This window comes from Callorhinchus milii, unplaced genomic scaffold (assembly GCF_018977255.1).
Source record: "Callorhinchus milii isolate IMCB2004 unplaced genomic scaffold, IMCB_Cmil_1.0 Scaffold30, whole genome shotgun sequence".
Lineage (NCBI taxonomy): Eukaryota > Metazoa > Chordata > Chondrichthyes > Chimaeriformes > Callorhinchidae > Callorhinchus > Callorhinchus milii.
Window position 1 is genome coordinate 1,940,442 of NW_024704771.1, and position 72,089 is coordinate 2,012,530.

The window sequence follows — 72,089 nt, forward strand, 5'->3', positions numbered from 1 at the left end:
TATTATTAGGCTCTGTGTGGAGTAAGGAAACTTGCCCAAGGTCTCGCCCTCTGCCTGGAATTGAACTCAGGTCTCTCACTTGCAAAGCGAGTGCTCTACCCACTGAGCTACAGGACTCCACAAGTGAGAGATTGCTGGGTGGGGTGAAACCTTAGGCAAGTTTCCTTATTCCACACACCTCTGTTTTCCAAGCAGTAAGTAGGAACCTGGTTGATAGTTGATTGGTGGATTGCTTTTCAGGGGTAATAATCTCTCACAAAAATTAATTTGGTCACTGAATCCACCACTGTTTGTGGGATACTGCTGTGCACACTTGGCTGCAGCATTTCACCCACAGAACACGCAGTCACTACTCATTACAGTATGTTCTCTGAAGCGTTTTGAGACCTCTCAGCAAACCCCAAACATGGAGCAGTCGGTGAGGCTGTAGAGAAGCAACAACCGGATCAGAAACAAACACTGGAGCAGAGAGTAATGAGGGTCAGAGGAGGAGTTGGGCATTCGGTGTCTCAGCGCTGTGTTATCTGTGTGGTCTCTGTACAGGAAGGGGGAGAGTGGGTTAAGACATCTCAGGGTGTGTCAGGGGTTGAGGATTAGCGATGTGTGTAGACTGTGTATAATGATTGGACTTAAAATAATGGCATAACATGATTTATTGTAAATTGAGGCAGTATTTTGCAAGTGAATGACAATACGTTGGATATTAATATCCACTTGAACAGACACAGACGTGACCTCGGTTTAATGAAGGTTAATGATGCAGCTTCTTGGGTGACTGTTAGTGAATGAGAAATATTACAGAGTATAAAAGATGACACTGAAAATATACATTGTTTATACACAGTGAGACGCGGCTGCTCACTGGGGAACAACATGTCACCTTGTTTATAGATGTAAAAGTGATTTGGGAGATTTCAGTGAGATTCTGAGCGCAGCCCCGACTGTGAGACTGGGCATTGCTGGAGAGAAAGATATCAGCGATATATATCCCTGTCTCAGAGCGTGTGAGCTCACACACTGGATGGCAAGTCAGATTCTCCCAACACGAGCACAGAGACGAGCTGGCGATGAGCTTTACAAAGATGGGTCACGTTTTGCTCCCACACATTGGGTGTCAGGTTCCTCTGATGCTCTGAATGATGTTAATCCAGACGAGCTGTTGCGGTGCTGGTGCTGATTGTGCTGTCTGGCGGCTACAGTGGCTCATTACACTGAACCCCCGGCTCGAGGCCGGACCAATGGGGGAGATCCCGTCTGGAGAGCCGGAATTTCCAGCTGAGTGTCATTACAATGTCGGTCCCGGCATTTACTGCTTTATTGTAAAACGCCAATAAATTGTAATTGTTTGAATCCCAGGAACAGAAGATAGTGTATAAGTGATTCAAACAATCTGAGTGACAGTGGGTATCCCCGGCCCCTGTGAAGGCCAGTGGGGATGGTGAGGCGGCTGAGTGTGAGAGGAGAGCTGAGCCTGTGGGAGGTTACACAGCGAAGACCATCGAAAATTTTAAAGATATCTATTTTGGTGTCAGACTCAGTCCGGCTGGTTTGTGAATCCAGGATACCCGGAGTCCTGTTAGTGGGGTTTACTGTATTGATGCTGGAATGTGCAGTTGCCGTGTTGTGGCTGCTCAGTGACGATGGCCACAGATGGCTTTCCCGGCACAGGATACAATGTGGAGCTGACGTCTCCCAGGGAGACCCCACTCAGCCCCGCTCTTCACTTCCCATCACAATCTCAGCTCAAAACTGGAGCAACAGCACAGAATCAAACACTCGGCACCATCCAAACCTAATGGAAATAACAGTCACATTTTCCTCCTCATTAACCTGTCACCGGCAGATTGTCAGAGGCTCAGAATCAAACATGGGATGTAAAAGAGGATAAAGTTTCTCAGTGAAAGTTTGGGTGAAAGTGTGGAGATGAGACATGTTGTCAGCGTTGTAAAATGACACCTGTCCCCCCTCATAGTCCAGGTAAACCCCGACCTTCCCGGGTCCCACTGTCAGGGGCTGACGGGTGGGAGGTAACAACTGTGCATAACAAACCCCGTTCCACAGCCTCAGCCCCCCGACCCCATCCTCTGGTGACCATCTGATTGGTTGTTTCCTGTTGACCGACTCTCTGGCCAATCCCACAATCCACCTTCTCTTGTTGCCCACCTGCACCTCCCAGTAATGTCTCCCTGATGTGAAGCCCTCAGATCCCAGGACAATCCCAGGATAAACCTCTTCGGGGAGTCAGGGAGCGGCTGCTGTTTGTTTCCGTATCTCACACTGGTCCTGTCCTCAGACAGGATGAGCCGGGGATGGGCTGTGTCAGGATCCAGAGTGACTGTAACTGGAAGGAGAATCAGACCATTAATGTCAGACACATTTACAATTATAAATAACAACACGATTCCATTTATAGATTCCATTTAAATAAGATTCCAAATAAGATGATCTTCAGCGTCGTCACCGGGAGAGAAGCCTTTGTGTAAAAGAATAACAACTCCTGGGAGCAGAATTCAGCACATAGGCTGACAGTCTGTGTGGGTGGTGTATGTATGTGAGGATGTGTGGGCAGGGGATGTAAGGGTATTTGCGGGGGTTGGGATGTGAGGGTGTGTTGGCGGGATGTGAGTGTGTATAGGGGATTATGAGGATGTGTTTGGGGTATGTGAGTGTGTTTCTATGGGGTGGATGTGAATGTGTCTGTGGGGGGTATTGTTAGGGTATGTGTGTGGGTGCATTTGAGTGAGTGAGTTTGGGTGGGTTGCAAATGTGTGTGAGCGGGGATGTCAGGTGTGTCTCTGAGGGAGAGTGTGAGGGTGTGTGTGCAGGGGGCAATGTGATAGTGTGTTTTGGAATGACGTGAGGGTGTGTGGATGGGATGTCAGGGTGTGTGTGTGGGTGTCTGTGACAATGGTTGGTGTTAAACCGCCTGCAATAATTAATGGAATAGAATCATTGAAATTTACAATCCAGAAGGAGGCCATTCACCATCGAGGCTCCATGGGGTCTCAGAGCGAGGTGTTCATCCAACAGCTGCCCTGCCCTATCACTAAATCCTTTCAAGCCTCTATCACTCACATACCTGTCTACTTCCCTGTCTACTTCCCCTCCACCATTGGAGATCGTGCATTTAGCCACTACACCCCTAATCTCTGGAACACTCTCCCTCAATCCCTCCGCCTTGCCCCCTCCCCTTTTGCAAGTCACGCCTGAAAACCTTCCTTTGCGACCATGCTTTTGGTCACCTCCAAGCCCACCCACACCACCCCGGCTCAGTCAGGCTCTGCCACTTTTAAAGCATTCTGAGATGCTACACTGCATGGAGGGTGCTATATTAAGTGCTATTTGTTTTTGTCCTATAATAATAATCCTTGAATTTTATTTGGCTCCTCATAAGCATTTCACAGGATTTACTGGAGAGTGTATTTTGTTGGCAAACAGAAGTAATTTAGCTGCTAATGTCTGCTTTGTGTGAAGCTTGTGACTCAGATTAATCACAATGTGAAATTGTTATTTTATTTTGATGATTTACCCACTCTTCTCAAGATCTGGAGGATACAAAACAAATCTGTTAGAAACCGCTCCTGAATTCAGTATTATTTAATGGGCAGTCTACATGTTTACAACATTAACAGTTAGAAACTAAACAAAGTGCAGCTCAACACAATTACAGGATGTTTGAAGGACAAAAAGAGGCCATTTGGCCTATCGAGTTTGTGCCAGCTCTTTGAAAAGAGCAATGTAATGTCAATCCCACTCCCCAGCCCTTTTCCCATAACCCTACAGATCCGTACTCCTCAAATACACGTCCACCACATTTTTAAAAGTAGTTATTGAATTGGCCTCGACCGCCCTTTCAGGCAATACGTTCCAGATTTGAACAACTCGCTGTGTGAAAAGATTTCTTCTCACCTCCCCTCGGCTTCTTTTAGAGACTATTTTGGATCTGTGATCTTGAGTCACCGACACACCCACCAGTGGAAACAGTTTTTCCCTTTCTAACCTATCAAATCCCCTCATGATTTTAAAGACCTCTATTAGGTCTCCTCGTAACCTTCTCTGCTCCAATGAGAATAATCCTAACCTCTCCAGCCTTTCCTCATAATCAAGGTCCCTTTTGTGTGGCACTTTGTTAAATGCCTTTTTAAAATCTAAATATACTACGTCTACTGGATCCACCCTATCTAACCTGCTAGATACATCTTCAAAAAACTCTAAAAGATTAGTTAAGCAAGAAGAGCAGTGGTCCTAATACCGATCCCTGGGGACGCCACTGTACACTTCCCTCCAGTCAGAAAAGCAGCCGTTCACCACAACTCTCTGCTTTCTGTCTTCCAGCCAGTTCTGGATCCATACTGCCACTGTCCCCGTGGCTTTATATCTTTCTTACAAGTCTTTCATGTGGCACTTTGTCAAATGCCTTTTGAAAGTCCATATAAACTACATCAACTGCACTACCTTTACCCACCCTCACTGTTACCTCATTGAAAAATTCTATTAGATTTGTTAGACAAGATTTACCTTTAACAAATCCGTGTTGGCTGTCCCTAATTAACCCATATTCTTCTAAGTGAGGATTTATTCTGTCCCGGATTATAGTCTCCAGGAGTTTCCCCACTACTGTTGTGAGGCTGACTGGCCTGTAGTTCCCAGGTTTGTTCTTCTGTCCCTTTTTGTACAGGGGAGTCACATTGGCCACTCTCCAGTCCTTTGGCACCACCCCTGTTCCAACGAAGATTGAAAATTTTTCTTTTTGTTTATACTTATCCTATCCATTCCTCTACCCTCTCCTCCGATACTGCGGCATTGGGTGCATCCACTTATTTTGTGAAGACAGATGCAAAGTATTCATTCAACACATCAGCCATGCCATCTGCCTCCACAATAAGATTTCCGCCTTGGTCCTTAATTGGCCCCACACTACCTTTGACTAGCCTTTTTTTCTTGATATGTTTGTAAAATATTTTAGAATTCCCTTTAATGTTGTCCTTCCCTATCCAGTGAGGAAACCACCAAACCCAATGGCACTTTGGGAAAGAACTCATCTGTCAAGAAATGTAAATAGACATTTAAACATCTATTCTCATATCAAACAGCAAATACCTTTATAAACCCCCATATGACTGTGTTACATACGATAGCTCAGTAGATGTCACAGGCTTAATTAATGTACTTTTACTGAGGAGGGAGATGGGGTCTTGGAGCTGAAGTGGCTCCAAGGTGAATTGCTTGGTAACAGAATGTCAGACTAAAATGCATTATTTGTGGCCGTCTCGTTAGCCCAGTCCCTGAGAGCGAGACTCCAAGGGTGAAAGTGTGGATACGGAAAAGGTGAGGAACAAAGATAGAGCTCTGAGGAATGCAATCTGTGAACATACTGGGCAGGAGGAGAAGCCATTGGATACAATAAAGTGGAGATGCAGAACCGACAGGAGTAAAACCAGCAAAGTATGATGGCTCTGAGGTGAATCAAGGAGGAGAAGTGGTCAACTGTAAAAGATGACAGAGAGACAGAGCAGGACAAGGCGACACAGGGAGCCCTGGTCACAGACAGAAAAAACATCACCTGTGACTTTGACCAGGGCTGTCTTGGTGCTGTGAGCAGGGAGGAAGCCAGTTTGGAGAGATTTCTACAGCAAATGATGGGAGAGGCAGGAATGGAACTCATTCCAGCATCTTGCAGAGGAAGGGCAGGTTGGAAGTGGGGCAACTTCACAGTTTGTGAGGAGTTCAGTGGAAGATTTTTGAGAAGAGGGTAAATGGCAGCATTTCTGAAAGAGAATTACCATATCAGAGGAAAGGAAATCATTCCTAATATCTATTTTACTTCAGTTTACAAATGTGATTTTTGGAGCAACCTCTAACTTTTATTGTCAAGTAAAACAAATTAGTGACCCCAAAAAGAAGTGGAAAGGGACATTGGAACAAATGTAAAACAGAATCCCAAGACATTCTTTCAATATTATAGCAACAAGAGGGTAATCGGGGAACAAGTTAAATCCAAAGGGACCGAAAGCATAATGAAGAGAAGCCTGAGTAGAAGATAGTGAATGTATTTTACGTCTTCTAGATGTCTCAAAGTGCTTCACAGAATATACTGTAAAATGAATTGACTACATTTGTGGGCAAAATGCGGCAGCCAATTGCACACAGCAGTGTCCCACAAACAGTTGTGGTTTGAAGTGACCAATTTTATTACTGTTTTTTTTCTTGAGGGATTATTATCAGGCATCTGGTGTAAGAAAACTTGCCCAAGGTTTTGCCCTGCCGGGAATCAAACCCGAGTGTCTCGCTTGTGAAGCGAGCGCTCTAACCACTGAGCTACAAGACTCCATGTTTTGGTGAGCACGTTTTGGTGGCAATCAAAGGAGACGGTCACTCACAATGTGCTGTCAAACATACCAGTGATGACAAAGCCATGAACCTAAGATCAGTGAATGGAAAATTCATGGGAAAAATTAATAGAAGCAAATAATTGGAAGATGACCCCAATCTATACTTCTGTCTTAAACCCGACCTTCAGAAGGTTGAACCTGTGTCCTCTTCTCCTGCTGCCTCTGTGTGGATGCCCTATAACTATATCCAATTACTTCTCAGCTCTTAACTTGGAGCCTTCCCTTCACTGTGAGGTGGATCAGGCAACATTTATAATAAAATAACAATAATGCTTGCATATGATATAGTGCCTTACAATGTCATCAGGACGCCTCAAAGCAATTCATAGAATATATTGTGAAGTGAATTGACTGTATATTTTGTGGGTGAAACGCGGCAGCCAATTACGTACTGTGGTGTCCCACAAACAGTTGTGGATTATGTGACCGAATTTTTATTTTTATTGTTGAAAGACTTATTACCCCCGGGAAAGCGATCTGCCAATCCACTAACAACCGGGTTCCTACTTTCTGCTAAGTAAATAGAGCACTGTGAAGTAGGGAAAGTTGACCGAAGTTTCACCCAGCAAGGAATCAAACCCGGGTCCTCTCGTTTGCAAGGAGAGTGCTGTGACCACTGAGCTACAGGACTCCATTGTAGCAATGTTGGCTGTGAGTTATGAAGAATTTATTCATAGAGAAGGTAATCAGCAGCTTGAATAGGTTAGCAGGAAGGGTGGGTGAGCGAGAGTGCTGAGGTCATTTCAGAATTGATTTCAGTTTGGTATTGTAATGGGAAGATGGTGAGTTTTGAAAGGATGAGATCAGATGGGCCCCACCTTCTAGACTAATCTTATTTTTACTTAACATGTTCCACAAATCTGCATCATATTTACCAGACTATCATTAATATTTCAATATATTTACTGACCTGAGATTTGAAGTTTTACTTCTTGCTTATTTTCAGAATTGTGAATGAGACACCTGATCTTGTTGGTTGAATGGATTATTTCTATTAGACTGTTATCATTGAAGAGATCTTTAGAATCCTCTCTGACTGTCCAGTTACTGTGTGTTGTTAAGTTGTTTCCCTCATCATCAAACCATAGAACCTCTGGTGCTGGGAACCATCCACTGGATTCACACAGCAGCCTCACACCATCACTGTGCTGCCCATCAACTTGAATCCAAGGCCGACTGCCAAGGCCTGGAAGAGACAGAAGACGTGAAGCTACTATTTTATACCCGGGACATTAAAGAGCATTTCAGACTTTACTGAAGGCATCTTTGTAACAGTTTGAAAAAATACGAATGTAGGTTTATCTTGTTTCTGATTTGTTATATGTTCATCATAATAATGAGAACATTTACAAATATGTTATAAAATAAAAAGAGGTAAACATCAATTACCCAGAACCTGCAATTGTATCACTGCCTCTTCATACCATCCAGCGTAGTCAATGAAGCATGTGTACTCTCCGTTATCTGTCCCCCGCACATCTTCCAATCTGAGAGACACATTGCCATTGATAAACTCCTCTACAAACAGTTGTGTTCTGTGTCTGTAGTTTTTATCCTGATTCTCCAGATGATCACGTCCCTCCTTGTATAAGTGCACAGAGGAGTCGAAACTTGTCCTGAACCATCTCACCTCCACACCCTCTCGTGGCAGGTCTGTGGAACACTTACAGTCCACGACAACATCCGAACCAGCAATGGCTGAGACAGGGAGGGCCGGGCCACTGACTGTGAATCTCTCTGTTTAATAACAAACAATGGATACAGTTAGGATTTTCAGTCACTGACTCAGACAAACTCTGTCAATGGACACTCACTGACATATCAGTTAGTTCTGACATAAAGTATTGGTCACACTTTTTACCACCTCAAATAAACTGACAATTGACATGAGGGAACCTGTGAGATATAATAATTCTTCAAGAAACTTGGCAGCAAATCTCTCAAACTGTCAGGTCAGGTTAGCCCATCAGGTGCTCTCTCACAGGCTAAAAGGTTGGAGACATTGGCTGTAAATTCATCTGAAGCTTGTAAATAGTTCTCTGTTACAGACAGAGGTGTCAACTGGGTTCAGTTAGTCCCACTGTGGCTCTAAATCTGAAGTTGTGGGTCCAAACTTCATATCAGGACTGAGCTCACAATCTAGGCTGACACTCCAGGATAGTGTTGGGGGAGCACTGCATTGTCACAGGTGCTGTCCTTCCCATGAGACATTAAACCAAGGTCCTGTTTATGTGACAGTAAAAATCCCGTGGCTCTACTCGAAAAGAGAAGGGAACCTGCACTTCACAGTAAGAAACGCTTTGAGATGTTTCGATACTATATTCTCAAAATACTCCATGAAGAAATGTTTACTGATCTCAGTTGTAATCAGGTTAACTATAATTTGAGATCTTGTGTCCCTTTGTTTTACCAGAGGGAAGAGTTTTCCACAAGTTTTCAACATGACAATTCCCTTCACTGTGATGAACACCTCAATCAGATTCCGCCTTTAAACCTCCTCAGCTCTGAGGAATATAACCTAAGTCTAAACAGCCTCTCAACACAGCTAAACCACTTCATCGCAGGTATTAACCTCGTGCGTCAGCTTCTGAAGATTGGCTGCCCAAACCTCAAAATCATAGCTTCAGTTAACAGCACTCTGTATAAAGTCCTCAATGTATATTCCTCTTCTTATAAAGATCATCATTAGTCTCACCGATTGCTTTCTGAACTCGAAAAGTAGATTTCAACAACTTAGCATAGGAGCAGGAGGAGGTCATTCAGCCCCTCGAGCCTGTTCTGCCATTCTATTTGATCATGGCTGTACTGTTCCTCAACTCCACTTACCCGCCTTTTCCCCATATCCCTTGATCCCCTTACCTAACAAATATCTATCCACCTCAGTCTTCCAAGACTCCTTTTCTCATTTACTGGAACATTTGCCCACAAAATACACAGTCAATTAGCTTTATTCTGGGAAACTCTTTGAGACATTTCAAACACACAATAAATAATAATAATAATCCATTCATTTGATATAGAGACTCATCACATCTTTGAGAAGTCTCAAAGCGTTTCACAGAATATTGAATAAAGTGAATTGACTGTATGTTTTGTGGGCGAAGAAAGCGGCAGCCGATTGCACACAGCAGCGTCCCTCAAACAGTCATGGATTGAGTGACCAAATTATTATTATTTAAAGAAATAGGGCAATACCAAATGCAAGGATTATTATTATTATTATTATTATTAAGATTAGCAGCAGTCAGTGTGTGAATCACACTCACTCCCAGCCACTGCTTTCAGCAGCTCTCCCTTTACCTTCAGCAATTTAACACCAACAGAAATCAAACAGATGCAATGTGTTTCCTTACCAGTCAGTGAGAGGGGAAGCACAAGCCATAGGACCTGAATACCGTGTTTCCAGCTCATCTTCTCGGACCTTCACAATGAGATCACAACTGGTGATAACACAGCAAATCAGATCATTACACATAGAGATTTGTGATTACTACATATTCATACTACATATTAATACTACATACTACATACTACATATATACAAGTTCAATTCCAGGCAGGGCGAAACCTTGGGCAAGTTTCCTTACTCCACACAGAGCCTAATAATAATCCCTCCAAAAAACNAAAAAAAACAATAATTAAATTGGTCATTTTCAATCTATGACTGTTTGTGGGACATTGCTGTGCGCAATTGGCTGCCGCGTTCGCCCACAAATATACAGTCAACTCACTTTACAGTATATTCTGTGAAGCGCTTTGGGACGTCCTCCCGACGTGAAAAAGCGCTATATCAAATGCAAGGATTATTTATTTATTTATTATTTATCTGTCAACCTGGCTCAGTTAGTAGCACTCCCACCTCTGACTCAGCATACAGTCTATGCTGACATCCAACGCAGTACTGGGGGTGTACTGTTTTGTTGGAGGTGACGTATTTCGAATGAGACATCCCACCTGTCGAGGTGACCCAAGGTACCATCTGCCCCTCCCAGGGCGCTATTTGAAAAGAGAAGGGAGTTTCCCATGGTGTTCTGGCCAACAATCCCCCAAATAAAATTGATCACCTGTTTCATTGCTGTTTGTGGCATTTTGCTCGTGCGCAATTGTGCTGCCGCATTTGCCGGCATATACACAGTCACTCCATTTCACAGTAAATCCTGTGAAGCACTTTCAGACATCCTTCTGATATACTGTAAAGTGAATTAACTGTATTTTGTGGGAGAAACGGGGCAGCCAATTGCGCACAGCAGTGTCCCACAAACAGTTGTGGATTGAATGAGCAAATCACTGATATTAATTTTGGAGGGGATTATTATCCCCGGAAAGCGATCTGCCAATTGATTACTTACTGCTAGGTAACCAGAGGCATAAGGAAACTCGACTAAGATATATGATTGTACCAAATCTGATCACTGTCTAATAACAGAAAACAAAATCAGGTCGTTACTAAACCTACCATTTGAGAAGGTGCAAGCGATCTCTCTGGCTCACCTGGTACTTGGGATTGCACATGGATTGACTGTGTATTTTGTGGCAGTCAATTGTGCACAGCAGTGTCCCTAAATTTAATACAATTTAATTTTGAAATTAAATTAAAATTGAAGTGAATTCCATGTGAGAGCTTTGGATTAGAGAAGATCAATAAAAGGTTATACTTTCATTTGGATAGTAGGCGGCAGTGAAATACCAACTGTGAAGTCTTTCACTGCACTTAGATCTGTGTAAATACAATCAAGCCTGTTTTCAGCAACCACACAGAGACTCGACCAAAGTGGCCTTCATGTAATTACGGTCTTTGAGTAAGGGTTTGTTGGATCACTGACTGGGCTGGAAACTTTAAAAAATTCCATGAGCCAAACATTTCCACACACAGCGAGTAGACTTTACCAACACCGCCTCACCAGTGAGATGGGAAGCTGTGAGTTTATAACGTGAGCGTTGGTAAATGTGCTAGGAGTCTAGCGGGAGTCTATACGTGGGCTGGTGGAAATTAATAAGGTGTTACCAGTGAGTTATAATAATAATAATACTTGCATTTGACATTGCATATATTTGGATATTTGTAAATTGGATTGACTCTGTATTTTGTGGCAGCCAATTCCGCACAGCAGAGTCCCTAAATTTAATACAATTTAATTTTAAATTTAAAATTCACTTAGAACTGGTCACTGCACACACTCACAGGGCTAAAAAAAAGAGTGGCTGCTGACTGCATTAGACAAGTGGTTGCTGAATAGAGGTGATTTACTGTGGAAGAACAGTCAGGACTGCTGCAGAGTGGCTGTTGACAGCAGGTGGTTGCTGAATAGAGGCGGTTTCTTCAACAGGTCTGACTACTTCTGTACAATAATTGGGTGGTGCTGTAATACTGGCTGTAAACGGCAGGGGAGCGCTAGATGTACCTTTTCACCAGCCTGTGAGAAAGGGTCTGCAGTTAGCGAGATCAGAGGCAGATCCCAAAGCTGCCGGGATAGGTTTGTACATTGAACGACTGTAATAGACGCCAAGCAACCAGCCCTGCCCGTCTCCTGTCACAGCCTTTCTTCCCTTCCTATGTGATGATATGTTGCTGAGTCCTGTGAGGTTTTGATTGTGAGAGTGCTCGCCTCGCTAGCGAGAGAACCTGGGTTCGATTCCCCACAGGGCGAAATGTTTCCTTACTCCACACACACACACACACACACCTCTGTTTACCCAGCAGTAAGTAGGAACCCGGTTGTTAGTCGATTGGCGGATCACTTTCCCCGGGTTAATAAACACTTAAAAAAAATGTGATCACACAATCCCCGACTGTTTGTGGGACGCTGCTGTTCGTAATCGTCTGCCCCGTTTCGCTCACAAACTATACAGTCAATTGTGACGTCTCGAAGATGTGATAAGGTGCTGTATCAAATGCAAGGATTATTATTATTATTATTCAGCGCTTAGACATCCAGGGGTAGCTGATTAATGTGTGGTGATAGACATGGGTTCCCTGTTCTGACAGCAGGAGACCAGCGAGAGACTTGTTACCTCTGTTGCTAATCTCCCACCACAGATCCCAGATCACACACCCAACAATGCAACATGACTTATTTGCAGCGTGAGCCTGATTTTAATCACTTATGTATTTAATTATTCTGTTCTGTTTACCATCTAACTGACTATCTGTCTGTCTCCCATCAGTTCATCCATCCGTCCATCACACCAGCCCTTGCCTGGCTCCGCTGGCTTCCAATCATCAAACGGATCGACTTCAAGATCCTCTCATTCGTTGTCAAATCCCTTCATGCTCTCGCACCTCCCGACCTCTCCGACCTGCTTCCCCCCCACCCACTCCACCACCCACTCACTGCCTCCGCTCGGCGGCTGCAGCCTCCTGTTTGTCCCTCGTGCCATCCACTCCACCATCAGTGGCCGTGCCTTCAACCACTTTGCCCCGAAACGCTCTCTCACAATCCCTCCGTCTTGCCCCCTCCTTCCCCACCTTGAAACCCCTTCTTTTTGATGGTGCTTACTGCCACTTTCCCCCTCCCTCTCCCCGTGGATCGTTGTCAGACTCCGCCAGTGTGAAGCACTCCGGGACCCTACCCCGTGCGAAGGACGCGAAATAAATGCAAGTTGTAGTTTTTGTCTCTCTCTGTCTCCCTATTTATCTGACAGTGTACTGAGCCACCTCACACTCCTCTTTATTTACCATACAGAGACCACATAGATAATGCACCACTGAAATAGCGAATCCAACAACAACAACAAATTACATTTATATAGCGCCTTTCACGTCAGGGGGACGCACAAGATGCTGATGTCCACTTCCTCCTCTGACCCCAAGCTCCCCTCATCCCTCCCTCTGCCACAATGTCGTGCAGAATTGAGCTGAGTCTGAACACACAATAACATTAGCAACCGATGCGGGAGGGGTACATTCCTGTAAACTGTAACTTGAACGTTAATTACTTTGACGCATTTCCTCTTTCTTGATATTTAAACCAGTTTGAGACACGAGGATGTTTATAGCAGTAAAATGGTTCTTTCCTCTTGCAATTGCAGTCACACCCTCCCCGAAATCTGGAGCAAACTGCAGATAAAGTCTCCTATTCTTCACCGCGAAGGTTAAAGGCAATTGTGAGGAGGCCTGGGAAGCAACAAGGGAAAGATTAGCAGCTGTGCCCCAAAACCCTTGTTCTTGACGTGTGTCTGTCAAGTAACAAATCATAGCGTATAAATATTTCTGTATGAGTTGGATTCTGAGGCCAACACTTCTAACAAAGCCCCCTCCAACATACAAAGCATCCCCACCACTTGTACCCCCACAACAACCAATTTCAACCTAAAAATTTTCTCCTACCCCGTGTGATCTTATAGTTTAAAGACAAAACATACTCACAAGTTAAGATGAGGTGGAATTTCACCTCAGCACATCATTAAAGCTCATATGTAAAACACCATCATCAAGATAATAATAATAATCCTTGCATTTGATATAGTGCCTCATCAAATCATTGAGACGCTTTACAAAAGCGCTTCACAAAATATTCTGTAAGGTAAATTGACTATATTTTGCTGGCGAAAGGATGCAGCCAATTGCATGCAGCAGTGTCCAACAAACAGTTGTGGATTGAGGAACCAATTTTTTTAAAAAGAGATTATTGCCCTCAGAAAGCGATCTGCCAATCGGCTAACAGTTGGATTCCTACTTACTGCTAGGTAAACAGAGACATGTGTGGAGGAAGAAAAGAAAGCCCAGGTCCCCTCGCTTGCGGGGCGAGTGATCTGACCATTATGCTACACGACTCCGCTGGACAAGCTAATGGACACTATTGTTCTCTGCCTTTCCTTTATATTTTGGTGGGAAAGGCTGTAGCTTAATATTTAGGACATTTTTGAAGTCCGCCACCTCCCATATCACAAACCTCTGTGGCCAGCTATGCGATGGAAAGCATGAAATGTGCTTGCGATTTAATAATGAGTTTGAAGTGATAATCACATCCAAACACTTTACCAAACATCGCTAATATCACCCGGTACTTTTCCCCTAGAATTTTACAATGTAAAAGCTGCCCCCACCCCATGAAGGCATTTTATCCCCTCTCCCACCGACTCCCCTTGGGAGTGTGTATGTAATGAATAAAATAGAGTTTAAATGTTGTAGAAACACATCTTTTACTTAAGAGTTTTATCATATTGTAAATATATTTTTTAAGGCGTTATATAAATGCAATTTGCTGTTGTTGTAGTGGTTGTTTTTGTTCTCAGTCAATGCCCTCCCCACTGCCTGCCTGGCCAGGGAAACTGCCGTCTCCACCGCCGGGAGGCACAGACTGCTTCCCGGCTGCAGGAAGTCACGACAAGTGGCTTGAGATAAGTGTGGAGGTTATTTAAGGAGCTGGAAAACACTGCATCTCCCTCAGAAAGGGCAGCGCTGAGAGAGAGAGAGAGAGAGAGCACCTCACAGCTCACCCCCACCCCCCCACCCCATGACAGGCGTGAAACGTGAGTAGTTTAATTCTATGAGTTTAACTCTCTGGTGAGTGCATTTCAGCCTGGACATAAGCTGCAAGAACCATTCACTGCCAGTGTTGTTATAATAATACTACTAATAATAATCCTTGTATTTGATATAGCGCCTTATTACGTCTTTGAGAAGTTTCGAAGCGCTTCATAAAATATACTGTAAAGTGGAGTGGCTGTATATTTTGTGGGTGAAACTGTTGTGCACAGCAGAGTCTCTCAAACAGTCGTGGATTGAAGTGACCAATTTTTTTAAAAGAATTATTACCCCCGGAAAAGTCATCCGCCAATCGACTAACAACCGGATTCCTACTTACCGTTGGGTAAACAGAGGCGTGTGGAGTAAGTAAACTTGCTCAAAGTTTCACCCTGCCATGAATCGAACAGGCGAGTGCTCTAACCACGGAGCTACAGGACTCCACTGGGTATTATTATAATAATAATCCTTACGTTTCATATTATCCTTCTCCCCTCTCACATGCCTAATAATAATCCCTCCAAAAAACCAAAAACAATAATTAAATTGGTCAGTTTCAATCTACGACTGTTTGTGGGACATTGCTGTGCGCAATTGGCTGCCGCGTTCGCCCACAAATATACAGTCAATTCACTTTACAGTGTGTTCTGTGAAGTGCTTTGGGACGTCCTCCCGACGTGAAAAGCGCTATATCAAATGCAAGGATTATTATTATTATTATTATTATTATTATTATTATCCTTATTATTATATTCTTATGGGAGGTGTCTCTCTATTGACACATGCTAGCTGTTATGTGCGTGTGTGTTTCTGTGTGTGTGTCATTTATGGTATTGTTAATAAGCTTCATATTAATATAATAATCATAATCCTTGCATTTGATATAGTGCCTTATCACGTCATCGAGATGTCTCAAAGATGTCCTTATCTTGTGAGCCAGGATTTACAGAACAAGCTGAAGGGCGTTCCTCAAACAGCCCTTTGATCTGGGTCCCTAATACAGCTAATGAGTCCCCAGCCTGGTGAGAGTGGGCGGTACATTAAGACTGGAATGTGCTACCTCCCCAGAGTATATGTGGTCAGAACATTGGATTCAGCCAATTACTGTATTTACATGTGGTGATTAACAATCACAAATCACAGTAACCCCTTAAAGGTTTATGGGTTGGGAGTGTGGGTACTATGGTTAATTCACAGCAGTCTGGGACACACCCCATTTGGGCATTTGATATAGCACCTTATCATGGTCTTCGAGATGCCTCAAAGCACTTCACTGGATACACTATAAATTGAATAGACCGTATATTTTGTGGGCGAAACATGGCAGCCAATTGTATACAGCAGCGTCCCACAAACCGTTGTAGATTGAAGTGAACCCTTTATTATTTTTTAAAGAGAATTATTACGCCCAGAAAAATGATCCATCACCAACTGACTAACAACCGGGTTCCTACTTACTGCTAATGGTAATGATAACAAGAATCCTTGCGTAGAGCCTTTCATGTCAGAAGGACGTCCCAAAGCACTTCATAGGATATTATTGTGAAGTACAGTGACTGTATTATATTTGTGGGTAAAAAGTGATGAGGAGGTGTTTAAACAGGATTAAGAAAGTAAACCCAGATCAATGTTTTCAAATACGGCAAGGCAACAGAACAAGTAGGCACGACTTCTTTGGCCAGCCGGGCATCTGATGCGTGCTGAAACCTATCACCATGCTTAAGAGTATCCAAACCAAACAGAGATTGCCATCAATTCCAGAGATATTTATTGGAATGGAATGCGCACTCTCTCCTTGTAGGGACACATCCTGCTTACAAAATTCCAGAGAGTATTAGGCACAGGTTGGCAAGAGCCAAGGCTTGGGGACACCACAGTATGCATTGGGGTAACTGCTGGAGTCTAACCAACATAAACCGCATAACTTGCCATTGATATCGGTGTCTGGCAAAATTTCCCACTTGCTTGTCCAGCTAGGACCACCCTACCCAATAGGGCTTTGGCTGCAAGGTTAACAGAAGCTGAATGGTACTCCCTGCCCCCATCCAAAACAAAACAACAATAAATTGGTCATTTTCAATACATGACTGTTTGTGGACATTGCTGTGCGCAATTGGCTGCCGCGTTCACCCACAAATATACAGTCAATTCACTTTACAATCTATTCTGTGAAGCACTTTGAGACATCGAGAAGACGTGAAAAGCGCTATGTCAAATGCAAGGATTATTATTATTATTATAGTGACTGGTCTGCCCTTCCAGGTCTTGCCAATGAGCCAGGCTGGGCTGTGCTGCCCTCAGAGGTGACCTGGAATACTGCGGACCTATCTGGCTCAGGAACTAGACTGGAGACCGTCACACAGGGCTGGGTTGATTCTAACATTTTGTTGACATCTTCCTGGGAGGTGGGTCTCCTTGGAGCCAGTTCAGCTCCAAAGAGATCCCATCCCCAAGGAGGATAGTCCTTCAGGTGTATGACGGGTAATGTCATGACAAATGCCAGCAAGTATTTATTTATCCAGACCACAATTAATGACCGGAACAAAGATGCCAGGTAAGATGATTGGGGTCAGCACACTGGAACTCATTGAACAAACTGTTCCATGCTGTAATCGGAAGACGTCGGGATCGAGATTGTGGATCTTTGCCTGATCTGGAATAATAATAATAATAATCCTTGCATTTGATAAGAGTGCCTTATCATGTCTTCGAGACGTCTCAAAGTGAATTGACTGTATAATTTGTCACTTTAGCAACCTTTTATATACAATACAAATAAAACTCTTGCCAACATTCACAGATTCCCTCAGATCCCAAATAGACTTACTCCTCTATCCGGCTGTGATGGACGAATTTCTAAATGTAATTATTATTAATATTAATTCATTAATTAATAATATTTACATTTGATACGTGTTATAACAACGTCTCAAAATGCCTCACAGGATATATTGTAACGTGCTGGGATTGTGTTTATTTGTGGGAGGATGGGTAGTCAGTTTGTGCATCGCAGTGTCTCACAAAGTCATGAAGTGGGCGATCAATGTTTTCATTTGGGAAATTGGGCCCCCGGGACATCAGAAAAGACTCCTTTCTCTTTTTGAATAGCACCGTGGGATCTTTAACATCTACCTGGACAGGTAGACAAGATCTCAGTAAATATCTCATCCAAAGGATGGCACCTCCGACAATGCATTGGTACCCCAGAACTGTGCAGCCGTATTAGCCTTTACAGTATATCCCGTGAAGCGCCTCGGGACGTCTCGATGATGTGATCAGTCGCTGTATCAAATGTCAGTATTATTATTTATTATAATTTTCCGACTCAGAGGGAAGAGTGCTACCAATTGAGCCAGGCTGACACCTGGAAGCTTCTTAAATAACATCTCAAGAGGAGGGCTATATGGTAAATATAACAGCTTTTATTTCGGTGACTTTTACAAAATAATTTCAAACTGACACAGGGACAGATGGCAGTGACCTGTTCAGAAAGAGCAGGTTTCTGCTCCACACAGTATCTCACAGTCTGCAAACAGCACGTCCCATCCCAGCTACACACAACTTATAATACAACTTATACATCAAATTATTTTCATTGTATCCCTGAATGACCAAAATGGAGTCCTGTAGCTCAGTGGTTAGAGCACTCGCTTTGCAAGCGAGAGACCTGAGTTCAATTCCAGGCAGAGGGCGAAACCTTGGGCAAGTTTCCTTACTCCACACAGAGCCTAATAATAATCCCTCCAAAACCAAAAACAATAATAAATTGGTCATTTTCAATCTACGACTGTTTGTGGGACATTGCTGTGCGCAATTGGCTGCCGCGTTCGCCCACAAATATACAGTCAATTCACTTTACAGTGTGTTCTGTGAAGCGCTTTGGGACGTCCTCCCGACGTGAAAAGCGCTATATCAAATGCAAGGATTATTATTATTAAAACGTGCCACTTCTGCAACTTTATTGCAACAGTTTGCAACACGATTTTATTTCTATGGATAAATATCAATGGACAAAGTTCACCCCAGTTGGTGGAAATAACATATCTGGAATCGTTTTCAATAGGTTCATATGATAATATAATGATGATAATAATCCGTGCATTTGATATAGTGCATTATCACGTCGTTCAGATGTCTCAAAGCACTTCACAGAATATATTGTAAAGTGAATTGACTGTCTATTTTGCGGTCGAAACACGGCAGCCAATTACACCCAACAGTGTCCTACAAACAGTCACTGAATTATTATTATTATTTCTTTATGAACTGTTTTAGATGAATTTCAGAATTCGAAATGAGAAATGTGTAAAAAGGTCAAAATAGAACATATTGCTGTGAGCTCAGGAAAATGCTGTTGGGAGAAATAATGGTAAAAATAAAATGGGATCAGCTTTTTTTGGTCTTGTCGCTTGGTCACAGTTGAATTTCCCAGTGAAGCAAAATGGAAATAGTCTATGCATGGACTATTCAAGTACAGACGGAAGTACATATATAGACAGTTATTAGTAACACTATCGGGTGCGACCAATAACATAATTGTCAGGATGGGACACATGTGAGCAGTGTTGATCAGGATGCAGTCTTGCAAAGTCGAGTTTATTTCCATTCAAGGCAGTTTCACTTCCAGGAAACACCTCAGATAAACACAAGCATCCTTCCCCTGCACGATGGGAGGTGAGGTCAACCACTTCTCACACAGGATGGGGCAAGGAGTTTTGACAATCATATATCAGATCGCTTTTCTGGGGGGAACTCTGGAATACTTTCCCTCATTCCCTCCGCCTTGTCCTCCCACACTCTCCTTTCTTCAAGTCCTGCCCGAAAACTTTCCTTTTTGCCCGTGGTTACGGTCACCTCCCCACCTCCCGACAACGGTCTCAGAGTCATGTTCCCCCACTGTTAAGCACTCTGACGCCACCCTGTGTGGAAGGCGCTATATAACAAGTTGTTGTTGTAATAATTCCTTAAAAAAATTATAATAACAAATAATTAGTCTCTAAATCCACGACTGTTTGTGGGACGCTGCTGTGCGCAATTGGCTGCTGTGTTTCGCCCACAAGATATACAGTCAATTCACTTTACAGTATATTCCGTGAAGCACTTTGAGACCTCTCAAAGACGTGATAAGGCGCTAAATCAAATGCAAGGATTATTATTATTACTATCAGATGGCATGAACCCAGGCAGACTTGGCTAACAATGTGAAGGGAAGCAAAGGTACAGGGAATCGGGATTAGAGTGTGGACTAGACTGTGTAATGTAGTGCTTAGCACCCAAAAACCTGGGTTCAATTCCCGGGCAGGGCAAAACGTGGGGCAAGTTTCTTTACTCCACACACAGGCTTCTGTTTACCCAGCAGTAAGTAGGAACCAGGTTGTTAGTCAATTGGTGGATTGCTTTTCTGATCCCTTTTTAAAAAAAATGTAAATACAAATGTGGTCACTCAATCCATGAGTGTTTATGGGACGCTGCTGTGCGCAATTGGATGCCGGTTTTTGCCCACAAAACACACAGTCAATTCACTTTACAGTATAGTATAATAATAATCCTGCATTTGATATAGCTCCCTATCAGATGAGACATCCCAAAGCATTTCTCAGAAGACACTGTGAAATGAATTGACTGTGTATTTTGTGAAGTGCTTTGAGACGTCTCAAAGACAAGATAAGGTGCTATATCAAATGCAAGGATTATCATCATTAATATTATTATTATTATTAAGGCTTGTTGTACTACTATTACGTAAGGCACTAATGTGGGCCCCTCATGTCAGGGGTTGCCAGGATGGTTGACTTGGGAATGGGAAACGGCAAACTGGCCCCATGGGGAGTTCCCGGTTGCGATAAAAAGGAAAAAAAACATGAATCCTGCAAACTGCTAATGGCCCAGGAATGTCGGACCTGCTTCCCTGGCCAATCAGCTCCTGAAAGGGAACGATAAGGCAGCATTCTGGGGGGTGGCCTCAATTGTGTTCAGTTCACATTGAGCCATATTGACGGGGGGGGGGAGGAAGTAATAAGGGTGTGTATGTGTGTATGTGGGGGGAGGGTGTGGTGGTTGTCTTGTTTCTGTATATGACATGTATATATATTGTTTCTATATATATATATATATGGATCCTGTTGTGCAGTGATGAGAGCACCTGCCTCGCACGTGAGAGGACCTGGGTTCAATTCCCGGGCAGTGTGAAACCTTAGGCAAGTTTCCTTACTCCTCACACAAGCCTCCGTTTACCCAGCAGTGAGTAGGAACCCGGTTGTTTGTCGATTTTTGCTTTTCCGGGCTGGGGATAATAATTCCTTCAAAAAAAAGAAAATAATAATATATCGGTCGCTTCAATCCACGACTGTTTGTAGGACAGCGCTGGGCGCAATTGGCTGCCGTTTTTCACCCACAAAGTACACAGTCAATTTACTCGGCAGTATATTGTGTGAAGGGCTTTGGGACATCTGAATGACTTGATAAGGTGCTATGTCAAATGCAAGGATTATTATTATTTTAGCTGTACGAAACAATACAATAAAAAAGCCACTGATTTTCACCAACAATTAATTCTTTCAAACTAAAAATACGTAGGGCTTCTGTTAGAAGGTGCTGTTAGCGACAGATCACATTTGTTCTGTGCATCCGAATATTTCCTGGTGGTTTTTCTCCAAGTGCGTCCTTTACCAGATCACATTACCTCACTGACATATCTGAGCAAATGATTCAGTTCCCATCAGTGCTGGTAGAGTTCATTTAAACTGGATCTTTGTACAAATCTCTTACGTGGCTTTCGAATTCAAGATCCTCATCCTCACCTATAAGGCCATTCACGGCCTCGCTCCCTCCTACCTCTCCGACCTACTATCCCCCTACCTACCTGCCCGTACCCTCCGTTCCTCTGGCTCCGGTCTGCTCCACATCCCCCGCCCTAACCGCCCTACCATCGGTGGCCGGGCCTTCAGCCTCTCAGCCCCGAGGCTCTGGAACTCTATCCCCAGTGCCTTCGCCGCTTCCTCCCTCTCCTCCTTCAAGGCCGGTCTCAAGACCTTTCTCTTTGACCGTACCTTCAGCTCCCCTCTCGACTCTCTACCCCCTCCTCGCTCCCTCCCTTCCCTCCCCTCACCCTGACCATTTCCCCAATGCTCGGGTCCTGACCCAACTGTACAGCGCCTTGGGACGTCCTCCCGACGTGAAAGGCGCTCAATAAATGGAATCTTGTTGTTGTTGTTGTTTTGACGCGGATTTTGACACAGTATTGTACTTGCACAAAGTTACTTCCCAGCCTAATCCCAGGAGGAACCAAATACGTCCCCAAATCATGTCAGGCAAGCATTAATATTTTACTTACTCCCCTTTAACTCCAGGACGCAACCCCACGTGAAGGTTGCTGTATAAATGCGAGTTGTTGTTGTAGCTTAGTTTGTTTTACAACACCACCACCACCTTCCATTTACATGGTGCCTTTCAGGTCAGGAGGACATCCCAAGGCGCTGGACAGTCAGGGATCCGCATCCGAGCTGGTGGTTCAGATCAGGAGGGGTGGGGGTAGCAGGGTGACCGAAGGCACGGTCGAAGAGAAGGGTCTTGAGAAGGACCTTAAAGGAGGTGAGGCAGTGGACGAGGTAGAGGGACTGTCGGTTGGAGTTCCAGAGGGTGGGAGCAGAGAGGCTGAGGAATTATAATAATAATAATAATCCTTGATTTGATATAGCCACTTAATTTTTTAAGGAATTATTACCCCCGGAAAAGCGATCCGCCAATCGACTAACAACTGGGTTCCTACTTGCTGCTGGGTAAACAGAGGCGTGGAGTAAGGGAACTTGCCCAAAGTTTTGCTCTGCCGGGAACCAAACCCAGGTCCTCTCGCTTGTGAGGCAAGCAGTCTAACCACTGAGTTACAGGACTCTATTTGTGTATAAACTGTGCTTGTATTTTTCAGCACCACGATGACTAGATTCTGCACGTCCACCACAACTTCAGGTCTGGGGAAGATGTCAGATCTGCTTCACCGACACAAACACCCGATCTTCTGTTCAGTAAGTCACGAAAGCTGCTCATAAGGAACTTTGGCCTTTTATTCCAGATATCCCTTTTTAATAAAATTAAACACTCCAGGGGTATATTATTTACATTATTTTGTAATTATAATAATAATAATCCTCGCATTTGATACAGTGCCTTATCAAGTCATTGAGACATCTAAATACGCTTCGCAGGATATATTGTAAAGTGGATTGACTGCGATGGGTGAAATTTTAAGATCATCCATAACCTTGTTGTAACTACTCTTCGCAATTGTAGTGTTTTGTATTGTAGTCCTCCTAACATTGTAGTGTAGCACCAGCAGCATTTACACTGTTATAATAACAATAATCTTTGCATTCAATATAGCGCCTTATCACGTTTTTGAGACATCTCAAAGTGCTTCATAGAATATACTGTAAAGTGAATTAACTGCGTATATTGTGGGTGAAATGCGGCAGCCAATGGCACACAGCAGCGTCCCATAAACAGTCGTGAATTGAGTGACCAAATTATTATTTTTAAAAAATTATTGAAGAGATTATTACCCCTAGAACAGCAAACCGCCGATCATCTAACAACCGGGTTCCTACTTACAAGCTCGGTATACAGAGGTATAAGGAACCTTGCGTAACATTTCGACCTACCCGGGAATTGAACCCAGGTCCTCTCGCTTGTGAGGCGAGTGCTCTAACCAATGAGCTACAGGATTCTACGAGATTGTTAACCAAAGCGGAAGAATTGTACTGTGACTTTGCAGGCAAACACATGGCCTGCAAATTGTGTACAGCAATGTCCTACCATCAGCCACAAAGTGATTGAAGGATTCTATTATAATACTAGACCGTTACAAGTGCGGAGCATGTTTTCCAAATGGAATTCTTGGTGAACTTTCCCGGAGATTAACTCTGGTGGAATGTGGGCCATGAATCTGATCGGAGGTGAAATGCAAAGCAGGGAAGGGAGTGAAACAGCGAATAAGAAAATGAGCTGGGAAGCGAAAGAGAAGCAGAGGGCAAGGAATAAGAGGCTTAGAGGTCGAAGGAATGCAGGGGAATGTTCCAACTTTCAGTCTGTGGTGGTTGTGGTGAGGGTAGAGGGTGGGGTGGGGGTTGGGGTGGGGATGTGTGTGTGGGGAACTGAATGGAGCATTCGAATCTTAAGGCTCTCTCAGCTCTCAATGCCTCAGAATGAGCTCCTTAAGCGGCATGGAGTCCTGTAGCTCAGTGGTCACAGCGCTCGCCTTGCAAGCGAGAGGACCTGGGTTCGATTCCCGGGGCGGGCGAAACGTTGGGCAAGTTTCATTACTCCACACATATTCCCCTGTTTATCCAGCAGTCAGTAGGGACCGGCTGTCAGTCGATTGGCGGATCATAATAATCCCTTCAAAATAAATCCCCCCAAAAATTATTTGGTCACTCAACCCACGAATGTTTGTGGGATGCTGCTGTGCGCAATTGGCTATCACGTTTGGCCCACAAAATATACAGTCACTACAGTTTACAGTATAGTCTGTGAAGCGCTTTGAGACATCGTGAAGACATGATAAGGCGCTATATCAAATGCAAGGATTATTATTATTAATAATACTGATTCACGGGCAATGTATTCGGAATAATTTCAGCCAAATAGAGCAGTGATTAAAATCATCAGGCATTTTATTGTCGCACTCTCAGGTGACTGACTGACTGGCAAAATTGGCTCTGTGGACACCGCCATGGGTAAGGGATACTATATAAATGCCAGTTGTTGTTGACTGACTTTCTGACTGACTGACAGTTACTACCAAGATGGTGGATGTAAAATGGTTCTATTACTATCAGTTTCGTATCCATCATATAGATAGGTGCATGTGTAAAATATCTTGTGTCCTGTAGTGTATCGGTTACAGCACATGCCATGCAAGCGAGAGGACCCGAGTTCGATCCCCAGGTGGGGCGAAACCTCAGGCAACTTCCTTACTCCACATGTCTCTATTTACCTAGCAGTAAGGAATCCAGTTGTTAGTCAATTGGCGGATCAGTTTCCTGGATGGGGGTAATAATCCTCCCCCCAAAAATAGATTAAAAAATAATTTGGTCACTCAATCCACGACTGTTTGTGGGACAATTGGCTGCCGCGTTTCACCCATAAGGTACACAGTCAATTCACTTTACGGTATATTCTACAAAGTGTTTTGAATCACTTCAAAGACATGATAGGCGCTGTATCAAATTAATGGATTATTATATTATACAAAACTTACATCAGGATTCTGAGCTCATAATCCGAGCTGATGCCCCAGCACATTCCTGGGGGAGCGCTGTAATGTCAGAGGTATAGTTCTCCTTTTGAGTTGGTGTGTGAGTGTGTGTGTGTGTGTGTGTGAGTGTGCGGCCAGGTGTGTAATTGGTGCACTTGCTCCTGCATGATTGAGTGACCCGAAGTTCCATCTGGTCTTAAACTGCGAACCGCTTTGTCTTAAAATTAGAGATAATATTAATAATAATAATCCTTGCATTTGATATAGCGCCTTGAGATGACATTGAGACGTCTCAAAGGGCTTCACACAATATACTGTAAAGTGAATTGACTGTATATTTTGTGGGCCAAAACACGGCAGCCAATTGTGCACAGCAGTGGATTGAGTGACCAAATTATTATTATTATTTTTTAAGGAATTATTACCCCCGGAAAAGCGATCCGTCAATCGAATAACAACTGATTTCCTACTTACGGCTAGGTAAGCAGAGGCGTGTAGAGTAAGGAAACTTGGTCACTGTTTACCCTGCCCGGGAATTAAACCCAGGTCTCTCGCTTGCGAGACGAGGGCTCCAACCACTTTAGCTACAGGACTCCATGTTCTGCAGCACAGATATCCTTAAATTCAGCCTTCATTCAGAAGCTGCTTCTCTGCAGTTTTTAAACAGAAACTAGCTTCCAAATTGAGACACAGTTTAAGTATTTTCCAATCTCTGGTTTGCAAGACACAAAGGCCAAGTCGAGGTGGAATTGCCAGCCTCTGACAAACAGGTCTGTGTCTCGCTCCTGGGCGGGCCTCTCAGTATTGTGCACACACACTCACACAGACACAGACCTATTATCCCACTGGGAATGTGCTCCCACACAAAAGCCAGTGACAGACACATCTACAGCAAGGAGCTGCCTCTCCTCCCAATAACATCCTATTCCTGTCACAGAAACATGGCCATTTCCAAAGTGCATCACGTCATATCTTTGAAAACACAATGGTTTGAGGTTTAACCCTTGCCAGGCAGGATTAAAAAAATAAAATAATAATAATAATCCTTGCATTTGATACAGCGCCTCATCATGTCTTCGAGACATCTCAAAGCGCTTCACACAATATACTGTAAAGTGAATCGACTGTGTATTTTGTGGGCAAAACGCGGCAGCTAATTGCGCACAGCAGTGTCTGTCTCATAAACAACGGTGGATTGAAGTGACCAAATTATTATTTTTAAAACAATGTTTCTCAAGGAATTGTGAGTCTCGGTAAAGCCATGATCGACGGTTAAAGAACAGTAATGTCTAATTCTATTTTCTAATTGTCTCGCCGTATCCTCCCTCTGCCTCTGGTCTGGCCTCATTTACTGGGGGGTAGTTCCACGGAAGTTAGTCGGAGGGTGGGTGTGAGTCACAGCCGGGCCTGGTCTCTCCACACCTGGCTGCCATTCACGGCTGCCGTGTTTCACCCACAAAATATACAGTCACTTCACTTTATGGAATATTCTGTGAAGCGCTTTGAAACGTCTCGAAAACGTGATAAGGCCCTTCATCCAATGCAAGGATCATTTATTATCTAGCCTCTCTTGGTCCTGATTATATGTGGATAGAGCCATGGCAGTGTATACCCTCAGCGATTGAGAGGGCCTCTGATACAAGTGTGCGCCTCTCTGCTCCTTGTTGCTGCTGACCCAGTGGATAATCAGCTTCTCTTTAGCTGGGAGCTGACTCGCTGGCTACAGTTACACAATCCCGAGCCCTAGAGCAGAGGGTGTCTGAGCACAGGTCCGGCTGACACTGAATATTGCTGCCGAAATTCACCGTGTAACCGACGTGACTGATCGATTGTACTCGCTACATGTAAACGTGCTTATTAAAGCCTCCCTATGTAACCTACACTGAAGGTTTCACCTCCAGCGATTCCCAATCCAGACACTGAACACTAGCAGCGTTCAAAAACATTAGCTGCTTCTTCGCCTGCACATACACAACCACTGAACTTTACAGAAAACTCTGAAGTCTTTTGAGACGTTTGGAAGTTATAAGAATAATCCTCGCTTTTGATACAGCGCCTTATCACGCCTTCAAGGCGTCTCAGAATGCTTCACAGAATATGTCGTAAAGTGTAGTGACTGTGTATTTTGTGGATGAAACGCGGCAGCCAATTGCGCACAGCGGGGTCTGTCCCACAAACAGTCGTGAATTGAGTGACCGCACTTAAAAAATTTTTTGAAGGGTTTATTACCCCCAGAAAATACAATCCGCCAATCGACTAACAACCGAGTTCCTACTGACTACTAGGTAAACAGAGGCGTGTGTGTGGAGTAAGGAAGTTTGCCTATTGTTTCGTCCTGCCCGGGAATCGATTCCGGATCCTTTGCTCGCGAGACGAGGTCTCTAACCACTAAGGACTCCATAGGTAACACTCTGTATTATAAGTGCTACATCACATGCAAAGATTACTATTTATTTTAAGTTAAAAAGGACAGCAAATAAATGTACAGATGCTGAGAGGTGTGTTGGGCTCAGTGTGTGTGTGTGTGTGTGTGCTATGTGTGTGGTGTGTGTATGTATGGTGTGGTGTGTGTAGTCTGTGTGTATGTGTGGTGTGTATGGTGTGGTGTGTGTGGTCTGTGTGTGTGTTACACCCAGTAATGCACACTTCTGTCACCTCTCAATGAAGAGACGACAGTAGCTTTTAATCTGTTGTTGTAAATCTTGATCCTGGCTGAAAGCCTCTCAGCTGAGACCCAGGTGAATGTGTGCTGTGACCAGTCTGGGATGTTAGGATGGTGACAGCTCTGATTGTACACAATCGCTGGTTCTGGTATCTCCAGAAAGGCGTAAATTACGTCAGAGCAGATGTAAGTAAGCCTTGTACTACCCCCACCCTCTGGAACTCCATCCCACAGTCCTTCCGCCTCACCCCCTCCCATGCCTCCTTCAAGACCTGTCGCAAGACCCCCCTCTTTGTCTGTGCCTTGAATCACCCTCGTAGCCCTACCTTCCCCGCCCTCCACCCCTCCAGATCCCAACCACCAGATGGGGGCAGATCTCTGACTGTCCAGTGCCTTGGGACATCATTTGTTGTTGTTGTTGAACAGTTTGAAAGGCCCCTTTACAATTGTGTGAACAAAACTGCCATGTTTGTCTACAAATACACAGTCACTATTCTGTACAGTGGATCCTGTGTATAAATGCAATTTGTTGAAGCTCTTGTGAAACACTTTAAGATTTACTTCTGTCAAGAAAGGCGCTTTATCGAATTCAAGGATTATTATTTATTTGATACGTAGGTTGTAATTTTGTTCCTCAGCGCGGTAAAGGGTTAAGATAATGCAGAATCATACACAGGAGTCTGTGTTATTGTACGATAATATAATAATAACAATAATAATCCTTGCATTTGATCCTGTGCCTTCTCACGTCTTCGAGATATCTCAAAGTGCTTCACAGCGCTTGTAAAGTGAATTGACTGTATATTTTGTGGGCGAAACATGGCAGCCAATTGTGCACAGCAGCGTCCCGCATACAGTCGTAGATGACCAATTTATTATTATTATTTTTTGAAGAAATTATTACCCCCAGAAAAGCGATCCGCCAATCGACTAACAACCGGGTTCCTACTTACTGCTGGTAACCAGAGGTGTGTGGAGTAAGGAAACGTGCCCAAAGGTTTCGCCCTGCCTCATATAGCGCCTTGCTACATCGTTGAGATATCTTAAAGCACTTCACAAAATACAATGTAAAGCGGATTGACTGTGTGTTTTGCTGGCATTTTGAAAGAACTATGTCTTCAGTCCCACTCCCCTGTACAACCCCCTCGAACTCCCCCCCCCCCCCCCCCCCACACACACACTTATATTTTTCCTTCTCAAATATTTGACCAATTCCCTTTCCAATCCTATTATATATTCGGCTTCAACTAACAATTTTGGTCTCATGTTCCATGTCCTAAATAACCATCTGCGTAAAAAAATCTAACCTCTTCCTTCTCTTTGATAATGATCTTAAATTGATGCCCTCTGGTTCCCAACTCAGAGACCAGTGGAAAGAATTTCTTCCTATTTATTTTATCAAACCCCCCACACTCTCCCCTTCCACCTCCCCTCCTCAAATCTCCTCTACTGCAGTTGACCACAAGTCACTGGGGACTGGATTTCTGCTTTGAATGGGAAACACTGGTGAGAATAGGAAGTGGGGTAGACTTGTGTGTGGTTTGTTTTGTAAATGGGTGATTGGCATCTGTAACAGACGACCGGCACAGGTGGTGAAACGAGGAACTATAATGGGCTTCAAGAGGGAACTAGACACGTTTCCTGTCAACCTAAAGGCTATTTGATTTAGAGATAGACACATGGAAAATATCTTGTAGGAAGCTGGACTGACTGATAGTTTACTAACTCTTCTGATGTTACTGTGACTCGTGGCATTAACTCAATCCTGTCTTAATACTGCTTCCCCCCCAACCAACACACACATCCCTATTCACAAAGCCAATCTCTCAGGATTTCCTCCCCACTCCCACTTTACAGTAAATCGTGTTAAGCACTTTGAGACATCCTCCTGACGTGAAAGGCACTATACCAAATGCAAAGGTTATTTAATTGTGTTCCTGGATCTTTAACATCCACCTGAATCCATAGATTGGGCCTTGGTTGCATGTCTCAACAACAACAACTTGCATTTATATAGTGCCCCTCATGCAGGGTAGTGTCCTAGGGAGCTTAACTGCTCTGGGACTCCACCCTACCCAAAGGAAAGTACCAGCTGTTCCTCCTTCCCATGTATCTACATCCCAGGAAAGTTGTACAAAAATCTCTCGTAACTTTGTTCTACAATAAATTTCCATTTCACCCATTTGCTTCTTTCTTGCATAGAAACGATGGCTGATGAAAGTGACTGTTATCCACTTTGTGCCAGTTGGAAATGGCTTTTTCCTTGTGTTGCAAAATACTGACTTAAATTATTCTCCCCAAAATATATAGAAAACTATTGACTAAGAAGAGAAGGAATTCCTCCCTCTCTGTCATGGTCTAATAGAGGGCGTTCAGAATGGTTGCCCAAATAAAACAATTGCTCTTTCACACAATGAGTCTGTTCAAGGCCATTTCCCTCTATTGGAATGCACAATGGGAGTGTCATGGCAAGCTGCCTGCCCGCTGCTTGTCCAGCGAGGACCACCCTACGCGTTAGGGCTTTGGCTTGCAGGGTTAACAGGAGCTGAGTGGGATGACCCCAGTGACTGCTCTGCCCTTCTAGGTCCTACCAATGAGCCAGGTTGGCTATGCTGTCGTCTGCAGTGCCCTGGAATACTGTGGACCCACCTGGTTCAGGCACCAGACTAGAGAATGTCGCAGAGGCCTGGCTCAATCCCAACTTTCCGTTGCCAAACATAATAATAATCGTTGCATTTGATACAGCGCCTTATTAAGTCTTCGAGACATCTCAAAGCTCTTAACAGGATATTTTGTAAAGTCAAATGACTGTATAGTTTGTGGGCACGGCAGCCAATTGCGCACAGCAGCGTCCCACAAACAGTCGTGGATTGAAGTGACCGAATTATTATTATTTTTCTATGAAGGAATTATTACCCCTGGAAAAGTGATCCACCAATCGACTAACAACCGGGTTCCTGCTGACTGCCGGGCAAACAGAGGCGCGTGTGTGGAGTAAGGAAACCTGGCAAACATTTTGCTCTGCCCGGGAGTCGAACCCAGGTCTCCCGCTTGCGAGCCGAGCGCTCTAACCACTGAGCTCCACAATGTCACCTCGGAGCCAATTCAGCTCCAAGGAGACCCTTCCAACCCCCCACCCACCCGAGGAGGATACAGTTGGCATAGGGAGTGTGTGTGTGTGTGAGTGTGAGTGCAGTGACGGGTTGTGCCGATAGGGGGCGCGGCTGTGCTGCGCTGTGCGGTGCAGTGAAGTTGGGACTCGGTGGAGGGCTCAGGACTGTGTGTGAGTGTCTCACTGTTTGGAGACACTTCCCAGAGCCGCTTCACCTGAACCCTCTCCCGACAGAGCCTCACCAGAGGCAGTGGCGACAGAAGTACTTCCCCCTCAGCCGCCAGAGGGGAATAGTCTCTGTGACAGAGTGAGAGCTGAGCCGCAGTGACCCTCAGCAGCAGCACAAAAAGTGGCAGAAAAGTTTTGTGGAAAGTTTTCAACTTCGATTGTTCTGCCATCGGGACAACGACTCATCGCTGAGAGGCTTTAGGAATAAACCATTGGGGACACAGGTAAGTCTGAGATGGTGGGGGGTGTTATCCTGGGGGGGAAGGGGGGGAAAGGGAGAAATTATCATTCATAACATTTTAATGTGTATTTTGAACCTTCAGGGAATTCTCCCCAGTCTTAGGTTTAAGGATCATCTGTGTTTTCCCCAAAATAAGAATCAGAAACGTTACAGAGAGAGAAATTGATGGGTTTCATCTTATTTATGAAGGTTTTCTTTTGAGATTAAGCCTGAATTTAAGCACTTGCCACAATTCTTTTAAACAAAGTGGATTAAAACACAGACCGGACTAAAGTGAGATTTCAGTGTGTTGTAAATTGCACAGAAAGTTGGGTTGTTCCATGTGTCGATCGGTGGATCACTTTTCCGGGGGTAATAATCCCTTCAAACAAGTAATAATCAATAAATATAATAATAATAATCCGGTCACTCAATCCATCTCTGTTGGTGGGATAACACTGTGCGCAATTGGCTGCCGAGTTTTCCCTCATTCAATTCACTTTACAGTATATTCTGTGAAGCTCTTTGAGATGTCTCGATACGTGATAAGGCGCCATATCAAACACAAGGATTATTACAGGGTTATTATTGCGTGAAGAAGTCTGATCAATGTATTTTGACGTGCTCTCTGTACGCCTGCTCGTGACTGGGGCACAGTTGATTCTCTGAAGTCTGTTGTAGAGACTGAGGATTGCTTGGAGCTCTGTCAGAGGAGACTTAGCCTTTAGTTTCCCCACTGCCACTCTCCCTCCCCCCTCTCACCTCAATCCCATTCCCAGAACTGAGCTTCAGGAGACAGGACAGTAAGTAAACTGGAGCGTTTGCACAGTAACTAGGCACCTTTTATCGCAAGCCTCTGTATGACACAACAGTAATAATAATCCTTACAGTTGATATAATAATAATCCTTGGTTTTGATATAGCGTCTTATCATGACTTTGTGACGTCTCAAAGCGCTTCATAGGATACAATGTAAGGTGAAGTGACTCTATATTTTGTGGGTGAAACGCCTGAAATCTCTACAAACATATGCTCCCAAAAAGATAGTTTGGGAGGAATTTTACTCGGGTCTCCAAGAAACAACTTTATAACCGATCCCCTGTTTGATTCACGTGCCTCACCAGTTTTGATCAGAAATAAACATGGATTTAAAAAAAATGTAAAATACTTTTTGAGTGAATGGCTCTGCCAGAAGGGTGAAACGTGTGTGATCGATATATGAGGGCAGAGGCTGTGGAGTCCTTTAACGTATTGTTTAGAACACTCACCTTGCAAGCGAGAGGATCCAGGTTTGATTCCTAGGCAGGGGTGAAACCTTTGGCAATTTTCCTTATTCCACACACACGCCTCTGTTTACCTAGCAGTAAGTAGCAACCTACAACAACAACAACAAGATTCCATTTATAGAGCGCCTTTCACGTCAGGAGGACGTCCCAAGGCGCTGGACAGTTGGGTCAGGACCCGAGCAGGGGGGAAATGGTCAGGGTGAGGGGAGGGAAGGGAGGGAGCGAGGAGGGGAGCTGAAGGCACGGTCAAGAGAAAGGTCTTGAGACCGGCCTTGAAGGAGGAAAGGGAGGAAGCGGCGAAGGCACTGGGGGATAGAGTTCCAGAGCCTCGGGGCTGAGAGGCTGAAGGCCCGGCCATCGATGGTAGGGCGGTTGGGGCGGGGGATGTGGAGCAGACCAGAGCCAGAGGAACGGAGGGTACGGGCAGGTAGGTAGGGGGATAGTAGGTCAGAGAGGTAGGAGGGAGCAAGGCCATGAATGGCCTTGTAGGTAGTTGTTAGACGATTGGCGGATCACTTGTTTGGGAGTGATAATCCCTTCATAAAAAAAATTATAATTTGATCACCCAATCCACGACTATTTATGGGCTGCTGTTGTGCGCAATTGGCTGCCGTGTTTCACCCATGAAATATACAGTCAATTCACTTAACAGTATATTCTGTGAAGCGCTTTGAGACGACTCAATGACGAGATAAGTGAGTGACAAATTATATTTGGGGGATTGTTGGCTAGAATAGTGCCATGGATTCTTTAACGCTCTCTGAACAGACAGACAGAGCCTTGGTTTAACGTCTCCTCCGAAGGACGGCACCTCTGACTATCCAACACCCCCCCCAGCACTACATTGGAACATCAGCTTAGACTATACGATTCCAAGCCTGATGTGGGGCTTGAACCCACAACTTTCTGACTTAGAGACAAGAGCACTACCATTGAGCCAGACTGACACTCTGAGCCAGCAAGTGGTATATCAGTGTGTTATTGCTGATTCACTGACTTGAGGAAATAATCTATTATTATTCACACTTCGAAAACCCTCTGTAATCTCGAAGACCTCTGCTGAGTCTCCTCTTAACTTTCTCAGTCAGAAAATCCAGCTGTTGAATACCCAATGGCAGGTCGGTGCTGGACACACCAGACTGTGGCTGCAGTCAGTTTGTGCTCCGAAGAACTGTTTATTTTGCTTAAAAAGTTCTGAAATGTTTTCACACAGAGAGTGTGTAGTTCAGGCAGAGTCCATCGGTTCCTTTAAAAGGGAAATATGGGAATCCTTAGCTCAGTGGTTAGAGCACTCACCTTGCAAGTGAGTTGGGTAAATTTCCTTACTCCACACACACTCCTCTGTTTATCCAGCAGTAAGTAGGAACCTGGTTGTTAGTCAATTAGCGGATTGCTTTTCAATTAGCGGATGCTTCAATCCGTGACTGTTTGTGGAACGCTGCTGTGGCTGCAACATTTCCCCCACAAAATATACAGTCAATTCACTTTACAGTATATTCTGGTGAAGCGCTTTGAGATGTCTCGAACACGTGATAAGGCGCTATAACAAATGCAAGCATTATTATTAGTAGTAGTCAGGCTCTATATAAATGTGACTATGTACCACATCGCATTCTGTAGGAAAGCACCAGCAACGACTGGATGGACCGAGTGGCCTGTTTCTGTGCTGTAACGTTCTGTGATTTTATTTTATCAATAATGAATTGACTTTGATGTAGAACCTACATGGAGTCCTGTAGCTCAGTGGTTAGAGCACTCGCTTTGCAAGCGAGAAACCCGAGTTCAATTCCAGGCAGAGGGCCAAACCTTGGGCAAGTTTCCTTACTCCACACAGAGCCTAATAATAATCCCTCCAAAAAAAATAATAAATTGGTCATTTTCAATTCATGACTGTTTGTGGGACATTGCTGTGCGCAATTGGCTGCCGCATCCGCCCACAAATATACAGTCAATTCACTTTACAGTATATTCTGTGAAGCGCTTTGGGACGTCTAGAAGATGTGAAAAGCACTATATCAAATGCAAGGATTATTATTATTATTACAATAGTGAAACCTTTCAAAAGCAACAACAACTTGCACTTATACAGCGCCCTTCGTGCAGGTTAGTGACACAGAGCGCAGTCTGACACTGGGCCAGTTAGTGGGAGGAGGTAACCCTAAGTGCGGTCAAAGAGGAAGGTCTTCAGGTGTGACCAGAAGATGGGGAAGAAGAGGGTAAGGAGGAGGGATTGAGGGAGAGACTTCCAGAGTTTCAGGGCATTTCTTACTTTACTCTCACTAAACTTTCTCCATTTATGTGGAATTACTGTTGGGTGACTTTGTATCTGTAGGCACATGTAGCCAACTTGCACACAGTAAAGTCCCCAAACAACCGTGAAGCGAATGACCAGTTTATAATAATAATCCTTGCATTTGATACAGTACCTTATCATGTCTTCGAGACGTCTCAAAGCACTTCAAGGATATACTGTAAGGTGAATTGACTGTATTTTGCAGGTGAAACGCGGCAGCCAATTGCACACAGCAGCGTCCCACAAACAGTCGTGGATTGAAGTGACCGATTTATTCTTATAATTTTTATTTTTATTTATTTTTGGAGGAATTATTACCCCCGGAAAAGCGATCTGATGATCGACTAACAACCAGGTACCTACTTATTGCTAGGTAAACAGAGACATGTGGAGTAAGGAAACTTGTGTAAGGTTTTGCCTCGCCCGGGAATCAAACCCAGGTGTCTCGCTTGCGAAGTGAGTGCTCTAACCACTGAGCTACAGGAGTCCAGGATTGTTGGCCAGGGAGACACTCCGTTTTCTGTCATAAATACTGTTGTGGGATACTTTACCTGCACCTGAACAGGCCCAGCGGGTCTTCAGATGAACATTTTACCTGAAGGACAGCACTTCCAACAATGTAGCATTCACCCCAACACTGTGCTGGAATGTGAGTATAGACTGTGTGTTTCCCTATTTGTCTGCCACGACACCGCATGGCCGGGAGTGGGTATCACACAACGCTGTTCAATGATTCCTGAATTGAAGTCAACCAGCAAATCTTGTTGAATTTTGGCTCGTCAATTGCCTCTGGAGTATTTGCTGGATTGACTCGGAATAGAATTGGCAGAGAAGCAGGTAACTGCTGGCCAACAGGAGATGTTACATTCGCTGTAGTTACTGAGTCACACAGACCAGATGTGCTAATCTGTGCTCATCCCAAACCGTCCATCCACTTGTTTCCCTCCCACTCAAACTCTCACCCACACCCACCCACTCACTCACTCAAACTCTCACCCACACCCACCCACCCACACACTCACTCAAACTCTCACCCACCCACACACTCACTCAAACTCTCACCCACACCCACCCACCCACACACTCACTCAAACTCTCACCCACCCACACACTCACTCAAACTCTCACCCACCCACACACACACTCACTCAAACTCTCACCCACCCACACACTCACTCAAACTCTCACCCACCCACACACTCACTCAAACTCTCACCCACCCACACACTCACTCAAACTCTCACCCACCCACTCACTCACTCACTCACTCAAACTCTAACCCACCCACTCACTCACCCACTCAAACTCTCACCCACCGACACACACACTCACTCAAACTCTCACCCACACCCACACACTCACTCAAACTCTCACCACCCACCCACACACTCACTCAAACTCTCACCCACCCACACACTCACTCAAACTCTCACCCACCCACTCACTCACTCACTCAAACTCTAACCCACCCACTCACTCACCCACTCAAACTCTCACCCACCGACACACTCACTCACTCAAACTCTCACCACCAACCCACACACTCACTCAAACTCTCACCCACCCACACACTCACTCAAACTCTCACCCACCCACACACTCACTCAAACTCTCACCCACTCACACACTCACTCAAACTCTCACCCACCCACACACTCACTCAAACTCTCACCCACCCACACACTCACTCAAACTCTCACCCACCCACTCACTCACTCACTCACTCGCTCAAACTCTAACCCACCCACTCACTCACCCACTCAAACTCTCACCCACCGACACACTCACTCACTCAAACTCTCACCACCCACCCACACACTCACTCAAACTCTCACCCACCCACACACTCACTCAAACTCTCACCCACCACTCACTCACTCACTCAAACTCTAACCCACCCACTCACTCACCCACTCAAACTCTCACCCACCGACACACTCACTCACTCAAACTCTCACCACCCACCCACACACTCACTCAAACTCTCACCCACCCACACACTCACTCAAACTCTCACCCACCCACACACTCACTCAAACTTTCACCCACCCATACACTCACTCAAACTCTCACCCACTCACGCACTCACTCAAACTCTCACCCACCCACTCACACACTCACTCAAACTCTCACCCACCCACCCACTTACTCAAACTCTCACCCATCCACACACTCACTCAAACTCTTACCCACCCACTCAAACTCTCACCCACCCACCCACACACTCACTCAAACTCTCACCCACCCACTCAAACTCTCACCCACCCACCCACACACTCACTCAAACTCTCACTCACCCACACACTCATTCACTCACTCAAAACTCTCACCCACCCACACACTCACTCAAACTCTCACCCACACATCACATACACAAACTCGCACATCCACACACACACTAAACAATTGCTATTGTGGTTAAAAGAAACAGAGGAGAGGTGAGTAGAAATGTTGTTACACAGCGAGTTGTTGGGATCTGGAATGCATTGCGTGAAAGGGTGGTGGAAACCTGTTCAATAACAACTTTTAAAAGAGAAGCAGGTAATTATTTGGGGAGGACAAGTTTGCAGGGCTATGGGAAGAGCGTGGGGGAGTGGGATTGATTGGGATAGCTCTTTTCAAAGAGCCAGTACAGGCATGATGGGCCGAATGGCCTCCTTCTGTGCTGTATAATTCTATGATTCAATGAAATTTACATACTCGCACACATGCGCATACACACATACACACACAACCTCACAAACAAACTTACACACTTACACACATTTACTCACACAAACTCGCTCACACACAAACACACACGGATGCACAATCAAACTTACATGCACTCAAACTCACACAAATTGAAACACATTTACCACACACTCACAGAGACTCACTCACTCACTCACTCACTCACTCACTCACTCACTCACTCACTCACTCACTCACTCACTCACTCACTCACTCACTCAAACTTACCAAGACACACACCTCACACACAAACATAGCCACACACACTCAAAGTCATACACACTCGCATACAATCTCACACACTCATACTTAGGTGTAGAGAACTTCGATTAGACCATAATTTTAACCCCTTGTACGCTGTCAGCCTGGTTCAGTGGTAGTGTTCTGGCCTCTGAGTTAGGAGGTTGTGGGTTCAAGCCCAGTATATTCTGTGAAGCGCTTTGAGACGTCTCGAAGACAGGATAAGGTGCGATATCAAATGCAAGGATTATTATTATTATTATTATCATCATCACACAGTCTAACCGGACACTCCAATGTAGTGCTGGGGATGTGTTGCATTGTCAGAGGAGCTGTCCTACAGATAAAATGTTAAACCAAGGTACCGTTGTCTGTTCAGTTGGACGTTAAAAATCCCGCAGCACTATTCGAAAAGAGAAGGGCATTTCTCTTTCTCTCCCGGTGTCCTGGACAATGATTCCCCAAATAAAATTGGTCACTCATTTCATGTGTTCGATTCCTGGGCAGGGCGAAACCTTAGCCTCTGTTTATTTAACTATAAGTAGGAACCTGGTTGTTAGTTGACCGGCGGATTGCTTTTCCGGGGGTAATAATCCCTTAAAAAAATTATAATTTGGTCACTCAATCCACAACTGTTTGTTGGACGCTGCTGTGCGCAATTGGCTGCCGCGTTTCGTCCACAAAATACACAGTAAATTCACTTTACAGTGTATTCTGTGAAGCGCTTTGAGGCGTCTTGAAGACGTGATAAGGCGCTAAACCAAATGCAAGGATTATTATCATTATTCTTCTCCTCTCACTCTGCCATCGCCCTCCTCGCTGCCCTCTTGCTGTTAGCCAGCCGGTGGAGCCTCGCTCTCTCCATAGATGCTGCCTGACCTGCTGCGTGTTCCCAGTGACTTGTGTTTTTTTTTCAGATTTCCAGCCTCCGCAGTATTTTGTCTTTTGTCCTCAGTCTTTTTCCCCAGTGAAGTTCAGGGAATTGTGCCAAGCTGAGCTGGATATCCAGATTGCACACAATCCTTTCCGAAGGGACCAGAGAAATATTCCACAAAGGTCAAGAATCTTTGTGCCGATTCAATGTGAATATAAGTGAGAGAGAGAGAGAGAGAGAAGGGGGGCACTGAGCCAGCCAGCCCACACACCGCTAACATTCCTCTCTCTTCCCAGTTGATGCCCCAAGAATCCAACAGGCACTACTCCCTGTTTATTTTTGTCTCAGTTTCTTTTCAAACCTGGAACACAGGAAGAAACAACTCACAATTGTCCCAACGTTGCAATTGCAGTGACTATTTTATGTGGAAGAAAAATACCAAACAAACCTGTCAATAATAATAATAATTCTTGTATTTGATATAGCGCCTTATCATGTCTTCGAGATGTCTGAAAGCGCTTCAAAGAATATGCTGTAAAGTGAATTGACTGTATTAATAATTGACTATATTTTGTGGGCGAAACGTGGCAGCTAATCAGTGTCCTACAAACAGTCGTGGATTGAGTGACCAATTTGTTTTATATAAGGAATTATTAGCCCCGGAAAAGCAATCCGCCAGTTGTCTAACAACCGGGTTCCTACTTACTGCTGGGTAAACAGAGGCTTGTGTGTGGAGTAAAGAAACGTGCCCAACATTTTACCCTGCCCGGGAATCAAACCAGGTCTCTCGCTTGCGAGGCGAGTACTCTAACCACTGAGCTACAGGACTCCTGAAACAATAGTTTGAAATTGTCAGTTTCCTTCCTGTGGCCAGAATTTTAAACAAATCGGGCTGCCACGCTATCTGCCTTATCAAGAGGTAATTCTCAGCTCAAGGACAGCACCCGAGGAAGAGTAAACACTGAAGACGGTGATGGCTGAGAAGGGCCTGGACTTTGGCTCAGTTCAGTCGATACCAGGGTCAGATCTTAACCCTCCCCCATCCCCTGGGCTCTTATCAACCTGCACCAAATACTATCCCAGACAATGCACCTTTGATGGCAGACAAACAAGCCAGACTCATCAGCAGGACCTGCCACAACGACAATAACAAATTACACTTGTACATCGCCCTTCACATCAGAAAGATATCCCAGGGTGCTGGATAATCAGGGGTTTGGGACCCGAGCTGGGAGTTGTGGTCAGGAGGGGTGGAGGGCGGGGGGGGGATTGGGGGGGTGTTTGTGATCCAAAGGCACAATCAAAGAGAAAGTTCTTCAGACGGGACTTGAAGGAGCCAAGAGAGGGGGTGAGGCGGAAGGATTGCGGGAGAGTTCAGGAGTGTGGTGGCAGAGATGCTGAATGCCCGACCCCCAATGTGCGATGGGAAGTGTGGGAGAGCTGAAGTCCACCGAGCGGATGGAGCAGAGAGGCTGATATGGGGTTAGGAGGTCGGAGAGGTAGTGGGGGAAGCAAGACCATGGAGGGTTTTGAAGGTGCGAACGAGGGTTATGTACTTGATTCTCTGTGGAATGGGGAACTAGCGGACAGACTGATCACTGGGGGCAGGCATCGTGGTAACAGTAATAACCCTTGCAATTTGATATCGTGCCTTATCACATCATCACAATGTCTCAAAGTGGTTCCTACTATAAAGTGGATTTAACTGGTGTTTTGTAGGCAAAACACGGAAGCCAATTGTCCGCAGAGGTGTCCCACAAACAGCCATGGAGTGAGTGACTAATTTTATTCAGGGGATTTGTCAGCCAGGAGACCAGGAGAAACACACTTCTCTTAACATCCACCTGAACAGGCAGAGGGGATATCATTTTTTTTAATGTCTCATCCAAAGGATGGCACCTCTGGTAATGCAGCAATCCCCCAGGACTGCATTGGAGCATTCACTTGGACTGTGTGATTCCAAATCCTGACATGGGGCATAAACCCACACCTCCTGGCTCAGAAGCGAGGCAGAGTCCTGTTTGTCTGTCTGGGCAGACGTTAAAGATAGTAATAATAATAATCCTTGCATTTGATATAGCGCCTTATCAAAACGTTTTGCCCACAAAACACACAGCCCCTACACTTGACAGTTTTCCTGTGAGACTGGATATCCGCTTTGATATGTCTCGAAGACATGATAAAGCGCAATATCAAATGCAAGGATTATTATTAGTATTATCACGTCTTCAAAACATTTCAAAGCGCTTCACAGAATATGCTGGCAAGTGAATTGACTATATTTTGTGGGTGAAACGCAGCAACCAATTGTGCACAGCAGCGTCCCGCAAATAATTTTTTTGAAGGAATTATTACTCCCGGAAAGCGATCTGCGCACTGCTAGGTAAAGAGGTGTGCGGAGTAAGGAAACTCGCCCAACATTTTGCTCTGACTAGGAATCGAACGCAGGTCTTCTCACTTGCGAGGTAAGCGCTCTAACCACTGAGCTACAGGACTTGATGTGTGCATAACGTCTGCCGTGTTTGCCTAATAAAAAGCAGTCACTACATTTGACAGTAAGTGCTCGTGCAATGCTTTGAGAGGATTCGAGGAGGTAAATCCCTGTACAAACGTGAAATCTGGTCCTTCAATGTCAGAACGGTGTGGGAATGAGCAGGTCACAGGGAGAGGTTTGCTGGATTAAGTTGACCTATGGAGGGTTGAGGAAGGGAGGTCACGGCGATAGCAGGTGTGCAAAACTCTCATAAAGCTGTCACTTAAAAGCAGGTGCTTAGTCCAAGGCACTGCCACTCGGTTACACTTTCTGAATGGGGCTTTGTGCCTGGGATACACCTGACACACTGAACATTGTGTGGTCGCACAACACAAGGTGTAAATCACAGGTAAGCGCAGACCGCCTTAAACTGAAGGCAGCAACCTTGGTCAATAAGGCTGATACTGCTTTCACACGAGCTGATGGATGACAACATTCTCTGGTCTAAAGGGGCAAGCTGTTTCCTAGTATCCAGAACAGAAGAACCAGAGCACACGACCGCGATTGAAGCAAGGCTACATTCGAAGCAAATCTGCAGTAACAATATTTCAGTGAATGAGTCGTAAACGTATAGAACGGGCCCCCCACAAGGAGACAGTGGAAGCAGCAAGTATTGGTTCTTTCAAATGCAAAAATTTTTAGGAAATAGTATTTTAGGATACAATATTTGAGTAAATTAGGACATAACATGTGCAAGTGACTGCCAGGATGGTGCAAGGCAAAATGGATGGACCTTGGTCTTTTATTGTCCAGCATTTCCTATGTTCCTCTGATGTTGGACATGATCTGGGCTGGTTTTCAGGAGGTGGGGGCTACTCACTGATGAGCTGCTCATTTCAGCCAGGACACCTCATGGCTACAGTGAGATAGTGGACTCTACAGGACTGTAGAGTCCTGTAGCTCAGTGGTTAGAGCGCTCACCTCACAAGCGAGAGACCTGGGTTCGATTCTCAGCCAGAGCAAAACATTGGACAAGTTTCCTTACTCCACACACCTGTTTACCCTGCAGTAAGTAGGAACCCAGTTGTTAGTCGATTGGTGGATCTCATTTCTGGGGGTAATAAAAATAATAATAATAAAAAATAATAAATTGGTCACTCGATCCATGACTGTTTGTGGGACGCTGCTGTGCACAATCAACTGCCGCGTTTCGCCCACAAAATATACAGTCAATTCACTTCACAGTATATTCTGTGAAGCGCTTTGAGATGTTTCGAAGGTGTGATAAGGCGCTGTATGGAATGCAAGGATTATTATTACTATCTCTTTTTCAATCATTGCAGGCAGAGCTCTGCGGGGAGGTGACGGACGTTGACTGGGCGTGCAGACACATACAGGTAGACTGACCCAGCCCGAGACGTCTTCCTGGGATAAACGCTGAGCTCTGAGCCCGTGCCATGTCAGGGATGCTCTGGGTGGTGCTGGGGCTGTGTCTGGGGGTCAGCCTGGGAGTGAGCGGGCAGACAACACGGAGAGGGTGAGTAATGAATACAGGAGCCGTGAAATGGTTTAACCTTTCCAATGGCTCAGGATTATAGAAGGATTCAGATGCAGAGGAAGGCCATTCAACTCACATTCTAAATAATAATAGTAATAATCCTTGCATTTGATAGTGTCTTATCACATCTTTGATGCATCTCAAAATGCTTCACATTTTGTGGCCGAAACACGGCTGTGTTCCACAAACATTTGTAGATTGAGTGACCAAATTATTATTATTTTTTTAAAAATAATTGTTGAAGGGATTATTAACCCCAGAAAAGCGATCCGCTAATCAACTAACAACTGGGTTTCTACTTACTGCTAAGTAAACAGAGGCGCGTGTGGAGTAAGGTAACTTGCCTATTGTTTCTCCCTGCCGGGAATCAAACCCAGGTCCTCTCGCATGCAAGGCGAGGGCTCTTATCAATACTCAACAGGATTTCATGCTTAATAATTCTTGCATTCAATACAGTGCCAATAACACCAACACATTTCAAAGTGCTTCACAAAAAATTCCTGTCAAATATTGGCAGGTTGTTTCAATACTAATCCTCGCCATTGATATAGCGTTATATGTTGAAATGTCTCAAAGTGCTGCACAGAGCTCTTGTGAGGTGCAGTGGATGTGCGTCTGTAGATGGATAAACAGCCATGAAGTGAGTAGCTGACTGTCTGGTGGATCGGTGGCCAGGAGTCCAGGAGAAACCCTCTTCTTTTTTCTACTTCAACATCCACCTGAATAGACAGAAAGGGGCTTGGTTTAATGCCTGATATGAAGCATTGCAAACTTACTCTCTGCCCCCCTGCCAACCCCATCCATCCAGTTGTAGAAAAATTCTCCTCTATCTTTCCTCCTAAATGAATTTGTATTCCAGTCACTTGTTGCTGAACAGAGACAATCGCCTTGAATGTAATTGATGTCTCTTTGAGCCACTTAGAATTGACTTTTCCTTTTTACTAATAATAATTCTTGCATTTGAAATAGCGCCTTATCACGTCTTCGAGACATCTCAAAGCGCTTCACAGAATATACTGTAAAGTGTAGAGACTGTGTATTCTGTGGGCAAAACGCAGCAGCCAGTCGCGCACAGCAACGTCCCACAAACAATCGTGGATTGAGTCGTGGACCACGTTGTTATTTTTTTGAAATTTTATTTTTGGAGGGATTATTATCCCTGGAAAAGCGATCCACCAAATGACTAACAAGCTACTTACTGCTAAGTAAACAGAGGCGTGTGTGTGTGGAGTAAGGAAACTTACCTAACTTATCGCCCTGCCCGGGAATCGATCCCAGATCAACAACAATAACAAAACACGAGGTAGAGTCCTGGAGTACTTCACAGTGGTGAAGTCTGATAACTCTTGGCTGGTCCTCTCTCTTGCGAGGCGGGTGCTCCAGCTACTGAGCTACAGGACTCCACAATTTTTGTGCAATGTATTAATTCCATGTGTTCTCCAGAAAGAGTAACCCGTTGCTCTGTGACTGTTTTCAGCCGTAGGGTTTGCTGGAAGGAGCAGCTCCAAGTGCCATTGGCTTACAATGAATCCTTCATCCATCCCATGTACACACCCTACATCACCCTGTGTGAGGGGCAACGCATATGCAGCACCTACAGGTGAGAGAGAGAGAGAGAAGCAACTCACATTCTTATAGCACATCATCGCACTGAAATAATAATTATAATAATAATCCTTGTATTTGCTATAGCGTCTTATCACATCTTCAAAACATCCCAAAGTCTTAACAGAATAAACTGTAAAGTGAATTCACTGTATATTTTGTGGGTGAGATGTGCATGTGTCTGGGTGTGTGCAATCATGTCATTGCATTCATCTCGGTGCTTACACATGTGTCCACCTGCGTGTGTTCTGCATGTATATTCACCGAACGGGTTAATTTCAAGATCCTCACACCTAATTCAAACCTCTTCATGCCCTGGCATCTCCCTACCTCTTCGACCTGCTTACCCCTAACCCACAGCCCACTGCCTCCGCTCGACTGGCTCCGGCCTCCTGCATATCCCCCGTGCCTCCCGTTCCACCATTGGCGGCTGAGCTCTGGAACTCTATCCCCCAGTGCCTTCGCCGCTTCCTCCCTTTCCTCATTCAAGGCCGGTCTCAAGACCTTTCTCTTCGACCGAGCCTTCAGCTCCTCTCTCGACTCTCTACCCCCTCTTCTCTCCCTCCCTTCCCTCCCCTCACCCTGACCATTTCCCCCCTGCTTGGGTCCCGACCCATTTTCAGGTTGCGCTTGAAGGCCTTCCTCTTCGACTGTGCCTACAGTCACCTCCTCCTCTGGCGTCAACACTGTCAAGTGCTCTGGGATGTTGTTGTTGTATACCTCTGTATGCACTGATATGTCCACCTGTTTGTATTTGTTTGTGTCTGCTCGCCGGCCTTCCCGGCACCTCCCTCCACAAGCTGCAGGTCATTCAGAACTCTGCAGCTCGTGTATGTCCCACACCAGGCTTCACGACCACATCACTCCCACCCTCGCTCACCTCCACTGGCTCCCCATCCCCCAGAGGATCGAATTCAAGATTCTCATCCTCACCTACAAGGCCATTCACGGCCTCGCTCCCTCCTACCTCTCTGCTACTATCCCCCTACCTACCTGCCCGTACCCTCCGTTCCTCTGGCTCCGGTCTGCTCCACATCCCCCGCCCCAACCGCCCTACCATCGGTGGCCGGGCCTTCAACATCTCAGCCCCGAGGCTCTGGAACTCTATCGCCCAGTGCCTTCGCCGCCTCCTCCCTTTCCTCCTTCAAGGCCGGTCTCAAGACCTTTCTCTTTGACCGTGCCTTCAGCTCCCCTCTCGACTCTCTACCCCCTCCTCGCTCCCTCCCTTCCCTCCCCTCACCCTGACCACCCGGGCGACAAACACACGTGTTGGGCTTTGAGCAGGTGCTACCATTTCCTCCACACTCCCCCTTTCCCCCTTAAAACTTCCCCTCCCACCCATCCCTGCCACCCGACCCAACTGTACAGCGCCTTGGGACATCCTCCCGACGTGAAAGGCGCTCTATAAATGGAATGTTGTTGTTGTTGTAGTTGCTGCTCCATCGATGTGTTGTGGCTGGTTAGGGCCTCTCTGACCTCCGAACACCATATCAGCCTGTCCGCTCCCTCCGCTCTGCAGACACCGGCCTGCTTCAGGTCCCCCACATTATTTGTGGTCAGGCATTCAGCATCTCTGCCCCCAAACTCTAGAACTGTTTCCCGCAATCCCCCCGCCTCACCCCCTCTTGCCTCCTTCAAGTACCGTTTCTTCAACTGTGCTTTTGACCACACTTCCACCCCCACCTCCCCTGCCCTCCATCCCTCTTAACCCCAACTCCCAACTTGGATTCAAAAAAATCTTAATGTCCAGCGCTCTGGAATGTCTTTCCAATGTGAAGGGCGATGCACAAGTGTAATTTGATGTTGTTGTTGTTTGATGTTGTTGCTGATGTGAATGTTGTTGTTAGGTTGTTGGTGTCGTTATTGGTGTTGGTGGTGTTATTCGTGTTTGTGTTGGTGTTGCTGGTGTCGGTGTTGGTCATGTTGTTGTCAGTGTTGTTATTGGTGTTTGGTGTTGTTGGGTGTTGGTTTTGGTGGTGGTGGTATTGGTGGTGGTGGTAGTGGTGGTGGTGGTAATGGTAGTGGTGTTGGTGGTGTTGGTGTTAATATCGTTGGTGTTGGTGGTGGTGTTGGTGGTGGTGGTAGTGGTGTTGTTGGTGTTGTTGGTGGTGTGTTGTTGGTGTTGTGGTGTTGGTGTTGTTGGTATTGTTGGTGTTGGTTTTGATGTTGGTGATGGTGGTGGTGTTGGTGGTGGTAGTGGTGGTAGTGGTGTTGTTGGTGGTGGTAGTGGTGGTAGTGGTGTTGTTGGTGTTGGTGGTGGTGGTGTTGTTGGTGGTGGTGGTGTTGGTTTTGATGTTGGTGGTGGTGTTGGTATTGGTGGTGTTGGTATTGGTGGAGTTGGTGTTGGTGGTGGTGTTGATGTCATTGTTGTTGTTGCTGTATCTCTGATATTTCCCTGTGTTCTCAGGACCATCTACAAGGTTTCCTTCCGCCAGGTGCAGAAGGAAGTTTTGCAGACAGTTTACCATTGCTGTCCCGGCTGGAGAAAGCGACTCCCCCACTCCACCACCTGTGACCTCGGTGAGCAAAACCTCGGGGCGGGAAGGGAGGGGGCAGAGAGGGAGAGGGGCGCGGATGGGAGGGGCGTGGATGGGAGGGGTGAGAGGGAGGTGGGAGAAGGAAGGAGCGGGGGAAGGGAGAGGGTTGGGTGGCAGGGATGGGTGGGAGGGGAAGTTTTAAGGGGGAAAGGGGGAGGGAGGAGGGAATGGGGAGGGGGGAATGGGGAGAGGAATCCCAGACTGTCCAGCATTTTGGGACGTCCTCCCGACGTGAAAGGTGCCGTGTAAATGTCATTTGTTGTTGTTGTTGTTCAAAGCTCAGACTCCACTCTTCTCTTTCCAGCCGTCTGCTCGAAGCTGTGTCAAAATGGCGGCACCTGCTCAAAGCCCAACACGTGTGTTTGTCGCCCGGGCTGGGGCGGGAAATACTGCACGATAGGTAACAGGGATTGGGTGATGATAACAGAGATTGGGTGATGGTAACAGGGATTGGGTGATGTGTAGAGTGTCGGGGGATAGCAATTCAACCAGGTTGCTGGGTGTCTGGGTTGATGTGTGACTGCTTTGGGACGTCCTCCTGACGTGAAAGGCGCTTTATAAATGGAATCTTGTTGTTGTTGTTGTTGCTTTGTCTTACTTTCCCCCCTCCCGCGCTCTCTCCTCTCGTTGTTGCTGTGTTGCCCCCTCACCCCTCTGCTCACCCCTGCTCCAGATGTTGATGAGTGCCGGGCTCCCATCCGGTTGTGCGCCCAGCGCTGTGCGAACACACTCGGCAGCTACAAGTGTGATTGTCTCCCGGGCTACACACTGGGGGCTGACGGACGAGACTGTGTGCGGTCAGAGACCTCCCGCCCGCCGGCCCCGGCCACTCCTGCAGCTCCGCCAGGTAAAGCAGAAAGTACTTCTTATTCCTCTTTAACACTCTGAGGCTCTCAGCAATCATTGTTTAGCATAGTGACTGTGCGTTTGTAAGTGAACGCAATGCAGCAATGTCCCACAAACCACGCAGCCCCGTAGCTCAGTGGTTAGAGCGCTCACTTCGCAAGCGAGAGAACCCATGTTTGATTCCCGGGAGAGGAGGATGAAACCTTGGGCAAGTTTTCTTACTTCAGACGCACGCCTCTGTTTACCCAGCAGTAAGTAGGAACCCGGTTGTTAGTCGATTGGCAGATGACTTTCCAGGGGTAATAATCCCTCTCTCCCCCTCAAAAAAAGTGGTCACTCAATCCATGGGTGGTTGTGGGACGCTGCTGGGCGCAATTGGCTGCCGCATTTCAACCACAAAATACACAGTCAATCCACTTTACAATATATTCGGTGAAGCGCTTTGAAACGTCCTCCCGACGTGAAAGATGCTACACCAATGTAAGTTGTTGTTGTTATTCTATCAAATGCAAGAATCTTTATTACAAAGTCAATGACTGACGTTATCTTGAGGATTGTCGGTGTGGACACACACACAGCAACTCCCTTCGCCTTTCAAATATTCACCACCATTAACCTCCACCAGATCAGGGAAACAGGACTTGAGTGTAAATCTCATGGAGTGTCAGCCTGGACTGTAAGATCAGCTTTCCCGCCACAACCGTGAATCCACAACCTTCTGATCCAGAAGCGAGAGAATCTCTGAATCAGTCACTGTTATAAAGATCAAACTGGCCCATCATCATCATCACCATCACCATCATCATAATAATCCTTGCATTTGATATAGTGCCTTATCACATCTTTGAGACGTCTCAAAGCGCTTCACAGAATGTACTGTAAAGTGAAGTGATTGTGTATTTTGTGGGTGAAACATGGCAGCCAATTACGCACAGCAGCGTCACACAAACAGTAGTGACCAAATTTTTTTTTAAGGAATTATTACCCCCTCCCAACGTGAAAGGCGCTATGTGTTGTTGTAAATTGTTGTTGTTGTTGTTGTTAAAGGGAACGTACACTTAAAGGCAAAGTCTGCCGAGGTGCCAGCTTCCTGAACGGGAAAGGAAATGTGGGTGATGATGCGTTATGACTCCTGGCCCGCGCTGTGACTATCGATCCACGTACCGGGAGTGATAATGCACCGTGGCCCACCCCAACCAGCAACGGGAATCCAAGAGGGAATGGAGACAAAATGGGGCAAGTGGATCCAGGGGGCGCTTTTATTATTAGTGTGTATGGCTTGGTTGGACTCGATGGAGGAAGAAATCCCTGACTGGAGAAGCCAAAGATTTAAAAGGAGCTTTGCCGCTGTGACAAAAGGAATAAATGTTCACAGGAACCTCGGAACAGGAGTCGACCATTCAACCCCTTTGAGCCCGGTCATTCTGTTAGATTATTCCTTCAAAATTTCCATCAAAAAAACAATTGGTCACTTCAATCCATGACTGTTTGTGGGACGCTACTGTGCGCAATTGGCTGCCGTGTTTCGCCCACAAAATTCACTGTGTATCCTGTGAAGCGCTTTGAGACGTCTCAAAGTCCTGATAAGGTGCTGTATCAAATGCAAGCATTATTATTATTACCCTGTGAAGCATTTTGAGACGTCTCAAAGATTAGATAAGGCGCTACATCAAATACAAGGGTTTGTTATTTTTATTTTATTATATCAACAATATGAGGATTATTATTTTAATGTCTCTCTGAATTTGCTACTGCCATATTTATTTCTTTTCAGGTGGAAAGGAGTTGGATGGAGGAGGCAGTAATGAGGTACAGGAGCTACGCACCCGGCTTGACATACTGGAGCAGGTTAGTTAGTGAGGGTGTAAGCGAGGGAGGGAGTAAGCAAAAGAGGGAGTGTGTGAGGGAGTGTGTGAGGGAGTGTGTGAGGGAGGAAGGGAGGGAGGGAGGGAGGGACGTGTGTGTATAGGAGCACAGAGATCCTGAGCATCACCAAAATCAGTACTACAACAACTTGTATTTACAGAGTACCCTTCACACAGGGTAGTGTCTCAGAGCGCTTAACAGTGGAGGAGCCTGACACCGGGGGGAGGGGGGAGGTGCACTGTAGGCAAGGTATAAGAGGAACGTTTCCAGGCGTGATCTGAAAATGAAGAAGGAAGGGGAAAGTTGGAGGGATAGAGGGAGAGAGTACCAAGTTTGGGGGCATAGTGGCTGAAAGCAGAGCCACCGCTGGTGGTTGGGAGGACACGAGGGGCAAGCGGGAGAGGAGGATGGACTGGTTTGCATCGCAGACTGTTCGAAAGTCAACCAGGAAGTTGTGGCAGTGGGTGGGTTTGTTGAGACACAACACAACTGGTGCTGCCAGTTAACCTGGCAACTGTGCTGCTGAGTTTTGTCTACGCTACTGAATGCAGTCAGGGCATCACAGGCTGAAGGTCGCGGATTCAAACCACATTGGGGACTTTCGGTTGGCAGTCCAGGATGAGCGCTGCTGAAGTTGGGAGTTCTGTCCTCAGCGAGCAATGTTAGCTCACTGCTGTCTGGCTGGTGAGGGTGGACATTGAATCCCTTCTTGATCTTGTCGTAAACCCCACTCCAAAACACCCTCCAGCCTGTACACTCCACTCCTCGGTTTCTGGTCTACTGCTGGTTCCTCACTCACTCCTCACTCACTCCAATATGCTAAGTCTACAGCCGCTTTACCTCTGCATAATTTTGCTCACACACACACAGTCTCACACTATCTATCTCTCTCTCATTCCCGCGCACACCTACCAATTGTCTACTAGTAGTGTAGCAGTTAGAGCGCTCACCTTGCGAGAGAGCGAGAGGAACTGGGTTCGATTCCCGGCAGGGCAGCGCAGAGCGAAACATCGGGCAAGTTTTCTTACTCCACACACACGCAGGGGCGCCTGTTTCCTTGGCAGTAAGTAGGAACACGCTTCTTAGTCTATCAGCAGATCGCTTTGTTGAGGGTAATAAGTCACTTCAAAAATATATATATGATAATGCGGTCACTCAATCCACGACAGTTTGTGGGACGTCGCTGGGCGCAACTGGCTACCGCATTTCTCCCACAAAACACACAGTTATTACACTTTACAGTGTATCCTGTGAAGCGCTTTGAGACATCTCAAAGACGTAAGAAGGTGCTATATCAAATGCAAGGATTATTATTATTATTATTATTAACTCCACAAACAGTTGTGGAGCGGGGGATTGGGGGTTTCTTGGCCAGGACACCGGGAGAAAGAAACTCTTTTTGAGTAGCGCCGCGGGAGATCTTTAACGTCCACCTAAACAGACAGACGGGACCTCGATTTCATGTCTCATCGGGAGTCCTGTAGTTCAGTGGTTAGAGCACTCGCTTTGCAAGTGAGAGACCTGAGTTCAATTCCAGGCAGAGGGCCAAACCTTGGGCAAGTTTCCTTACTCCACACAGAGCCTAATAATAATCCCTCCAAAAAAACAAAACAATAATAAATTGGTCATTTTCAATCCATGACTGTTTGTGGGACATTGCTGTGCGCAATTGGCTGCCGCGTTCACCTACAAATATACAGTCAATTCACTTTACAGTATATTCTGTGAAGCGCTTTGAGACATCTAGAAAACGTGAAAAGCGCTATATCAAATGCAAGGATTATTATCATATTATCTGAATGACAGCACCTCTGACAATACAACACATCCACCAGCACTGCATTGGAGCGTCAGCTTAGACTGTGTGATTCCAAATCCCAACATGGGGGCTTCTGACTCAGCTGAGAAGCTGCCCCTGAGCCAGGCTGACACACTCTCCCCCGTTGAATATTCCCCATTATTTATGTGAAACATTTCAAACCGTTCACCCTACATCTAAAAAGTTGCTATATGGGTGCATGTTGCTATGAAGCCCCCAGAAACCTTGACCCTATGTGTGAAAGGCCCTGAAATAATAATAATGCTTGGATTTGCTGTAGTGCCTTATCATGTCTTCGCAATGTTTCAAAGCGCTTCACAGAATATAATGTAAACATGGCAGCCAATTGCGCACTGCAGCGTCCCATAAACAGTTGTGGATTGAAGTGACCAATTATTTTTTTTTGAAGGAATTATTACCCCCAGAAAAGCGATCCGCCAATCGACTAACACCCGGGTTCCCACTTACTGCTGGGTAAACAGAGGCGTATGGAGTAAGGAAACTTGCCCAACATTTCGCCCTGCTCGGGAATCGAACCCAGGTCCTCTCGCTTGCAAGGCGAGAGCTCTAACCAATGAGCTACAGGACACCACTGTATAAGTGCAGATGGTGGTGAAGCATTTTAAAAAGTTGCTTCTACTTGAAAAAGGCTCTGCATTAGTGCAAGCTGTCGTGATGCACTTTGAGACGTTGCCCCTACTTGGTGAAAAGTATAGCAGTCTATATTATTTGCTGTGTTTACAGAAGATGGACTGGACTCTCAACACATTCCAGAAGCTGATCTTGACGGCCTCTGATGAGACGGACTTGGATGATCCCATGAGCTTGGAGAACACCCGGAATTTAATCTCCCAGTTCCAGCAGCTGGATCGCATCGACTCTCTCAGCGAACAGATCGCGTTCCTCGAAGAGAGGCTGTCTGACTCCTGTGAGTGCCAATTAGGTGGATTGTGCTTTGCGGATTCAATGTGTGTTTGTGTGTGTGTGTGTTCAAGAGGGTATTTCAGACCTTTAATGCTACATTTTGCCCACAAAATATTCAGTCCATTCACAGTATATTCTGTGAAGTGCTTTGAGACATCTCGAAGACTTAATAAGATGCTATATCAAATACAAGGATTATTATTATTATCATTATTACTATTATTACTGTGATGCTTTTCAGGGCTCATCAACTGGAATTCACTGCCTGCAAGGGTGGTGTTAGAAGATTAATAGTAGGTTTCAAAAGTAATTGGAATAGGTATTTGAAAAGGAAACATTTGCAGGGCTATTGGGGTAAGAATGGGGAATGGAACTAACTGGATCGTTGTTTCAGAGAGCCGGCATAGGCACGATGGGCCAAATGGCCTCCTTCTCTGCTGTAGGATCCTATGATTCTATGCACTAATGAGATACCGGTGGAGATACTGTTAACTGACCCTCTCTATGACTGGTTGAAAAGGCTGCTGTTTTCCTGTGACCACTTCATTCATTGCTTGGAGTCCTGTAGCTCAGTGATTAGAGCACTCGCCTCGCAAGCGAGAGGATCTGGGTTCAAATCCCGAGCAGGGCAAAATGTTATGTAAGTTTCATTACTCCACACGCCTCTGTTTACCTAGCAGTAAGTATGAACTCAGTTGTTAGTCAATTGACGGACCGTTTTTCCGGGGACAATAATAACTTCAATAAAATAATGATAATAAAATTGGTCACTTCAATCCACGGCTGTCTGTGAGACACTGCAGCGCCCACAAAATATACAGTCAATTCCCTTGACAGTCTATTCTGTGAAGTGCTTAGAGACGTCTCAAAGACATGAAAAGGCGCTGTACCAAATGTAAGGATTCTTATTCTTATTATTATTAAACTTTCTGTGCCCACTTCATTCATTGCTTCTCATCCCTCTTTCCCACAGGTACCTGTCGGGATGGAAACTAGCGACGGGATGTCGTCCCTCAGTGACAGACCGAGCAATGAGACAGTATCAACCCCCGGGAACAACAGACCTCACCCTCAGGGGACCAGGGATGTTCCCGGAAACCCTGACTATTGGTGCTATGTAATGGGTGTGGGAGGGAGCTGCTGATATCAGACAGATATTCTGTGTCTTTCTGTATGAGATTCCAGTGTGAACCCCCCCCCTCACCACACATCACCCTTGTTAGTGTAAAGTTGTATATTTTTTGTAATTTATATTTGGGGACAGATCAATAAAAAAAGGTGTCCTTTCTTTTCTAAGTGACTGAGTCGCTGCACTGATGTTTATTTGACAGCCTCCTGACCCCATATCAGTCTGTCCGCTCCCTCCGTTTGCCGGACACTCGCCTGTTTCAGGACCCCCGCACTTCCCGCCCTACCATTGACGGTCAGGCATTCAGCATCTCTGCCCCCACACTCTGGTACTCTATCCCGCAATCTCTCCGCCTCATCCCCACTCCTTCTTTCTCCGTATAACTATAAGTCTGCCTGTCCTGGTGGACATTACATAATAATAATAATCCTTGTATTTCAAATAGCGCACTGTCACATCTTCAAGGCGTCTCAAAGTGCTTCACAGAATATACTGAAGTGAATTGACTATTTTATGGGCAAAAATATATCTTATGAAGCACTTTGAGATGCTGCAACACTGTATATTATATAATAATATAAGAGTGTTATATCAAATTCAAGTATTATTATGTGATTCTGTCAGTCTTTTCCCGCTGCTGTCTCTTTCACGTTGCCTCTCACACTCACTTAATAATAAATAATAATAATCCTTGCTTTTGGTATAGTGCCTTATCACGTCTTCAGGACGTCTCAAAGCGCTTCACAGAATATACTGTAAAGTGAATTGACTATAGTAGATTTGTATAGCACCTTTCATGTCGGGAAACATGAAGCACAAGAAAGGCACTGTATAAGTACAAATTGTTGCCATTCGACTAATTAAACTGTATTGCGGTCTGGAGGCTTTGTACAGTTTACCAGATTTATTTTCACAAGAGGAGCCTGAACCTGAGGGATATCAGTGGCAAGGTTGAAGGCACCAGCAGTGGCAAGGTCAGAGCCACACAAGTCAGAGTGAGCTTTGTCGTAAAAGCCGGCAACAAAGCAGAAGTTGGTTGGAGGTGAATGCTGACTGCAGATTAATCCCAAATTCACTAACAAGGAGCTGACTGTTTTTTGCCAGTTGTGTGTTGAAAGCTTCCTTCTGCGATCTCCACAGTAATGCTAATCCTTGCATTTGATTGTGCGCCTCATCACGTCTTCAATAGATCTCAAAACACTTCGCAGAATATACTGTAAAGTGAATTGACTGTTATGTTTTGTGGGCGAAACGCAGCAGCCAATTGGCACAGCAGTGTCCCACAAACAGTCGTGGATGAAGTGACCAGATTTTCTTTTAATTCTTTTATTTTGAATGGATTGTTATCCCCACAAAAGCATTCTGCCAATCCACTAACAACCAGGTTCCTATTCACTGCTGGGTAAACAGAGGCGTGTGGAGTAAGGAAACTTGCTCACTCACTGTTTCGCTCTGCCCGGAATCGAAACCAGGTCCTCTTGCTTGCGAGGCAAGAGCTCTAACCACTGAGCTACAGAGCTCAAAAGGATAAAAATGGAGCGAGCGTCAGTCACAGAGAACACAATCCTCCAGTGCCGCCTACTGGTGATCGCTGCAGTTTCTCCCAGGCCGCGGAGAACACAGAGCAATGTTCTGAGGGCTTAAAAATCTATTTTATGGAATCCTCCGTCCTCGGGTGGGAAAAGTGATGAAAGAGGAGGCCGCAGGTGTCCAGTAGTTCTGCGTGAACCCCACCCCTGGTAAACCAACAACAACAAATTACATTTATAGCCATCGCCTTTCACTTCAGAAGGATGTCTCCAGATGCTGGGCAATCGATGGTTCAGTCCTGAGCTGGGGATTGGAATCAAAAGAGGTGGAGAGGGTTCAGCCTCCTCACCCCCTACCAACCTGCCCGCTCCCTCCACTCAGCGGGCTCTGGGCTGCTTCACGTCCCCCGCCTCGCTCGCCCCACCTTCGGTAGTAGGGTCTTCAGCCTCTCTGCCCCCATCCTTTGGAACTCCATCCCACAGTCCCTCCGCCTCACCCCCTCCCTTGCACCTTCAAGACCACTCTCAAGATCCGTCTTCTTCGACCATGCTTTTGGTCACCCTCCTACCCCTACCCTCCCTGCCCTCCACCCCTCCTGATCCCAACCACCAGCTCGGGTGCGGATCCCTGACGGTCCAGCACCTTGGGACGTCCTCCTGATGTGAAAGGCGCCATGTAAATAAAATTTGTTGTTGTTGTCTTGAGACAGGCTTTCAAGGAGGCAGGGGTGGGGAGAGGCAGAGAGATTCCAGGATGGAGTTCCAGAGGGTGGGGCAAAAAAGCTAAAGGTTTGACAACCAGTAGAGGAGACCACTGCCCACCGAGTGGACAGATTGCTGTCATTCATAGGTCGCAGAGGTAGGGAGGGCTTCAAAGGTAAAGCTCTCCCTACCTCTGCTCTGGGAGGTGTAAGGAGCCAGTGGAGCCGGGTGAGGCTGTGGGTGAAAAGGTCACGGAGCTTGGTACGGGAGAGGACATGAGCTGCAGACTTCTGAATAATCTGCAGTTTGTGGAGGGAAGAGCTGGGAAGTCTGGAGTTAGCGAAGTCGATCCTGGGCGTGAGGATGTGGGGGTTTAATCCCAAATTCACTAACAAGGAGCTGACTGTTTTGCCTCAGGGCCCCTGCTTGCTTCATGCTTCCTGCCCTCCAGCTCAGCCATTCAATCGCCTCTCACAGTTTGCATCTCCTCTTAATTGAGCCGATTGTCACTCATCCCCACAAATCCTTTATTCCCAGGATCATGAGCTTCTGATGAAGTTCCTTCTTCCAAAATCACCTGCCCCTACCAACCTGCCCGCTGCCTCCACCCAGCGGGCTCTGGGCTGCTTCACATCCCCCCCGTCTCGCTCGCCCCACCATCGGCAGGCGGGCCTTCAGCCTCTCTGCCCCCAACCTCTAGAACTCCATCCCACATTCCCTCCGCCTCGCCCCCTCCCAAGGCCCAGCTCGGGTCCAAATCTCTGACTGTGCAGCACCTCAGGATGTCCTCCCGAGGTGAAAGGCACCGGGTAAATGTCGTTTGCAGTTGTCTTCCCATCGCACCACCAAGTTGCAAACTTTGCAAGGTGAGAGACCTGGGTTCGATTCCCGGCAGAGTGAAATCTTGCTCCACAAGCCCTGATAATAATCCCTCAAGAAAAAAAATACTAAATTAGTCATTTCAATCCACGGCTGTTTGTGAGACGCTGCTGTGTGCAGTTGGCTGCTGCATTTTGCCCATAAAAATACAGTTAATTCACTTTACAGCCTATTCTGTGAAGCGCTTTGAGACGTCTAGAAGGTGTGAAAAACGCTATATCAAATGCAAGGATTATTATTATCATTATTAGGTTGTTTTTAAAAGAGTCCAGGCCTCAACCAGCCTTCCTGGTAACCCATTCAAGCTGCTGATTCCCCCTTTATAGAACTTTGCAACGGAGAGAAGGCCAACGAGCTGATTGCCCCAGTGCCAGCTCTCTGCTGAGGTAGCCGTACAATGCATCACCTCATTCAAGATCTAATAAAATGGTGCAACAGGCTCAAGGGGCTGAATGATGCCTTGCTAGCTTGGGCCCTGTGTTGTAATTCGCAGCGCTGGATGGGCTCAGTGATGTCCAATCTGTGGTGTGCTTGTTACAAGCAACGTATGAAGAAACGTTGCTGTCTTGAGACGGATAAACTGCTAGGGTTTGTTAGAAAATAAATAGGTTGAACTGTAATACAAACCTTTTGACGAGTCTGCAGTGGCAAATCTATAACACACAAAGGTTAACAATGTGCTAGGGTTTATTGTTAGTCTGTGCGTTCATTTACTGCCAGGCTCCGAGAGGGATCATGATCAACAGTACAGGATGTGGATGTTTATAGACACTGCTGTATTTCCCCAACAAACCTCCAATTTATGATGTTTGACTTTTAAATATTAAAGTAAAAATTCCACAGTTGGAAAAGAGGAGAACGGAAATAAAAATGTTACCTCGAGGCTGGAGGGTCAACCTTACTTAGGAACAGGGGATCATTCAACCTAGGAAGTCTGTTCCACCAGTTTATAAAATTTTTAGATCTTTTAATCCCAATGCCTCTCACAATTGTGGAGTCCTCTAGCTCAGTGGTTAGAGCCTCGCAAGTGAGAGGACCTGGGTTTGATTCCAGTCAGGGCAAAATGTTGGGCAAGTTTTCTTACTCCACACACCTCTGTCTACCTAGCAGTCAGTAGGAACCTGGTTGTTGGGCCTACAGCCCATCTGCCCCACCCTATGGAACTCCATCCCACAGTTCCTTTGCCTCACCCATTCCCTTATTACTTTCAAAGCGTGTTTCAAAACTCTTCGATCGAGCCATCGGACGGTCACCCTCCTGACGTCTCAAACCGCTTCACAGATTATATTGTAAAGTCAATTGACTATATTTTGTAGGTGAAACGCGGCAGTCAAATGCACACAGCAGTGTCCCACAATAGTGCCGTGGATTGAAGTGATCAATTTTATTATTATTATCATTATTGCTTTATTGAAGAAATTATTATTCCCGGAAAAACAATCATTCAATCGACTAACAACCAGATTCCTACTGCTGGGTAACAGAGACGTGTGGAGTAAGGAAACTTGCTCAAAGTTTCGCCCTGCACTGGAGTCAAACCCAGTTACTTTTGTTTGCGAGGTGAGTGCCCCACAAACAGTCGTGGATTGAAGTGACCATTTTATTATTATTATACTTTAATTTATTTTTTTGAAGGTATTATTACCCCCAGTAAAGCAATCCGCCAATTGACTAACAACCTATTTATGCTGGGTAAGCAGAGGCGTGTGTGTGTGGAATAAGGAAACTTGCCCAATGTTTCGACCTGCCCGGGAATCAAACCCAGGTCCTCTTGCCTGTGAGGCAAGTGCTCTAACCACTGAGCTACAGGACTTCAAGTAACTCAAGAGGGTGGAGGGGGCAACCTCAGAAACAGGCAGTATGTGTCTCTGAGACTCAGGCAACAACGTACAGCTCTAAGGGTCACAACAAAACCCAGGTATAAATTGGCCATTTACTTAATGGTCGGCTGCATAAGGGGGTAAATTCAGAACCAATCTACTAAAACACTATTTCAGTGAGTGAACAGTGAACCTGTGGAACAGGCTCCCCAGGGAGACGGTTGAAGCAGGAAGTGTTGATTCCTTCAAACACAGATTAGATAGTTTTCTTTTAGGAAATAACATTATGGGATATAGTACAGGGGTAGTTTGTGTGCAAGTGACCACCAGGAAGGTGGAAGGCGAACTAGATGGACCTTGGGCTTTCTTTCATCTAGCATTTCTTATGTTCTTATTTCCCTGCAAATAGTCACTACAGAAAATCCTGTGAAGCAGTTTTGAGACGTCTTCCTGGCGGTGCCAACAAAATATGCAGTCAATTCACTTTACAGTATATTCTGTGAAGAGCTTTGAGACGTCTCAATGATAAGGCATTATATCAAATGCAAGGATTCATTATTATTATTAATAGAATTATACATATTCTATTAATATTATTATTTACAACACAGGGTGGTTGGTGCTGGATAATGGAGTGGAACAGCTTCTGGCAGCAAATGTTTTCCTGGACCTGGAATTCCCAGAACACATTAAACAGCACCATTTGCACGGCAAACAATCACCGCATTATTTTTTTCAAATTAAATTTTCCATTCTTTAATCCTCGGCCTGGGACAGCCCGTTATATCCAGGAAGTTATGCATGAAGGAAAAAAACACAATTCACTTCTGCGTGCAAAGCGCATGCTGCACTATAATAAACAAAACAAAAAAAATAATAAATTGGACAGTTCAATCCGCAACTGTTTGTTGGACGCTGCTGTGCACAATCGGCTGCCGCATTTTGCCCACAAGTCAAGTCACTTGAGAGTATAGTCTGTGAAGCGCTTTGAGACGTCTCGAAGACTTGATAAGGTGCTGTATCAAATGCAAGGATTATTATTGCTGAGGACCTGAAAACATTGATCTGAGCTCCCCAATGGCTCAGTGAGTTTTCCCATTGTGCGTCGATTCCTCCAGGCAATTGAAAGTGTATCTGAATCACACGCAGCCTGTTCCAGGTCCCTCGCACTTCCCGCCCCACCCTTGATGGTTGCATCCTGTTATCTCATTCAATTGTCTATCAGTCATTAGTAGAAGCCTCCCAGTGAGAGATGGCAGGACTTCTAATTCTAACACCACAGCCCTCCTTTCAACATTTACATCCCAAGATCACATCCACAGATTATCCAGAACTCTGCAGATTGTGTCCTCTCCTGCACCAGGCTCCACGACCCTATCATCCCCATCTTCACCCAACTCCACTGGCTTCCCATCACACAGAGAATAAGGTTCAAAATCCTGGTTCTCATATTCAAAGCCCTCCATGGCCTCGGTCCCCCCCATCCCTCTGACTTCCTAAGCCTGCTTCATGTCACCCGTCTTGTCCCCCCCACCATTGGCGGGTGAGCCTTCATCCACTCTGCCTTCAATCATTGGAACTCCATCCCGCAATCCTTTCACCTTGTTCCCAGTCTTGCCTCCTTTAAGACCCTCCTCTTCGACCATGCCTTCGGTCACCCTCGTACCCCTACTTTCCCCACTGTGCATCCCTCCTGATCCCAACCACTAGCTTGGGTGCGGATACCTGACTATCCAGTGCCTTGGGATGTCCTCCCAATATGAAAGGCACTTTACAAATATAATATTGTATTGTATTGAAAGATACGTGCCCTGATCTAGAGACCACACACCGTGTCTCCCTCACTCCTGCCCGCAATATACATAAAAATCACTAAGATAATCCCAAACCAAAACAAAGGGATTTTAGCTTTGCCTCTCTTCACAGACCAGATGTTAGTGGTTAGGACTCAGCTAGAGACTGTTCAGTTCTGAGCACCACACATTAAGAAGCATGTCAAGGCTTTGGAGAGGGTACAAAGGAGATTAACCAGGATGGTATCAGGAATGAGGGACTGAGTTATGAGAAGCTAGGATAATTCTCCTTGGAGCAGAAAAGATTACGGGAAGAATTAATAGTGGTATTCAAAATTATGAGGGGATTCAACAGCGTGAACAGAGAGAAATTGTTTCCACTGGTTGGTGGGTCAGTAACCCAAGGGCACAGATTTAAAATAGTTGTCAAAAGAAACAGAGGGGAGATGAGGAGAAATGTTTTCACAAGGCGAGTTGTTCGGATCTGGAATGCATTGCCTGAAAGAGTGGTGGAAGCTGATTCGATAACAGCTTTTACGAGAGAAGTAGATAGATATATAGGAATTTTTTCAGAGCTATGGGAAGAGCGCGGAGAAGTGGGATTAATTTGGATAGGCCTTTCAAAGATCCGGCACAGACACGATGGGCCGAATGGCCTCCTGTATAGTTCTAACATTCTAAGAGTGATAGTGTGGACCTGGGGTGTAGACTGTGTGAACAATCTGTTAGGACCACTCCATTTGAGCCGATAGTCGCTGGCTCAGTTGAAGTCCCACTCTTACCTATGGGTCAGAAGATTGGTAGATTCAAGCCCCACATGGGAACTCTGACCTCACAGTCCAGGCTCATGCTCCAGCGTATCCAATCTCCCAATAGATCGACTTCAAGATACTCACCTTCAAATCACTTCATTCCCTCGCACCTCCCCACCTCTACGAGCTGCTTACCCCCACTCCACCACCCAACAAAGTGGAGACAGTGAGAGAGAAAGGAATCAAACCAGCAAGGGCAGGTCCATAAAGATTGAACAAAGCGGAGAGGTGGTGTATGAGGATGGAGTGGTCGACAGTGTCGAAGGCGGCAGAGAGGTCGAGGAGGACAAGGAGGCAGAGGGAGCCCTGATGACAAATGTTCAGAATGTCATTAGTGACTTTGACCAGGGCTGTTTCTGTACTGTGGGCAGTGTGGAAGCCGGATTGGAGGGGTTCAAAAAAGGAATGGCAAGAAAGGAGCGAAGCTGGGAAGCGACAACTCATTCAAGCACCTTGGAGAGGAATGGGAGTTTAGAGATGGGGCGGTAGCTGGAGAGGAGGGATGGTCCAGGGAAGGTTTTTTCACGATGGGGGTGTGATGATGGCTGTTTTTAGAGGGATGGGAATTGAACCGATGGACATGGAGAGGTTGATGACATCAGACAAGAGAGGGGCCAGAAGGTGGAGCTGGGGGATGAGGAGAGAAGTGGGGATGGGATCGAGGGAGCAGGTGGTGGGCTTGAGTTTGCGAATGATGACGGTGAGGGAGGAGGGAGAGATAGGGTCAAAGGAGTATGGGGGGGGGGATGTGTGGGTCACGAGGGAGAGGTGATGTGGGGGTGGCGGTGGAGAGGGCAGAGGTGGCTGAGCGTATTCCCTTGATTTTGGATTCGAGGAAGTCCAGCATGTCCTCACAGTTGGAGTTTGAGGAGAGGATGGGCAAGCGTGAGAAGGTGGATGAAGGAGATGATTTGTGGTGGAAAAGAGAAGCCGGGGGTTGTCCTTTGCTTCCAAGATAACCTTGGAGTAGAAGGAGGATTTGGCGGAGGCAAGAGTGCAGCGGTAGGCCTTGGTGTGGTGAAGCCAAATCTGCCAATGGACCATTAGTTTGGATTTGGTCCAGGCGCGTTTGGCAGCTCACACTTGTGCCTTGAGGGAACGGAGATGGCTGGTGAACCAGAGGGTTACGGGAGTATGAGGCAGCTCAGGAGGTGAGGGGGGGCAAGGTAGTCCAGAATGGAGGGGAGGCAGTTGTGGAGAAAAGAGAACGAGGAGGGGAGATCAGTCAGGGAGGGCCAGAGGTGATGGAGTTCAGATGACTCCAGGGCAGTGGAGAGGGAGGAATTTTTTTTCCACGGACAGTATGTGATGCTGGGGCATCAAGCTCCTCACCGGGGAAGTCCTCAGACCTCGAGTGGGCCTCGGCGCGGGTCCTGCTCGCCGCTGAATCCGCTCCAGGCGCCGGCTCTGAACGCGATTCGAGTCGCAGCTCCGCTCCGGGCGCCTCGGGCCTTAATCCCAGGTAGGGTCGCCTCCATCTCCGACTCCATTCCAGGCTCCCCGGCCGCAGGAGACCTCGACCTCGAGCCCCAGGGCTCCCGATGTCCCACCCACAGCCACAGCTACAGTCGGCCCCAGGCGCCTCGTGAACCCAGCCTCCTGACCATCGCCATCTTGTTCAGTGACGGGTGTAGATTAAGTGCTGGACTCCCTTCCACATAATAATAATAATAATAATAATAATATTGTTTGTATTTCTCCTGCATCAGTTGCCAGGTTTACCCTAACCAGACCCCCTACAGACCTGCTCTCTCTCTCCGCTCAGCAGGCTCCAGGCTGCTTCGCGGCCCCCGCCTCGCCCGGCCTTCCACACCATTGGCGGTCAGGCCCTCAGCCACTCTGTCCTCGCCCTCTAGAACTCCATCCCGCAGTCCCTACACCTCATCCCCTCCCTCGCCACCTTCAAGACCCTCCTCTTCGACCGCGCCTTTGATCACCCTCCTTGAGTGACCATTTTCCCTCTGTCTATTACCCCTGATGTGAGAAAGAGAATATTTGTGAGTGAGAGCAAGGGAGCACTTGGGGAAGAGAGTGAGAAGGGGTACTAGCAAGGTATGAGTTCCTTAGCAATGCATGAACAGTGGGGCCTGTGCAGAGTAAAATAAACAGTAGTTAGTGGGCGGATAATTTATTGAGTGATGACAACGCACTTCAGGTTTCTCAGACCAGCTGCTCTCCACGCTCTCCAGATGTGCAATAACATCCCAGAGCCTGACCTGACTGGGCTTTGCTCTCAGCCGTGTAAACACTGCTCCACACGGGCTGCTCATGGGAGTCCTCGCTGAGCTACAGAAAGCATGTAACAGGAAGGATAAGGAAAACCTGGACAACTGCTACAGGAGAAGCCAAGAGAGAAACACACCGCACAAATTATAATCTTTGCATTTGATAGAGCGCCTTATCAAGTCTTTGAGACGTCTCAAAGTCGTGCGTTCGGGCACTTTTGGCTGTTCAGAGCCTTGGGACGTCCTCCTGACATGAAAGGCGCTTTACAAATGTAATTTTGTTGTTGACGTCTCAAAGCACTAACGGAATATACTGTCAAGTGAATCGACTGTATATTTTGTGGGCTAAACGCCACAGCCAATTGCGCACAGCTGCCTTCCACAAACAGTTGTGGATTGAGTGAACAATTTATTTATTTTTTTTGAAGGGATTATTACCCCCAGAAAAGCGATCCGACAATCAACTAACAACCAGGTTCCTACTCATGGCTGGGTAAACGGATGCGTGTGGAGTAAGAAAACTTGCCCAACATTTCATTTCTTTCCCGGGAATTGAACCCAGGTCTCTCGCTTGTGAGGCGAGTGCTCTAACCCCCGAGCTACACTATCCAAGCAGTGGTGCTGTATTTTATTCACATGAGTACAGAGCTCCAGGGAAATGTGCAGTAAATCAGTCTGTCAGACACAGTGAATGGGAAGCAGAGCCAAGCTCTCTGTGGTAAGCCTGGTGGTCTGACACCTGAGATGGGAGCTCTGTACTCCAGGGCTCTGTGAGTGAGTAGCAGCTGAGTATTACTTCGGGGCTCTGTGAGTGACAGCACCAACACTGTTCCAGGCCTCTACTGGGAAATAGAGCTCCCGCTTTGCGGATATCGTCTGTTTCAGGTCCCTCCGCACTTCCTGCCCCACCATTGACAACTGGGAATCCAGCATCTCTGCCCCCACACTCTGGAAAAGCAATCCCTCTGCCTCAGCCCGTCTCTTGCCTTCAAGTCCCATCTAAAGACATTCCTCTTCCATCATGCCTTCGCCCACAAAATCTACGGACAATTCATTTTACAATATATCCTGTGAAGCGCTTTGAGAGGTATTGTTGACGTGATGAGGCGCTGTATCGAATGCAAGGATTATTATTATTAGTTAAAAGTAACTTTGAACTTTGATGCAAAGTATTGGCCTGAACATTTACTGACAGCTTTGAACAGCGGCAAAAGAAGTAAGAGCAGCAGGGGAGGGAAGAACAGTAATGTTAAGATAAGAGCTGGCCGTAACGTGTAAATCTAAGGGGATTGGGAGGGGATGTGGGGGTGACAACCCTGCTTTCAGATCACATCTCAAGACACTCCTCTTCGATTGTGCCTTTGGCTACGCTCCTACCCTCCAATCCCACATCCCATTCCCCCACCCCCAGCTTGGATCCAAATCCCTGACTGTCCAGCGCCTTAATAAGTAATAAACAATCCTTGTACCTGATATAGCGTATTTCAACTTGCAGACACCTCAAAGTGCTTCACAGAATACACTGTAAAGCAAATTGACTGTATATTTTGTCGGCGAAACATGGCAGCCAATTGCGCACAGCAGCGTCCCACAAACAGTCATGGGTTGAGTGACCAAATTATTATTTTATTTTTTTTCTTGAGGGATTATTATCAGACGTGTGGAGTAAGGAAACTTGCCCAAGGTTTCACCCTCACCTGCCAGGAATCGAACCCAGTTCCTCTCGCTTGCGAGGCGAGTGCTCTAACCACTGTGCTACAGGACTCCACACCTTGGATGTGATTCTGTATTGTATTGCGTAACTACCCACATCCTCCCTCAGCTCGGTCTGCGCCACCTCCAACATGACGCTGATGGCAGCATCCGTCTCAGGGGCCTGTTTTCAGCAGGTCCTCCTTAGAGATGGGCACCCAGTGATCTGACAGCCACTCCATCATAGCTGCCAAAACCCTGCAATAAGTCAATAGCATTGGAGATTGTAAAACCACACACACACACACTGTCACATACACAAAAAAGTCACACACTCAGTCTCACACACAAACACAGTCACACAGTCACATACACAAACACACAGTCTCCACACACAAATATACACACAGTCACTCACACACACACAAACAAACAAGTTTATATATTTACTATGTTTATATAGTAAACTGTTATTATATACAACTCCTTATCTCCTCTCTGGTTCTCTTGACAATTATCTTAAATCTGTGTCCTCTGGTTACCGACCCACCCATCAGAGGAAACAGTTTCTCCCTTTGGAGTCCTGTAGCTCAGTGGTTAGAGCACTTGCCTCGCAAGTGGGAGGACCTGGGTTTGATTCCATGGCAGGGCAAAACAGTAGGCAAGTTTCCTTACTCCACACGCCTCTGATTGCCTAGCAGTAAGTAGGGTCCCGGTTCTTAGTCGATTGGCGGATCGCTTTTCCAGGACTAATAATTCCTTCCAAAAAAAAATGATAATTTGGTCACTCAATCCGTGACTGTTTGTGGGACGCTGCTGAGTGCAATTGGCCACTGCGTCTCACCGACAAAATACACGGTCACTCCACCTTATTACAGTATATTCTGTGAAGCTCTTTGAGACGTCTCGACAACACGATAAGGCGCTGTATCAAATGCAAGAACGAAGGAACGTTTCTTTCCTTGGTTAGAGTGCTTCAAGCTTATCCAGCATTTCCTCGCAACTCATCCTGGAAAACTGCTGGGATGGTGGAGGGGGGGGGTGGGGGTGGGTGTTGGGGAGGGAGGTGGTGTGGTGTGGTGGGGATTGCGGGGTTGGGGAGAGAATGTGTTTGCTCTCCTCCTGGCTACCTCTACGGGATGGGGAAGGGGGGCCCTATGGTGAGTCCTTAACTCTGGCTGGAAAAGATTCCACTTCTAACATCTTGGTCCACACTTGAAACCCACCAAAGCCTGGAATGACTGTCCAGGCTGTATATTGTGTTAATTGGTCACAAATAAAATATAAACAAGACCCACATAAGACTTAGCTACCACAGGCCACGGCATCTGCTAACGTTTCCCTGAACCGCTTGCCTGAATCCCAGGGAGGGAATAGTGGAATGTAACCAGACTCTCTGAGTGTAAAACAAAGAAAGCAGGCGGCGCACTTTGAGCTGTTATTTTATTTCAACGTCAGTTCAGCTGAAGCACCCGGTCAAGTGATTCAGAGTCTCAGGTTCTTCTGCGCTAAGAAGGGGACGTCAATCACCCAGGGCTCCTTAATGATGAGAATAAACCTCGCGTTTGATAAAGCGCTTCACGGGATATACTGTAAAGTGAATTCACTGTATATTTTGTGGGCGAAAACGCAGCAGTCAATTGCACACAGTCTGTCCCACAAGCAGTCGTGCATTGAGTGACCAATTAATTATTTTTTTGAAGGAATTATTATCCCCAGTAGGAACAACCCCGTTCATACTTACTGCTAGGTAAACAGAGGAGTGGGGAGTAACTTGCCCTGCCCGGGAATCAAACCCAGGTCTTCTCGCTTGCGAGGCGAGTGCTCTAACCAATGAGATACAGGACTCCACGAGTAGCCTGCGAGCATCAGGTGAGGTACTGGAGAAAACCAGAGGAGAGGGAAGAATGTTTTGCGAATAAGGCAATCTTTTTTGAGGCAAACGTGGCAGCAAGTTCTAAGGCTCCATAAATGCGGCGTTATATCATTTGCAAGGATTATTATTATTATTATCATCATCAGTCTGAACTGTGAGCTCAAAGTCCCTGAAGTAGGGCTTGAACTCACAACCTTCCGATCGCCAGGTTAGAGTGCTGCCGTGTGTCGTCTGAGCCAGACTGACACGTAATGTGTTTCTAGTTTAGTGATACTTTGCTGCCGCATGTTGGTCACAGGATAACAGTGACAGAACACAATACGAGCCCCACTCACCAGTGTTTGAAAGCTGTTTCCTACCTGAAGCTTCTGGCGTTAAACGAAGTGTCAATTTATCCACTGAGCCTGAGCCTGGAGTCCAGCCAGAGCAGGAAGCCACACTGACACTGCTTGTAAATTTCAAGTCAAATCTCAACCAACACCTCCTGACAGGATGTCAACAGGCTCCCCCCCCCCCCCCCCCCCCACAGAGACCTGACTGACTGTCACAGAACACCCCCCTCTTCCCCCCCCACCACTCACCTCAAAATGGAATTGCTCCCAGTATTTCACTTTAATGCTGGTGGTTGGGATCAGGAGGCGTGGAGTGCACTGGGTGGGAGTGGGAGGGTGACCGAAGGCATGGTCGAAGGGGAGGGTCTTGAGACGGGTCTTGAAAGAGGTAAGATAGGGGGTGAGGTGGAGGGATTGCGGGATAGAGTTCCAGAGTGTGGGGGCAGAGATGCTGAATGACCGACTGGCAATGGTGGGTTGGGAAGTGCGGGGGACCGCCGAGCGCAGGGAGTGGACAGGCTGATATGGGGTTAGGAGGTCGGAGAAGTAGGGGGGAGCAAGACTATGGAGGGCTTTGAAGGTGAGAACTTACACTACCCGAAGAATCCACCATCACCACAAAGTGATCCACCATCACACCAACTGACCCACTATTGCTGAACCAATGGAATCCCTGTCACCCTAAGGGAACTTGGGAATCCTGTAGCTCAATGGTTAGACCATTCGCCTTGCAAGTGAGAGACCTGGGTTTGATTCCCGGCCAGGACAAAAAGTTAGGCAAGTTTCTTTACTCCACTTTTCTATTTACCCAGCAGTAAGTAGGAATCCAGTTGTTAGTCAATTGGCGGATCACTTTTCCAGGGGAAATAATTACTTCAAAAATAATAATAACAAATTGGTCACTTCAATCCGCGACTGTTTGTGGGACGCTGCTGTGCGCAATTGGCTGCTGCGTTTCACCCACAAAATATACAGTCAATTCACTTTACAGTGTGTTCTGTGAAGCGCTTTGGGACGTCCTCCCGACGTGAAAAGCGCTATATCAAATGCAAGGATTATTATTATTATTACAGTATATTATGTGAAGCGCTTTGAGGCATCTCGAAGACATGATAAGGCGCTGTAAGGCGTAAAGTAAACTGACTCACATCTCGCAGTATCTCTCTCTCACACACACGCACACACCAAAAGTGCAGAGCCTGGTTCACGGCTATCGGTCAGTACCTGACACACACTAAGATAAGAGTTAGCAGACGTACAGCAGACTGGCTCATATGTCTTGTTCAGTAACTGACACACACTCACACATGCTCCAAGTGTTGAGCAAACTCTATACATTTAAGTTCATGTGCTGATGTGATTGTGGAATTAACGTTCACAGAAAATAACAGAATCCCTGATTGTAGCAAGTACTGGGCGGAAGATGATAATAATAATAATAATAATAATAGTAATAATAATCCTTGCATTTGATACAGAGCCTTATCACGTCTTTAAGATGCCTCAAAGCGCTTCACAGAATATACTGTAAAGTGAATTGACTGTATATTTTGTTTGCGAAACGCAACAGCCAATTGTGCACTGCAGCGTCCCACAGACAGTCGTGGATTAAGTGATCAAATTCTTTTTTTTGAAGGGCTTATTACACCCAGATTAGTGGAATCCTCCTGTGTGGGGGTGGCGTGGGGAGTTTGACACAATGCTACATTTGCATTCAACAGCCTCTGTCTGCAGCGGTGAGGAGGCTGGAAATTCCTATTGATAAGCCAGTTAGTTATCAGCACGCACATCGCTGTTGGGGGACAGGCATCGAGGAGCCAATAAATAACTGACCCGGAGATAATAATAATCCTTGCATTTGATATAGCGTCTTATTGATTGTATGTTTTATGGGCGAAACGCGGCAGTCAATTGTGCACAACCTTGTTCCTACAAACAGTCGTGGACTGAGTGACCACATTATTATTATTTGGAAGCGATTATTACCCCTGGAAAAGCGATCCACCAATTGACTAACAATCGGGTTCCTACTTACTGCTCGGTAAACAGAGGCGTGCTGAGTAATAATAATATTAATAATAATAATAATAATCCTTGCATTTGATATAGCGCTTTTCACGTCAGGAGGACGTCCCAAAGCGCTTCACAGAACACACTGTAAAGTGAATTGACTGTATATTTGTGTGCGAACGCGGCAGCCAATTGCGCACAGCAATGTCCCACAAACAGTCGTAGATTGAAAATGACCAATTTATTATTACTTTGTTTTTTTTGGAGGGATTATTATTAGGCATGAAACTTGCCCAAGGTTTCGCCCTGCCTGGAATTGAACTCAGGTCTCTCGCTTGCGAGGCGAGTGCTCCAACCACTGAGCTACAGGACTCCAACGTGGAAGGTTATTAGTGTGTGGGAGTGTTGGGGGGGCTATCAGATTGAGGGTAGGACGTCTGGTGGAAAGGTTACTGGATTTTTGGTATGCGGTAAATGAACAACTTTATCTGGGGGATTGTTGGTCAGGACATCGGGAGAAACTCCCTTCTTTCAAATAGTACCTGAACAGGCAAATGGGGCCTTGAGATTAATACATCACACGGAGAATAAGTTCTAAATTTTGGAAACCTCCTGAATTCAGTTTTAATTTTTTCCATGGAAAGAACCGGGCTCCAAATTAGGCAGAAATCTTTGCAATCTGCTGTGCGCAATTGGCTGCTGTGTTTGGCCCACAAAATATGCACTCAATTCACTTCACAGTAACCTCTGCAAAAGCACGTTGAGACGTCTAGAAGACATGATGAGGCGCTGTGTCAAATGCAAGGATGATTTATTATTATTGTAATCTCAAATTTGAAGACGAAAGGTTTTAGGGTGAAGCAGGAGGGATCTGGGGCTCAGGGACAAGAGGCCAACGCTCATTTATCATCGCCATCGGAAGCTAAAGGAAAGGATAGAGTTCAGATTGTACACAGTGGCCAGTCACGTGGGAGGAGGAGGAGGCCGCCTTGCTCAAACCATCTCATGGCTGAGGGAGCTGTGGTCCCATGAGATAAGAGGCCTTTGAGATGACATGAGTGCAGGCTGTGTGTGTTGCTGCGTTGCTGAGGATCAGATTACCAAAGCATTGACCTGGGGCCTTCTCCAAAAGGCAGCGTGGGAGGAATCCCGCCATCCATTGCTGTGATCTCTTTCCAGGGTAGAGAACAGATGCCTCTCTCTGCTGAAACCCATTTCATTAGTACACAACAAGTCTGTCTCTGGAGCAAACCGCAGGACAAACCCACTACCCACGTGGTTTGCGTCCATAAACTCAGACCCTGAGTTAGACGAGGCATCAACAACAACAACTTGCATTTATACAGTGTCATTTGGGCTGGGTAGCGATCCAGAGCGCGCCTAATAATAATCCTCCAAAAAAACAAAACAACAATAAATTGGTCATTTTCAATTTTCAATCCATGACCTTTTGTGGGGACACTGTTGTGCGCAATTGGCTGCCGTGTTCGTCCACAAATATACAATCAATTCACTTTACAGTATATTCTGTGAAACGCTTTGGGACGTCTAGAAGATGTGAAAAGCGCTATATCAAATGCAAGGATTATTATTATTATTATTGACAATGGCGGAGCACGATGCTAGGCCGGGGGGAGGTGACTGGAGGCACGGTTGAATGGGAAGGTCTTCAGGCGAGTCTTGGAAATAGAGAAGGAGCAAGGCGGAGGGATGGAGGAAGAGGGTTCCAGGGTTTCGGGGCGCAGTGGCTGAAAGCGCGGCCACCGAAGGTGGAACATAGGGCACGGGGCACATGCAGGAGGCCGGAGCCAGTTATGTCTCAAAATGCTTCACACAATATACTGTAAAGTAATGGATTGTATATTTGTGGGTGAAACGTGGCAGCCAATTGCGCACAGCAGTGTCCTACTGAAGTGAGCAATTTCTTACTGTTTTTTTTTCTTCAGGGATTATTATCAGGCGTATGGAGTTAGGAAACTTGCCCAAGGTTTTGTCCTCACCTGCCGGGAATCCAACTCAGGTCTCTCACTTGCGAGGCGAGTGTTGTAACCACTGAACTACAGGGCTCCACAATGCAACTTCAGGGCTGTTTGTAGGACAGATGTGCACAAATTAGCTGCTGAGTTTGTCTACCAAATGTAGTCACTCCATTTTACAGTAAAATCCTATGGTTTTGTGACAAAGTGCATGATTACCACCAAATCAGCCAGAGCTGGAATCAAACAGCACAGGTCCAAAGAACATTGCACTTGTAAGCAAAACCACGATAAATGGTGACATGTTATAACACAGGGCAGCGTGGGAGGAAAATAGACCATTACTATGGTCTGTTTCCAGGGTAAAGAACAAATGCTTCTCCGCTGATTTGTTGGGCAAGTTTCCTTACTCCACACGCCTTTGTTTACCCAGCAGTAAGTAGGAACCTGGTTGTTAGTTGATTGGCGGATCGTTTTTCCAGAGATAATGATTCCTTCAAAATAATAATAAGAAATTGGTCACTTCAATCCACAACAGTTTGTGGGATGCTGCTGTGCGCAATTGGCTGCCGTATTTCACACAGAAAAAACAGTCACTACACATTGCAGTATATTCGTGAAGGGCTTTGAGATGTCTCAAAGATGTGGTAAGGCACTATATCAAATGCAAGGATTATTATTATTAGACAGTACTTGTGTAAAAAAATCACTATTTTCCTGGCTCCAGGTAGCCCAAGACACATCCTCTGTTGCCTAATGTAACGCCAGTGCAAGCAGCCCCCACTGCGAGCGGGTCAGAGTCAGCACATCTACATGCTCAGAGAACAAGAACTTGTTTGGGATTTTCTTCGTTTCCTAAGAATAAAAGCAGCAGAATTGGGGGGGAGAAAGCTGGGTAAGGAGACAAACAGGGCAAAGAGTCATGTAATG

At 45.9% G+C, this 72,089-nt stretch overlaps 2 protein-coding genes across 4 annotated transcripts; one reads left to right on the plus strand and one right to left on the minus strand.

Moving 5' to 3' along the window:
• Nucleotides 1–4,974: 4,974 nt before the first annotated feature.
• Nucleotides 4,975–9,809, minus strand: LOC121851167 (butyrophilin-like protein 8). The gene is made up of 4 exons (XM_042344772.1): nucleotides 9,746–9,809; nucleotides 7,782–8,129; nucleotides 7,303–7,578; nucleotides 4,975–5,042 (listed from the first exon to the last, which is right to left on the minus strand). The coding sequence occupies exons 1-4, from the start codon at nucleotides 9,801–9,803 to the stop codon at nucleotides 4,975–4,977; spliced, it is 750 nt and encodes a 249-aa protein (XP_042200706.1). The 5' UTR covers nucleotides 9,804–9,809.
• Nucleotides 9,810–14,840: 5,031 nt separating this feature from the next.
• Nucleotides 14,841–53,677, plus strand: egfl7 (EGF-like-domain, multiple 7). 3 transcript variants are annotated; one of them, XM_042344839.1, is made up of 11 exons: nucleotides 14,841–14,864; nucleotides 22,784–22,880; nucleotides 31,117–31,334; nucleotides 42,573–42,766; nucleotides 44,265–44,387; nucleotides 46,800–46,912; nucleotides 47,234–47,329; nucleotides 47,603–47,776; nucleotides 49,550–49,623; nucleotides 52,205–52,388; nucleotides 53,358–53,677. In XM_042344839.1, exons 4-11 carry the CDS (start codon nucleotides 42,687–42,689, stop codon nucleotides 53,378–53,380), a joined length of 867 nt encoding a protein of 288 aa, XP_042200773.1. In that variant the 5' UTR covers nucleotides 14,841–14,864; nucleotides 22,784–22,880; nucleotides 31,117–31,334; nucleotides 42,573–42,686; the 3' UTR covers nucleotides 53,381–53,677. The 3 variants fall into 3 exon arrangements, with proteins under 3 accessions (XP_042200773.1, XP_042200775.1, XP_042200774.1); XM_042344840.1 differs by lacking the exon at nucleotides 14,841–14,864 and adding an exon at nucleotides 17,382–17,413; XM_042344841.1 differs by lacking the exon at nucleotides 31,117–31,334.
• The last annotated feature ends 18,412 nt before the right edge of the window (nucleotides 53,678–72,089 follow it).

Excerpts from the sequence above, each read along its gene's own strand:
- LOC121851167 (XM_042344772.1), bottom strand. The coding sequence starts at position 9,803 with ATGAGCTGGAAACACGGTATTCAGGTCCTATGGCTTGTGCTTCCCCTC. Across the intron at positions 8,130-9,745 it reads GCTTCCCCTCTCACTGACTG|AGAGATTCACAGTCAGTGGC; the intron begins GTAAGGAAACAC and ends GTTATTAAACAG. Across the intron at positions 7,579-7,781 it reads GATACAATTGCAGGTTCTGG|GCCTTGGCAGTCGGCCTTGG; the intron begins GTAATTGATGTT and ends TGTCTCTTCCAG.
- egfl7 (XM_042344839.1), top strand. The coding sequence starts at position 42,687 with ATGTCAGGGATGCTCTGGGTGGTGCTGGGGCTGTGTCTGGGGGTCAGC. Across the intron at positions 46,913-47,233 it reads CTCCACCACCTGTGACCTCG|CCGTCTGCTCGAAGCTGTGT; the intron begins GTGAGCAAAACC and ends TTCTCTTTCCAG. Across the intron at positions 52,389-53,357 it reads AGAGAGGCTGTCTGACTCCT|GTACCTGTCGGGATGGAAAC; the intron begins GTGAGTGCCAAT and ends TCTTTCCCACAG.